General features: G+C 35.1%; 1 protein-coding gene across 5 annotated transcripts; it reads right to left on the reverse strand.

Annotated features, from left to right (window-relative positions):
* Window positions 1-9,685: 9,685 nt before the first annotated feature.
* LOC136202819 (protease Do-like 7) lies at window positions 9,686-56,312 on the reverse strand. 5 transcript variants are annotated; one of them, XM_065993737.1, is made up of 26 exons: window positions 56,179-56,312; window positions 55,684-56,095; window positions 52,615-52,685; window positions 51,082-51,216; window positions 47,077-47,135; window positions 44,130-44,166; window positions 42,765-42,890; window positions 42,009-42,098; window positions 40,727-40,792; window positions 40,496-40,552; window positions 40,321-40,386; window positions 39,319-39,426; window positions 37,990-38,070; window positions 37,803-37,852; window positions 27,719-27,884; window positions 25,782-26,291; window positions 19,520-19,698; window positions 19,346-19,451; window positions 18,785-18,848; window positions 18,325-18,492; window positions 18,167-18,246; window positions 17,856-18,083; window positions 13,483-13,698; window positions 13,200-13,357; window positions 11,375-11,486; window positions 9,686-10,060 (listed from the first exon to the last, which is right to left on the reverse strand). In XM_065993737.1, the coding sequence occupies exons 2-26, from the start codon at window positions 55,973-55,975 to the stop codon at window positions 9,893-9,895; spliced, it is 3,393 nt and encodes a 1,130-aa protein (XP_065849809.1). In that variant the 5' UTR covers window positions 55,976-56,095; window positions 56,179-56,312; the 3' UTR covers window positions 9,686-9,892. The 5 variants fall into 5 exon arrangements, with proteins under 5 accessions (XP_065849809.1, XP_065849817.1, XP_065849840.1 ...); XM_065993745.1 differs by having other exon boundaries at window positions 55,684-55,977; window positions 56,179-56,294; XM_065993768.1 differs by lacking the exon at window positions 25,782-26,291 and having other exon boundaries at window positions 55,684-56,305.
* Window positions 56,313-72,089: the final 15,777 nt, after the last annotated feature.

The following is a 72,089-nucleotide window of genomic DNA, read 5'->3' on the forward strand; positions in this document are numbered from 1 at the left end:
GGAATTCAGTCCCTAACTGTCTAACTTTAGGTTAAATCATGCCTTGTGAGTTAATGTTTTGGGTAATTTAACATTACTAATTAGTTTTGTATATATGTTTGGGTTCTAACTTTTCCAAATTGGTCACTCTTCTAGATTTCAGGAACCATGGGACGAAAGGGAAAGGATAAGGCCGTCGCACGAGAGGAGGAAGAACCCAAGGTCGAGTTCATCGACTCCCTCCAAGATAAGTATGGTACCCCTTTTCGTTTGACTTGTAAAGCGGAGGGGGATAAATATGATTATTTTTCGACACAAGACCACTCCCCCCGAGCCATTATTGACATGCGTCATTTAGCGACTATAGGATTAGACAAGGCTTTTCGAAAAATCCTTCAAGTTCAAGGATGGCTCGATTTAGCCACTAAGAAAATTGTCGCTTATGACAGTCTTACCTTAGAGTTTATGAGCACACTGACAAAAGAGGGATTGCCAAGAGGCAACCTCTATTCTTTCCGGCTCCAGGGACATCCCTTCATTTGCCAAAAACAGTCGGCCATAACATCCTTTATGGGTGTGGAGAACCAAAGTGGGGCTCTTTCGGGTTTTAAAAACTCATGGATGTCGAAACGGCGTGGACTGAATTGACTGGTGAATGTTATTTTTCTTCCAATACTGCTAGTCCCAGATCCCTACGAGACCCGCTTCTCAATCTGGTCCACAAGTTTGTAGCCTATAACTTGTTGGGCAAGAGAGAGAGCAATAAAGTGTCTAGCACCGAGGTCTTTATATTATGGTGCGTGTCCAAAGGTAAACAAACGAACAATGTGAATGCTATTTTTACTTGCTTTCGGGAAATGCTTAGCCGTAGGCGTAAGTCTATTGGGTTGGGTTATTTAGTGACCAACTTTGTCAAGGATTACTAGAAAGACGTGTCCTTTGATGAGGTTGGTCACCCACCATATATTATTGGATCAGATTTTCTTACGAGGTTCACTTTTCAGGAGGTGCTAAACTGGGGCCAAAACTCCGAAGCGGGTTCAAGTAGCAACCCAAGGAAACGAGAAAGGAGACTGATAGGGACATTTTGTCCCTAATCTTTTAGCGTGATTTACGATTTATTTTTGAGCTAATAATTAAGTTTAATTACAAAAATAAGTATGTTTTCAAATAAATAATAAAATAAAAATAAAACTTGTACTTTTAATGAATTTCCTTTACTTTAGATTAATTCAGAAAAATAAAACATCAAGTAACTTCGGTGTTTGTAGTCGTATTTTGCAGGTACGAGATTATCTCACGAACAAATGAAGAATTGGAATTTCAGGCCACGCGGGCGTAGAACACTCCATGCGGGGCGTGCCATGCAACTTTACAATTCCCACTAATTCACGGCAGTCAACCTGCTCGTTCCCATAAGGTCAACCAAGTCCATGCGGCCTATTGACCAACTTCTTTGTTAAACACCCATTTAACACGTAACCCTTTTTCCTCTTGTCCGAATATCAAATAAAATCAAATGCACCGAAAACCCAGAAATAAGCAAAGCTTATAGCAAGAAAGTACGGGTAATCTTTGAAATCGTTTTTGTGCCACTCTCGGATAAAAATGAAGGAAAAATAAAAATCAATCAAAAATAGGGAGTAAAATAGGCATTCTCATGCTCCACTCAAGCAATTTCAAAACCCATCTTTCGTGCTTGCTAGAACAAATCAATAAAAAGATGCAATCACCAAAGTCGGTATTCGGACTCGAGTTCCTAAAATTAACCTCTCACCACTAAACAAGCCCACCTACATTACAACCCCCCTCCGGGTTCGTTCTTAATATTGTCCGACCATAGTATAGACGGAAAAACTCGGATGAACATGCAAACTCGGGATGAATTTGAGTAAGTACAAAGAAGAGCGTATAAACACCACCCCACCAAAAATTGAGTGCTAAGAGTGAAATACCTTGGTGAGGTACAATTAAGTTCTCAAAGAATAATCAATCCCCGTTAATATTGCCTATTAAGATTGATCATGGAAATTTTGAATAAGTTATGGTCGCTCGTCCGCTTACGTAGGTGCTCATTGCAAACTTTTCATGAAACCTTGGTTTTGAAATCACACACTTGGTTAAACCAACCAGAGGTTTGTTTCTTAATTGTCTCAATCCCCTGTCTTTCGACTTTCTTTACTTGAGGAAAAGTAAAACTTTAAAGTTCGAGGAGGTTGATAGGGACATTTTGTCCCTATCTTTTAGCGTCATTTACGGTTTATTTTTAAGCTAATAATTAAGTTTAATTACAAAAATAAGTATGTTTTCAAATAAATAATAAAATAAAAATAAAAATTGTATTTTTAATGAATTTCCTTTACTTTCGATTAATTTCAGAAAAATAAAACATCAAGTAACTTCAGTGTTCGTAGTCGTATTTTGCAGGTACGGGATTATCTCACAAACAAAGGAAGAATTGGAATTTCAAGCCACGCGGGGCGTGCCATGCAACTGTACAATTCCCACTAATTCACGGCAGTCAACCAAGTCCACATGGGGCGTAAAGCAGAGAACGCGGGACGTGCAAGGTGTGAAACAGTGATAAAAGTTCCAGTGACTCAACTACGCGGGGCATCCCCTGATCTACGCAGAGCGTCCCCAGATTTACGCGGAGCATAAAGGAGCAATGTTCCAATCTTGAGTTCTAGAGAATCAACCACGCGGGGCGTACCCTGGCCTACATGTGGCGTGGTTGAGTCAACTCTCCTGAATCCAGTCCACGTGTAAGAGAAATCTTCAACAGAATGGGTAATTGCCAGACATGCGGGGCGTGCAATATGAAAACTGCAACAACAATGTGAAATCATCCAAGAAGCTTGTGTATTTATGATTTTACCCCCAAACTTGATGTGTATAAATAAGAGTGATTAGCACTCATTTCATTGATTCAGAATTTGTATACTAAAACTCTACCACCTTGAGAGCTTGTACATTTATTCCGTCACTCCATCGAAGTTCCGTCCATCCTCTTCCACCAAGCTCGAGAATTCCACCTCTAAGACCTACGAGATGGCCTTGAGTCCGGTTAGCTAGTTCCAAGGGCTGATTCTTCTTCCCTTCTTACTTGCTAATTAGCTTGCACTCTTCCTATGTACTAGGCTTGGTTGTATTCCGCATTTACGTGTTCCATATTTATAATATATGATTTGCAATTTCTGTTTCTCTATACGCGTTGATATTTATTGCTTGTTTTAATATTCGTAATTGATTATTGTGTAGGGGGATGCGATTTGTGATACCTTTTCGGAGCCATATAGGAGTTGCCTTACCAGAATTGACACACTGGAAAACCGTAGGAATTGACAAGCCACGGAACTTACGGGCCCTAGTTTCTGATCCCTCGCATTAGACACGCCTTTAGGAGGAACCACGTAGTCTAAGTACCTCACGGGCCGGTCAGTCTACACATAGTCGTCTTTGCAAGAGTAAATTATCATTCGTATATGTTCAGAATTATTGTTTATTATATTTTATAACTTATCGCCATCCGTATCACTTCTTTAGAGTTTAAATTATACGAGTCTGTTTCACCATAGTTTAGGAGTAGTTTGTAGTTATCACCCAAACCAAACTAAAGTATTCACCGCTTAGATAACGAATATAACCGAGTAGTTTAATACTTGTGGTTATAAATCCTGCGGATTCGATACCCGATCTTAACCGGATTATTACTTGATGCGACGGGGTACACTTGCCCCTACGTAGTAGCGTCTAGTAGAGTTAAAGCACGTAGAAAGACCTTAATCATAATGCACACACATAATAACTTATCCGCTCACCATACTACTAGGCGCCGCGCGCATCAGAGACCACCACCTCAGAGGGTTGTAGAGGAAGAGAATGAGAAGGAGAATGAAGGGGAAGAAGAGGTTGGAGCAGCAGCAGAAGAGTACCAAGAGGACGATTAAGGGCCAAGGGTTCAGGCTCAACTGCAATCAATGAGCAACATGGTGACTGAGATGCGAAATCTTAATCTCCAGACCTATGCTATGGTTCAACAGATGGACCAACACTTCACGACATTTGAGTGTAGCATGGACCCGAGATTAACTGGGCTAGAGTATGTGGCAGAGGATTATTGCCCCCGCTATAATATGTCGTGGCCATACCCCCCGACCGATCAGTAAGTTGTCTTCTCCACCCTAACTCTTTACACGTGCACTTTATTGTTTGAATTGCAACGTTGGAACTTATTGCAAGTTTTAAGTGTGAGGAGGAGGCGTAGACAAACTTACAAAAATTGTATAAATTTTTAATTTTTGTTACATCGTGTCTAGTTTAGTTTTTGGTGTTTTAAGTAATTTTTGTGTGTTCTGCATGTTTTGCGACCTAAAACCCAACTTCCTTCGAAGCTAAACTTCGTTATTTGTCTCTAGGGATTGAGAACCGAATCTAAAATTGCATGCCAACTAGTTTAGGTGTAGGACACAATCCTTGTATTTGTAAACGCATGAGCTAAGATTGCGTCTAGACCCTACTTTTGAAGAAATGCTAAAATCATTACTTAGGTAGATAACTTAAGAATTGAAGGCATGCGATATTGAACTTGAGCTTGGGGAGAACTAATGAACACAAAAATTAAAACCCAATGAATTGTGAGCTGAATTTGAGCCCAAGAGCGAACATCAAAAAGCTCTTTTTCTTGATATTTTTGTGTGTATGCTTTAACTTGTGGAGGATTACAGATTTTGCACTAAATAGTGAATTGAGTCTGCACGCACTGATTTGAGACAGTAGACGATGAAATAAGCCTCATTAGAATTAACCATTTTCTTTACCTCATTTTCATCCTTTTCATCAACTTTGGGAAGCCCATTTGAGCCTTAATTTTTTATAGTTTATAGATTTTCTTTCTTCCCTAACCCTTATTTTTGCAAACTATCACTTAGTTTGTTTCCTAACCCAATTTTGTTGCAAAACTCCAATAGAGTTTTTGTTTTATTTTAGCACATTTTCTTTGTTTATGGCATTTTAAGAGCAATGCAAAAGGCTGAGAGGTGAACAAGCACAATTGCTTGAAAAAGACCAATCAAACGGTCTGCACCAGGAAAAAAAAGATGAACAAAAGGGAGAAACATCATTTCCCGGTTCTTAAAATCAAAAGCCACAGAAAAAAAGAAATAAAAAACTTGTTCCCTTTATATTTGCTAGAAGCCATTTAGACCTCGTTTTTCTAGTGCTAAAATTCTTAACGTTTGTTGTACTATAACCTTTTCTAACCACATTATAACCCCATTTCGACGCTATTTTTGATATTATCGGAGTCATCTAGCAAAGTAGAGGTCGGATGAACGTGCAAATTCACCGTAATCCTAAGCAAGGACATAAGCCGAGAGTAAACACTTAAGTCATTAAATATTGTGTGAATTAAGTGAACTACCAATGGTGAGGTGTTTTACTTAGCTATCCCCTAAAGCTCGTTTAATTGAACATGTATCATTTTCTTAAGCATATGACCTATGATAATTGAACTGCGGGTTTTGGATATCGTGTCGCTATTTTGTACTTCTGAATACATGTAATTACAGATGCTTGAAATTGTGTCAGGCACCTAGTCAAACCATGAGGTTTTTCTAGCTTGGCCAGTGATTGCGGGTTTAGTTTTTAGTTTACTGACAAGTAAAGTTCTAAGTGTGAGGAGGTTTGATAGCGGTCGAAAACCCCTATCTTTAGGATAGTTTTGATTAGTTTTCATTCAATAAGCGAGCATTTCTCGCATTTTTATGCATGTGCGCGTGATTATTAGTTTTTGTATATGTTTTTATTTACTTTTTTAGTTTCTAGCTGTTTTCCGACTGTTTTCAGGCAAAATATTGCCAAAATAGCACACACGTGAACTATCACTTATTTATTTCGGCTAATTGATCCACCAAATGTCACACCAAATGGAGTTTTTACTCAAATCTAACGACTGATGGGTTAATTTAGCGTTTTTCGGGACCTCTTGCTAGCCAGCTCGCCGAGCTTTGCCAAAAAAAAAAATTCCAAAAAAAAAATTTCTCGGGACCTTCTGCATGCCAGCTCGCCGAGTTGGCAGAAAAAAAATTTATTTTTTTCCCGAAAAAAAAAATATTTTTTCCGACTACTGCCCTCCAGCTCGGCGAGCTGAAAAAAAAATTCTTGAAAAAAATATCAAGTTTCGTTGTGTTTTGTTTGTTTTAGTATGTTATAATTCCAAGACTTGTATAATCTATTCGAAGTTAAAGTTTCATTATTTGTTTTTAGAAAAATCAGAATCAAACTTGAATTTGCATGCTAACTAGTTTAGGTGGGAGACACAAATATTGTATCTGTAAACTCGTGAGTTATGATTGCATCTAGTTTACTTTGTTTCGATTTGCTTATTTTCATTTCAATCGTTTCATAAATTAAGTATTGAAGACATGTGCAATTAAACTTGAGTTTAGGGAGACTATTTAACACAAAATAACCCAACAAACTGTGAGCAAATTTTGAGCCTTGAAGAGCGAACATCTAAAAGCTCTAATTTCTTTGACATTTTTTGTGTGCTTTTGCTTGTTGAGAGTTATAGATTTTGCACCTAATACCGAGTTAAGTTTACAAGCTTTGATTTGAAACAATAAACGATGAAGGGTCTCTATAGAATTAACATTTTTCTTTACCTTATTTTTATCTTTTTCATCAACTCTATGAAACCCCTTTGAGCCTTAATTTTTGTAGTTTATAGTTTTTCTTCTTTCCTAACCCAAGACAAGTATAAAGATGAGAGTAAACACCTAGCCATTTAAATATTGTGTGATTGAGTGAACAACTTTCAGTGAGGTGTTTATTTGGTTTTATCCCTTGAACCCGTTTAATTAAGCATGTCTCCTTTTACTTAAAAATATGGTATTTGCTAAATCGAATTGCGGCTTTTTGGACATTGTGTTCTATTTACTTTTTGAATATATGTGTTTACAACTGCTTGTTTTTGTGTCGCTCATTTGGTTAAACCGGAAGGTTTTCTAGTTCGGCTAGTTTATTTTTGGGCTTGGTTTTAGTTTAATTGAGGACAAGTAAGACTTTAAAGTGTAAGGAGGTCTGATAGAGATCAAAACCCCCTATATTTTAGTACGGTTTTAGGGATTATTTTGTATCTTTGATTATCTTTTTATTTGCTTTAATAGTAATTTATCATTGTTCTGTCAATTTTAGATTTTTAATTACTCTTTAACATTTTATTAAATATTTCTAACTTTTGTCAAGTATTTTATCACTTTTTAATAAATTAATCTCTATATGTTATTTTGAGCTTTATCTGTACCAAAAATTAAGAAATTAACCTACCAAAAATAAATCAAATTTGACTTGGTAATTAAGAATGATTTTTTGTAGGATAATTAATTAATTTTGGGTGAATTATCTAAATAATATTTTATGAAATTATGTGGAGATTTTTAGAGATAAAAGTGGAGATTTTTAAGGATAAAAACGAGGATGCTTTTCTGACCAGATTCATTGGACTCAACCTTTCTGACCAAATTCATTGAACCTACTCAAGATTTTAAATTCATATAAAAATCATGCAGAATATTTTGGCAGATTTTTAGGGATTATCTTTCGACTTTTTATATTTAAATAATTAGATTTTTTATCCACAAAGATAAATTAATTTTTATTAGATAATGTTTGGAGAGTTAGTTTTTCATAGCTTTTCATTAATTAGTGTTTCATTAGAATAACTTTTTATTATTTAGTCTTTCATTAGAAATAGGTATTTAGTCTTTTATTAGAAATAGGTTTTTAATTAGTTTTTCATTAGGAAAGCTTTTAGTTTTTCATTATAAATAGTTTCATTATTTAGAAATAATCAGCTAGCCAATTTAGTTTAGACAGTTTGTAAAGTTAACCAGTTTTGTAGTTTTTGTATTCAAATTTTCATCAATCAATTTTTAGTTTTTAGATCCTTAGTTTTGTAAAATAAAACCATAACCTCCATCCTTGAAGAATCTTCATCCTTCCTCCGTCTTCGTGCTTCCACCCTTCAAGTCCTAGGAAGACGTCTGCATTGGTTGACAGGTTCGCTAAAAGGGATTTCTTTCTCTTTTACATTCTGTTTGCCTTTGATCCATTCTATAAATCTTAGACTAATTGTATCATCGTGACAATACTTTCTTCATCTTTAATATTAATCTAAGTTTTGTTTTATTCAATTAATTGTTACCATTATTCTGAGTCTTACGCTTTGCTTTGCTAGGTTAGCTCATTCATAAATCCAAATATTAACTTGGCACATATTGCGAGATGAATATGACTAAATCAGAGCTTATAAGATTGACAACCTTATGGAAGATTAAGCTAAAATTTCTGAACCTTAGAGCTAGTTTCGGTCTTATAAGGGAATCACGCGTTAGAAACCATAGAAGGATAAGTAGGGTTAATCGCCTTAGGCACAAGTGACTCAGATTAGGTTAACAATTGAATGATAAAATAGGATTGGAATTGGTATTATCATATCACCCCATATCATTCCAGGTTAATTTACCTTGCTAAGGATCACTTAGGAGTAGATTTAACTTAATTAGGAGTAATTTAACTTAACAACCATCAATCTCAAACCTCCCATAGCCTAGATAACATTAGAAGCTTAGTAGTTAAGTACTTCCGGTATAAATCCTATGAATTCGATGCCTGGACTTGTCCAGATTATTACTTGATAACGACGGGGTATACTTATCCCTTAGTGAGTCATTCGCTCCGGGGTGCATCAAGGAGCAGTGGACCGGAACAGGAGGTGCAACTACTTGCATCTCGAACTCAACAGGGACCAAACAATCTCCAGTAGACAAATCTGCAGCAGCGAGTTGCGAGGTCTGTTTTAGGAGAACCAGAAACACTGCAGCAGCAGACTAGTACAAACTAGAGCCGACCGAAGATTGTATGGCTGAAATTTAACATCGATGGGGCCACATCTCAATCTATTAACAGCAGCAGGTGAGGAGAAGTGGTCAGAGATGAGGGTTTATTTATGACGGGCGCAATGGGGCATATTAAGTGAGCCCATGATGCGAGAATGATTGAAGTATATACTTTAAGGGCTACCATTTTATGAGCTATTGATATGGAAAGAGTGGTATTCGAAATTGATGCCAAATTGATTGCCTCTGATGTTAACTCTAACATGTTGGACATCTCGGTGTTTGGGAATTTAATTGAAGACTGTAAGCACCTTAAGCTTAATAAAGCATTTAAAATGGACTTGGTCTCTCGTCTAGCAAATAGTGCGGCTCACCTAGTTGCTAGAAACGCTCTTTCCTATGCTAGTAAGTAGTAAGTTGTTTTTATGATTTGCCTGAGTGGCTTGAACCTTTAATTTCGAGAACAATTTTGCCTCTTTAATATAATTTCCTGTTCATTTCCAAAAAAAGAAAAAAAACTATAATATAGAATTCTTATAACCGTTTCTTTAAAAAAAAAATCTTATAACCGTAGTCCGGAGTTCTCCGATAAATGACAGTGAAGCTTAACAAAATATTATTTGCATATTTTTTGTTTTGCTTACTTTAATCCTTGTTAATAATTTTTTACTGCCTCACTTTATTGTCTAAATATTATTTTAGACTTTCCAAATACTCTAAAGGAAAAGAAAATCTTTACTATCAAGATCCAACAAGATATTTCAATAAAATGTTTTGATGTATTAGAAAGAATAAGAAATTCCGTGTGTAAAATGTCTATATTTTAAGTATTATGTTGGAGTATGAAAGACAACTGAGTACCTCAAGTATTCTTTATTGCTTTCTAAAGCTTCAAATATTGTCTTCGGCAATCATACTTTCCTTCATATTATTTTAAAATGCTCTTTCTGTTATTTTGTTTTTTTCTCAAAAGAAAAAGAAACATTTAATTGCAGTGAAAAATTACAGTATACCTATAATTCCAAGGCCTTGATTGTATCTCTGCGCCAGATAGCAGAGTCAGGATCAAATCGCAATTCCCATGTAGGCCAATAATGCAAGTCTTGCTTCAATGTTAGGACTTGTGGTTTTCCATTCAAGTTGACAGTTCTAATTCGAATAGGCTCTTCATTTCCTAGTTCCTGAATACAAATTTCATTCATACAATTCAGCATCACAATCAATGAAAAATACAGAACCAGCTGGGGACCATGTTTACACCAACGCACGCTAAAATCTCGAAAAATTAATAATCTCGATTAAATAATAATTTTCTACGATCCCAACTAGGACCAATAGGATAAAATAATAACCGTGCTAAATGAACAAAATAATAATTTTAAAAAAATTACTTTAAAATAGAAAATAATAATTCATTAAATACGTATGAAAATTACATATATAATTCATAAAATAAAGCATTTCCTAAACAATTTTTATCTCAGGTTTCCTAAAATATGTATCTATACTCAATTTCATCGCAATTCATATACATGCATTTTATTTAGAATCACATCAACCCAAGATTAATAAACTTCTTTTTTACAAGATTAATAAATTAATAAATATTCATTTATCTATAAATTAATAACCCCTATAAGGATAATAATTTTACATGTCCCAACGATACTCATTTATAGAGGTTTTAGTATATATAAAATTTTTCCCTTTTTTCCCTCGCTATATCTTACACCCCCAACCCGAATTTTCTGTTGACAGGGTGCCGGAACCACCCCTGGTAGGGGGTGATTCCGGCAGCGGGGGAAGGCCCCACAGTCTCCACCCCTGATCACAATTTAAACATTTATAGTGAACAAATAAATCAATACTGCATGAAAATTATTATATTTGTCTAAGTTATTTATTTATTTCTTGTTGGAGAACAATCTGCGACAGTAATTAACATTTATCGAGCTTTCAAAGAAAGAAGCCAATTCAATGATACACATTCTTTCCAGGAGCTTTTTCCTTTTATTTTTATTTTTTTTTTCAAAAAAGAAAAGAAGGAAAAGGAAGAAGAGCAATTTTGCACAGAGTTTTCGGTGATAAACATTAGAAGCTCCTGTGAGAATTGTATGTATATGTTACATATCTCTATCTCTCTCTATTATAGCATGCATGAGACATTCCAAATACATTTTCAGTTAAGTTACCACAAAAGGGAGCAGTTAATCATAAATTTATCAACCTAAATTTAAGATAAAAGTCAAAACTTATGTTCTTTTTCCTGGGTCTTTTTCCCCCCAATGTTTTCGTCTCCTTTTAAGAGTTTTGTTGCTTGGCTTAGAAGGCAGTAAGAAGGAGCATGCAGGCAGTATTAGGTATGTAGTGGGTAAACATGAAATATCCAGAATACAAAAGCAATGGCAAACAAAATAAGATTGCTGAAGTCCCAGGAATGCATTCACCTACATACAAACATTAATAGCTATATTTTATATGGTGAATTATCATACCTTTGTCACATTATAAATGGCATCCAAATCAGGTGTTGGTTTTCCATTGACTTCCACTATCCATCGAAGAGAACATAGACCATACCTATCTGCAGGACTTCCACGATGGCACCTGATAAAATTAATAAACTGTCAACACACGTGGTTGAGTGAGTTAAGCAATATCATGGAATCGATTATTACTAGAGAGTGTAATAAATGGTCGTACAGGGTATCACCTAGCAATGCTAAGGCTGAATGTCATAAATATTATCTTGTCCCACTTCGAAAACCGAGCAGAAAATAGTACATTGTCCCATAACCATGTAACTTACAAGTCATTTGTTTGTCAGCAATTAGATCCATAATTGTTGTGCTGTTTGAGATAACAAAAAATATCCTTTAACAGTTGCCTATCAACTTAAGTTTTTGGTTTGAATGGTTATTTGACATAGAATCGAAGACTCTTAAACCAAAAGGTCTAGAGTTCAAGCCCTAGCAGTAGAAGAGCCAAGATTTCAAATGAGCAGGTGCAGAAACATGAACTATATGTGGACTATATTATAACACCATCAATAAAACTGTTACAAACCATGTGAATACACTGGAAACACATGGGATACCATATAGAGTAAAACTATATGAATATAATTCAAGGAGAATACACACATATATACACATTAGGCATACTACCTAGACAACTACAGCCCATACCTACAAGACTCATAAACCAAAAGGTCTAGAGTTCAAGCCCTAGCAGTAGTCGAGCCAAGATTTTAAATGCCCACTGGGTGCAGAAACATGAACTGTATGTGGACTATATGATTACACCATCAATAAAAACAAAGTAATTTCACATAAAAGTTTCAAGTTTAGATTGTACTTGTAAGTTTTTACAATTGACCCTGATGAGTCCTTTGCATAATCATTCATTCTCAATATTATCAAATATATTTCTTTCAATGAATGTAATTAAGCAATCATTTGACAGACCGTATTGATGCTAATTTCACGAGCAAATCAAGATGCATACAATTTTTCTTTGTCCAAACTAGCTTTTCAGCAAGATCACCTATCATCCCCAGTGTTGAAAATTGATAACTAGACCTCATGTCAAGAATATAAGTATCCAATAGGTTGACCAATGCCATAAGTTCAATTTGAATTAAAAATCAGATTGCTATAATTGAGCAAAAAGTGTCAACTTTCTTTATCAAAAGATGAAATGAATCATTTATAGTTAAGCATGCCACACAAAAATCAACTTTGTGTTCATTTGAGAGCTGGAGAGAGAATCAAAACCAAAGTCCTAAACCCAATTTCTTTTTTGTGTTTTTGTTAATAGCAGTAAAACAACTAAAACCTAGCAGCAGAGCAAATCTTCTCTAATAAGGACGACACACACTAGAATCCAAATACAATTTCCGATATACATGGAAGAGATAAAATGAAAAACTAAGAAGTATCTACCACACAAGAAAAGGCTACTTTAGAAATTTATGGGTGACTGGGTGCAACATTGTAACTCGAGTGAATGCATATAAAAGATATAATTATATGTAATTTTTTAAATATTCAGTGGGATCAAGTCACCCTACTAAACATATAGAATCTCCACCACTGAGTCCTAGCAACTCCATTAATTAATTAATTTCAGCACAAGCTAATCTATGCTTATACACACTTCAAGCCAAATTGGCATTCATGTGGGGTATGTGTTAGAGATGCTGTTGAAACTTTACCTATTAGCTTAAGCTTTTGAGTTGAAATGGGTCAAATACAAATGCTATCCAAAGAAATCAATAACTTGACAATACTATGCTGTGATAGAAAACTAGGTACATACTTGGCAATATATACACCATGCCCTTCTTTTGGAAGAAAGCCAAGGGCACGCACTGCTTGATGAGGATACTGAAGGATACATCCACACCAATTTATCATATGTGTTGTGCCGTTCCCATCTCTAACTTCTGTTCTTACGAGAAGATCAATCACTGATCCCTAGAAAACCATGCAGATCAACGTGTCAAATTAGTTTACTCAAAACACATTAGAACGTATGTAGCATACTAAATGTATTTTCTAATTAAAAGAAAAGGCATAATATCCATTAGGGGTCTTCTCACCTGCCGAAAAATGGTCATCTTAATTTGCCCATCACTGTCACCACATTTCTCTAATTTTTGCAGAGCATTTTCTAGGTCACGGAAACAAGTAACTGACTCTTTATTAACTGCCAGCACCATGTCACCTTGTTTCAATTGATTCACAGCTTTAGATCCAGCCAGACAAGCTTTGACACGTAACACTTGTCTCCTTGTTGGATCTTTCTTGAGCATAGCCTACAACAAGGCCAGACTAGTAATACAGGAAACCAGAAAAGCAAAAGAAAACAGGATATCTTCAAGATATGTCAGATATATCAAATAGGCAACTGCAAGACCAACTTTTCTTTAGTATGGAAAAATGGAACAAATCTATAAATGGAACTTCATTAGTCAACCAGCAAAATATACAACGGATCATACAATTAGATACATTCTACAGTAATGCATACATAATTGCAGATAAAACATATATTCAAAACCATTTACTTCTCACGATTATTAGGGTAGTTAAAGGGAGTAATTTAGGTATTGTTTATATGGTTAAATTATCTTGTTGATTAGTGTTTGATTGAGTTGTTATTTTAAGATTGTTTTACAGCTGTAACAGCTGTACTATTCACAGTGTCAAACCCAGGTTTTGAATCAATAGAATTAGAACTTAGAAGAAGAGACAGACAGGAAAAGAAGAGAAAGAGAATAGAGAAGAGCATAGAAGAAAAGTTCAGGAGAAGTTTGTATTCACAATTTTCATAGATAACCCTGCCTCACACCATACATGACCTGATATGTTATTAGTACAGCTGAGGTCAGCAAGGTACAGAATAGCTAAAGTACAACAGCTAGCATAGCAACTTACACTAAAAACCAAAATAGCACCTAACAGGATTCTCTACTGTTGATAGCAATAAAACAACAGAAATAGCAATAACAGAATTAACTTCCGGAATAGTAAAAGACAAATAACAGAAATAATTAAAGACAAATTACAGCATTACTCCTTCAACTTTCTACGCCTCACATATGTGACACATAGCTTTAGGAAATTGTAAATGCCGCCACATCAGCGATAACTTTCCTATTTAGAGTCTCATATGCAATATCTCATTGTTGTGATGCAATGTAGGAACCCTAATCATGCACCTCTTAGGGATCCTATCAATGCAACTGATCCTAAAGACATAAAAAATGGAGATCAACTTGGATCCAATTTAGAAGAGTTTACCTATGGATTCCTCATCCATCTATGGACAAGCAATTTTACCGTCCAAGTCTGGACTATGTGGCAGCCGAGTTCAAGGTTACATTCTTGGGGACAAGAATGCTTTCGAAGGGGAAGTAATTCCATGGTCGAGGTTAATAGGAGGGAGTGAGAGTGCAGTTGAAACAGCAAGTATGTCCTCTACAATTTAAGAATGAATGGTGAAAATCGTTCATCAGTAGCTGATGGGGTATGAAGCGAACATTCTTTATCGGAAAGGCCAAAGTGGAAGGATGGCTTAACAATATCAGTTGTTTTAATGAGCTGGTCGCAGAGTATGTAGATGATGGTTATGATCGGTGTCGCAGTGTTGGTGCTTGTGTTGTCACATTTGCTGTTGGTAGACTCAACGTTCTTAATGCGATTGTGGAAGCTTATATTGAGAATTTGCCTGTTATTTATGTTGTTGGGGGGCCTAATTCCAATGATTATGAGATTCTTCATCATACCATTTTTGGTTTGCCTAGTTTCAGTCAAGAACTTATGGGCTGTAAATTGGCAGTGATTCTTCATCCTACTTTTAGCCGTGATCCTGTCCCAATTTCGCTCTCTCCTAGATTGAGTAATAAATACACTAAGTTGGTTAGTGCAATCCACAATTGCAAAGGGGAATTCTGGACAGCCAAGGTATTATGTGAGGAAGAGTTAATAGAAGCAGGTTCATGCTTTAAAACTCAAGGTATATGCTGCTGTTGGAACTGTGAACCAAAATTATGCAAACATTCTTCATATCCTTTTGCGACTTTATGGGGCTTGTGACCACCCTTTTCTTGTCAAAGGTTCTAATTCTGACTCTTTTGCAAAAGTTCCTGCAGAAATGGCAAGGAGATTCCTTGCAGGTTATCGGTTTGGATTGTAGCCATGAAATAGGATGCTCTGCTGACGGAGGAATAGGAAGAACTGACTTTCTGAATGTAATTGTCAGAAGAATTCCTTCAACCTGTGAATCTGCTGAAATACCATTGCGAGGATTAATAGTTGATAGTTACTATGATCCATATCATGGTGTTATTGTGTATTTCAGGGTCGTATATGGGAGCATAAAGAAGGGGAATAGAATTGATTTCATGGCCAGTAGAAAGGATTACTATGTGGATGAAATTGGAGTGCTATCTCCAAATCAGTTGCAAGTGGAAGAAAAGTAAGCAGGTGAAGTGAAATACCTTTCTGCTTCAATGAGATCAGTAGCAGATGCTAGGGTGTGCTACACTATTACTCATTATAGTAGAAAGGCAGAAAATAAGCTACCTGGTTATAAGGAAGCCACTACTAAGGTGTTCCATGGCCTGTTTCCAATTGATATAGTCCAGTTTCCTACGCTGCATGATGCACTGGAAACACTACAACTCCATGTTGCTAAGTTAAAGTGTGGACCTTAAACATCAAGTGCCATGGGTTTTGACTTTAGATGTGGGGGGTTTCTAGGTCTTCTCCATGTGGAAATTGTAGAGGAACGACTTGCAAGGGAAGATGGAACTAGAAGGGCGAATGATGAGCTTGATATTATTTGGTTTGGGATTGGCTCTCTGTTTCAGCAATCCACAAATCCCATACTTACTAATGTTTTTTCCTTGGTAACTTTCAAACGAGTTTTTGTTGAAATTCAGCAATGCACGGTGCGTGTGTCTTGTGCATCCTTAGGGACATTCTGTGGGTACATTGGCTGCAACTTTTATAACTTCTGTAGTGTTCCTGATTTCAGTGGTACTTTTTGGAGCTGTTGCAACCAGAGACAAGTTAACAAATGATGATTTACAAGGCAGAGAGAAGGGAAAAATTCTAGGCCTAGTTCTCTGTTTTGTACATTCTTGGGGTCAAGAATGTTCTTGAGGAGGTATTGTCACGATTATTAGGGTAATTAAAGGGAGTAATTTAGGTATTATTTAGAGTCTCTTTTTTGTAAGGTTACGCATCATATGAATATTTTTGAAGTTTATCTTCTTCTCTCTTCCTTCTCTCTGTTCTACCTTATTTTCTATTCTTCTCCTTCCCTAAACCCTATTTCGTCCCTAATCTCTACTGTCAGAATCCTAATCCTGACAACTTCTTTGATCAAGCCTTCTCTAATTGCTTGTGTTACAAGTAAAGATCTAATCTCAATTTGAGATATTCAAGGATAGCTCCAGCTCAACATACAGATTATAGACTGCTCCTTAGCCTCCTTTAAAATTCGCTTCTCTCTTCTTCTTCTTCTTCTCTAATTCTCTGCTCTACCTTATTTTCTATTCTTCTCCTTCCCTAAACCCTATTTCTTCTCTAATCTCCACAGTCAGAAATCCTAATCCTGACAACTTCTTTGATCAAGCCTTCTCTAATTTCTTGTGATACAAGTAAAGATCTCATCTCAATTAGAGTTTGCTTGTCGTAAAATATTCCTCTATTGTTATGCTCATGTTCATCAACTCAACCCGTTTTGAAAGTTCAAATTTTTCCCAGGACTTCATTTGTACATAATATTACATTTGTGCTTAGATTCAGTCTATTTCAGCAAGGGGCCACTATCTGATGAAATTGGACAAGGTCACAATTAGATAACTAGCAATAGGATTGAGTATTTGCTATTGAGACCCATCATTCAGCTTTAAAATGATAAATTTATGAACAAGTTGTGAAATAGGCCACTTTGGATCTCGGATAAACTGGTAGCACAATGATTGAGTTATGGTTGCATCTCACCAGCTCACGCGAGCTTCAATATAGGTCTTCAATTAAGCATTATAACTAGATCAACATACAAAAACTGATTAGATTTTCTATGCTAATTGGAGAATAGAATATAATCATATATATATATATATATATATATATATATATAAACACTTTAGTTAAACAGAAAGAAACGACACTTTCTGCAGCATGTCACGTATTATAAAGGAGCAAGACTATCCAATGTATATTGAAATCATTGCTACCTTTTATTTTGATCACCTAGATCCCTAAATCAGTGCTTAGGAGTCCCAATATAATGGCTCTAAATGCTGAAATTTTCCCAAATATGTGTTCACAAAAGCACAAATGAGAGAGGAGCTGCCATAAATATCATTATGCATGCTATACTATGTCAAAGGCTAAGAAAAGAATGCAAGCTTGCATACACAAAGAATATATACAGCACAAGAATGCGTAAAAGTACCTGGATCCAATCATCACTCAGACCAAAAGTCCGGGCCTTTGAAAGCAGTATAGGAATAAGTTCAACCTCTAAAGTCCTAACAAGTGGCATTGGCCTTCTAACACCATTTATGAGAAGAAATGATCCATTTGCCCCATCAATAATTTTGTCAAGTACTTGGCAGATGATATAAATTGGTATCCCTTTAACAAATTGAGAATCTTTTGATGTACTTCCACCAGATTTTAGCTGAGAATGAAGATCTATTGTTGTAGCACAATACCATGGCAAAGAAAATCAGGAAAACTAGATAAGAAGTGGGAAGTGGGAACCTTAGATGTAAATCTTGCCCATATCGCTTGCACCTTTCCTAGCTCATTAGTCAGAACTCCCGTAAATGTGTAACCAAAATCTGAAATATAACATAAAATCAGGGAATAACCTGCATATAACCAGTAATAGCTTGGGAAATTAAGAACTACTTCCTTACCAGAGTCTAGCTCAATTACTTCCATATTTCGTGGACTATAACATGGAGGATCAGCTGAGCTAACATTAAGGGAGAGACATGGGTTTGTGACAGTAGATTTCCTTGAGATTGCTTGAAGACTTCTCAACCCCACAAGAAATACTGTGTCTCCACGACATAGTGCAGGCTCTGTTCACAAAGCACAAATATGAACCTTCATGCAATCATCTTAAGCACAAATATAGGATTTTGGGGGGGAAGAAAACAGAAAACCAAAAAGTTTTTACGACAAGGACACATGCACACAAAGCAAACAAGCAACGCCATTGTCAAGGAACTGATTGACATAAAAGCTTTAGTTCATAGGTAAAGCTTTTATTATAATCTTTGACAGCCATCAAGCAAGCTTGATGAAGTAATGGCTCAAGAATAAAAATCAGTTCACACCCTAACAGACCATTTCACAAGGCCAGCAACAAACCTACTCCGCTCATAACAAAAAGATTGAGTTTGGACAGACGTTTCCACCTCCAGAACCAACTTGCCTGCAATTGAGGCCCGCTTAGGATTTGAATTTCTTTGAGTCAGGATCATAAAAATTGCATATAGTTCCTATTGTCACTGTCAGTATGTTTTTCTAAATTTGCTCAGGCTTGGAAAATATTCTTGCAACAAACAACTGAGGCTGGGCTCAGGTCAAGGTATAAAAAATCATGTTACCTGATTGGGCCCAACCCATGCAAAAAACAGCCTGATGTTTACAACTTAAAGTTTATTATGAGCTTGAACTTGGCTAATGGGCAACAAGGAAATTCAAACTGTCTTTTGTATTAGGAATTAAATTAGCTTCTTTTTTTTCAAATAAACCAAGCCAAAAACTGGAATTTCCGCTTTGCTTGGATAGATTTACCATAATTCCACATGGCTGAGAGGCGAACATTATGAAACATGAATGGTCCTCCTTGTGATATTCATCCTTTTTTAACTTAGTAGTCCAAAAAGAATGACCCTAAGGAATATGAAATACACAAGTCAAACCTACCAGGACAGAGTTGGGCAACGCGAACCATTGAACCACCAATAGGTCCCAAAGCAGAGGGGTCATATGCGACAAGGGCAAAATTATAAACAGGATGAAGAAAAACAACCTGCAACAAAGTAATTATTAAAATAGCACAGATGTGGCTTTTCATAATTTCTTCTCAATGGTACCTGCCCTGGAATTTCAATAGGAAATGCAGCAAAGGATAGCAACACATCAGATGCAGATATCGCAGCAACATTTCGGTCAACTGCTACTAATCCCATTCCTTCAGAATGGTGTACGATGATACCAGTTCCGGAAGAATGTCTTGAATGAACACCATCAAGCAAACACGATGGAGGTACATTGACCTGCAAATAAAACCAAAAAGAAAATATCTCTTTCACTGTATTTAACAGTAAAAGAATAATATCTCTGATATATTTACAGACGCAATATTAACCTTAACTAATCCCCTATATATATTCATCAAGTGTCTGACTATCTCAAGGAGACAAATCCTTGTCTAACTCTTGTAACCCAAACTTAGGTTAACTCGGAAACCAAGTTCAACTGGACAACTATCAGTCCTAATCTAATACAAACTCCACAATCCAAACCATAAACAACTGTATTCTTCCAATACTCCCCCTCAAGCTGAACAGGGAGTGGACAAACTTTCAGCTTGTACCGAACAAACAGAAAATGGTAAAGAAGGAGAAAACGGCCTCTAGCCAATTGGAGTCATTAGATTATCCCCACAATATTCAAGAGGAGCTTTCCAAAACTCAAACAAATGGATGAAAGGTCCTCAGACCAACCGTGATACAGTCAATCAAATATTCGGCTGGCATAGGACTCCTTAAGGTAGCTAACTGGTCAAATAAGCTTTTGACTTTCTGGATCATCACTATGATGATGAGACTGAGATGCAGACGTTTCTCGAACATCTTCTATGCGCACAAACTTGTGCAAATTGCCTTCAATTTCGTCTATCAAAACATCAAACTGTACCTCACCGAGACAAACATAACATAAACTAAACATTTGGACGGAAGAAAAAGAGTTGAAACTGGAAATTCCAGTTAGGGTTTGAATTGGGAAGAGAATGGAAAAATCAGTTTCCTTTAGAGAAGAGAAGAAAAGAGTCAAAATATCAACTAAACTGCAATCTTTGAAATCAACCAAAAATTGAAAAACTTATAAGGAGGCAGAAAGATAGAATGGGAAGAGAGTTTTGGAGAAAAGGGAGACGAGAAAAACGTGAACCAAAACAATAGAACCCTAAAACATATTTTGGATTTGGAAGAAGAATAAAATAGGATTAGGAAGAACCCAAACAACCAAATTAAAATAATATAAAAAAGACTACTATTTAAAAAAAGGAATTTAGTTAAAAAAAGATTCAAGAAAGGAAGGAATCAGGTGAATTAGATTAGAGAGAAACCGAAAAGAGAGTACAATTGGAAGGAAAAGGACTCAAGAGATGATAGAAATTTTGAGAATTTGATCAGAATAGAAGGATAATAATTTTGTCACAATCACAAAATCAGGAAAGGAAAATAATAAAGGGCGGCCCGGTCGCATTACGCGTCCCCGCTGAGCGAGGGTCCGGGGAGGGGTCCCACCACAAGGGTGTATTGGGGGCAAGCCTTCCCTTACCAATTTGATTGGCAAGAGGCCGCTCCTAAGACTCGAACCCGTGACCTCTGGTCACACGGCAACAACGTTTTACCGTTGCGCCAAGGCTCGCCCTCTCAGGAAAGGAAAATAATAATGATATAAAATAAATATAAAATTGATAAAGCCAAAATTAGGCCAATTGATCAAAGAGAAGAATGAAAAGAAAGAATTGGAGATCTAGAATTTCTTGGAGCTCTGAGGATTAGAGAATTAAGAAAAGAAAATTCTAAATTTAGGGTTAGGTTAATTAAAGATAAAGGAAACTTGAAAAAGAATAAAAAAAAAAAAAAAGAACAGAAGAAGACGTTTCCTGTTCCTGGATTCAGCGAAACATGAAGGAAGAGGGCTGAGGATACCAGATTGGATTTCTTAGCATATCTATAACTCCTTCAATGAAACAACAGATTTGCCAAACAATTAATCTTCTCCAAGAAATTGTCAAGCAATCCACCCTTATTTTCTGTGATTCTCTTTTTTTTTTCTTCTTCCTCGAGGAAGACATCAAATTAGCCAAAGCAAAAAAAAAAAAAAAATTAGGATATTTGGTGTTTAAACCTTTGTGGCTCTGATACTATGGGCGGCCCGGTACATTACGCGTCCCCGCTAAGCGAGGGTCCGGGGAGGTGTCCCACCACAAGGGTGTACTGGGGCCAGCCTTCCCTTGCCAATTTTTTTGGCAAAAGGCCGCTCCTAAATCTCGAACCCGTGACCTTCAGTCACACGACAACAACGTTTTACCGTGGCTCTGATACTATAAAAGAATAATATCTCTGATATATTTACAGACGCACTATTAACCTTAACAAATCCCCTATATATATACATCAAGTGTCTGACTATCTCAAAGAGACAAATTCTTGTCTAACTCTTGTAACCCAAACTTAGGTTAATTAGGAAACTAAGTTCAACTGGACTACTAGTCCAAGACTCAGTCCTAATCTAATACAAACTCCACAATCCAAACAATAAACAACTGTATTCTTCCAATAAACAGGAGACCCATCATATATGTTGAAATCACCATTCATAATAAGTAATAGGTCACATGGCTAACATGACCTCACAAGAAAAAAAAGAACTTGTGAAAAGAAAACAATGGACTGTTACAATTAAAAACAGTGCAAGCAAGACAAACAAAATCATAAATATTACAATAATTGATAGAGAACAAATTCATAATGGGGCTATTTTGGACAATAATCAGGGACCTAAACCTTTACAGGTGTATTTTAGGAGGAAAAAGCATGCAGGGACAGAAAAGGGCAACTGAGAGTTAGTTACTATAGGAGTATTTGGGGAATGAGTTAGTTAGGCCTAGTGTTGTGCTGGCAGGTCAGTACACTCTTTCTGTTATACTGTAGGAGAAAAAGGTATAAGTATGCATTTTTGAGATCATTTCTTTTGGTTAGCAGGGCTCTCCCATTTGCGGGAAGAGAGGGTTAGCATTACTTGTATTCCTCTTTCTCTCGGATTAATAATATTCATCCCCTATTTCAGTTTCATATTCTCACCTGAATATTCCTATCAATTGGTGCCGTTTGTGGCAAACGATGGGTAACGATCCGATTATCACTCGCAATCAATACTTGAGCTTGTTCATCAATCTCTGCGTGGAATGAGGAAAACCATGTATAGGTACAGAAACTGGTGGAGAACCTCTATGTTCAGATTCTACAGAATGAGAATAAACGACCCACAACGGGACCTTCTTCATCTAATCCAAAAACAGAAGCAGGTACTCAACATAACACATACCTTGATTCTCACTTTCGTCCCAACCATTTCGATGGTGCTGTAATGGCAATGCCAAAAGTAAGAATACCAGCACTTGATGGAACTGAAGACTATGGGAAACTAGCCAAGCCGCTTAGCGATCTCACTAAGAAAAACAATTTTTCATGGAAAGCAGAAGCACAGGCAGCCTTCGACATACTCAAGCAACGCCTCAGCTCAACAACGCTTCTTGTTTTCCTGATTTCACTAAGGAATTTTGTATTGAGTGTGATGCTTCGGGTAGAGGGCGAGCCTTGGCGCAACGGTAAACGTTGTTGTCGTGTGACCAAGAGGTCACGGGTTCGAGTCTTAGGTTAGGAGCGGCCTCTTGCCAAATAAAGTGGCAGGGGAAGGCTTGCCCCCAGTACACCCTTGTGGTGGGACCCCTCCCCGGACCCTCGCTCAGCGGGGACGCGTAGTGCGACCGGGCCGCCCTTTTTGTGATGCTTCGGGTGGAGGCCTTGGAGCAGTATTGATGCAAGGAGGACAACCAATTGTTTACTACCTTATCTCCCAATAACCTAGCAAAATCCGCCTATGAGAAGGAACTGATGGCTCCGGTCTTATCTATACAACATTGGGGATCATATCTATTGGGGAGAAAATTCCTGGTCTATTCGGATAAAAAAAATTCCTTCATCACCTTCTCCAACAATGGATTACTACTATGGATAAACAAAACTCGTTAGTTAAGCTAATAGGGTATTTGTTTGAAATCATTTATAAATCGGGAAATCAAAATCAGGCAACAGAAGCACTTTCTCGGCAACAGGATATGGGCTATTACTGTTCTCTACTCTCTACTCTTTTCCTAGTTAGTTAGTTGAGAAGGAGCTCTTGGCTGAAATTAAAGCAGACCCTATAGTCATCCCCACCCAATCTCCTTGGATTTCTGTTATTCTAGATGAATTTCACAACCCCAAAACGGGGTCATTCTGGATACTATCGCAAGTATCATCGAATTTTGGGCATTTTTTTATTGGAAAGGGATGGTACAACAAATCCGTGAGTTTGTGCAGCAGTGTGCCATCTACCAGCAATTGAAGGCAACAACCTTGGTTCTTAGGGTCTACTACAGCCCCTGCCTACACGAGGTATGGACTGGCATATCCATGGATTTCATTGTGGGCATGCCTAAGTCCAAAGGCTTTGAAGCTATTATGGTTGTGGTCAATCGCCTCACCAAATAAAGTCATTTCATCGCCCTAAATCATCCATACACTGCCAAATCTTTGGCAAAAATTTTTGTGAAAGAAATAGCCCGACAGAGACTCGGTATCTATGAGTCATTTTTTGCGCGAATTGTTCCGTTTACAAGGTACTCAAGTCCAATACAACTCTTCTTATCATCCCAAGACTGGCGCGCAAACCAAAGTCGTAAATCGTTGTTTGGAGTCTTACCTACGATGCTTTGCATCTGACCGACCCAAATTTTGGCTACAATGGCTTTTGTGGGCAGATTTTTGGAATAACACTTCCTTTCACATCTCTACGGTTACCACCCACTTTGAAGCATTATATGGCATACCTCCTTCAGTGTTTCGGTTTGGGTCCCAAGAAATACAAGTTGAGGCTGTAGAACACGCGTTGGTGGATCGAGATGAAGCATTGCACCAACTTAAGCAACATTTACTGCGTGCACAGCAACAAATGAAATCTCGGGCTAACAAGCATAGGCGGGATGTGCAATTTTCCATGAGAGATTGGGTCCATCTCAAGCTTAAACCTCATGGAACCATGTGCTTCAGTGGGACACCCTGGCTATAATGTTAAAGACTTGATGAGAAGGGAAACTGTCACCTTTTTTAAGAAACAATTAATGTATATCCAGTTTTGCTTCTCGTGTAAATATAACAATAACTAACAGATCTTTTCATGAATAGAGTCCATGTCCATAAGAAGCTAGTCATCCTTTGTGTCCATGTTCCAACTAAATAAAGTCAATATGCTTTGATGCATTAATGTAATATAATTGACAAACATATAATACGATATCCTACTATCTGATACTAAATTGTAATTTATATTTCTCCTCTTTTTTTTTCAATATATATTGGTATACAAAATGGAAAGAAGTGATTCTAACCAACAATTCTGCCAGGGAGGATTGCACTCATGCATCAGTAAATTTCACCAGTAGTCCTCAAACTTATCCTTAATTCCATTTTCAACCCTGAAGTTTATTTTGCCACATGAAAATACTCTTAAATTAAGAACCTTCTATAACAATCTTGTTAAAATAGTGATGCAGCATTGTTTGACTATTACTATGGGACCCACTAAGTCAAATTTGTTGATGATGTCATCATTTTAATGGGAAAATGACAAACATTTTAGTTACAATTCCGGTAAGTTCGGATGTTTTTTCATGTTAACAGAGTAAAGTTTATGGACTAAAATGTAAAACATGGTAAGTATGAGGGCTATAGGTGAAATTTACCCCATGAATGACGAATCACACACAACATGGACCCTAAGTAAGCGCATTGTTGAAGGAGCACACTCCGTGAGACTAACAAGAATCAGCACCCTCATAATTGTACATGTCTGAGACCTATACTTGGCCCCTCTAAGCTCTCAATCAAGAATTTGACCCGTTAATTACATGGATAACTCACATAATCCTCATGCTTGATTATCTAACTTGCTACGATACAAAAATAGATTTATCAGTTTCAAGATGCAGATCAAATCTTTAGCAGATCTCCATTATGAGTCATAGAAGTTTCCATCATATATAAAGCAAATGGGCTGATGTAGTATGGTTACAGATGATCTTATCAGATATGCAAGAACCCAGTTAGACCCAATAAACTCTATGCAGACAACTGCCTTAGTTTTGCATAGGTGTGTCCAATTCGGAAACCATACCATCACCTCAAAAAGTATGAAGTGTGTTCAGTTTAATTTTGAGGAAATAGAAAAGTTATTAGAGCTAGAATAGCAACGAATAGTAATCATGAAGACAATAACACAGTCTAGAGACTTTTCATATTACCTCAACCATTACAAGTGCAGGCTCTATCACACGTTCAGGAAATGAAGCATTGCTCGCTTCTTTAGTTGCACCTTGTTGGTAGCTCATACTTTCGTTTTCCACAATTGGATCCACTATCTTAATTTCTCCAATTTCAGGTGAGGAAGTGTCAGCTATAGCACTTCCATTTTTGGAAAACTCCCCTGATACTTGTTTGTTTACTTCAACACCATAGTTATCTCGTGCACAGATTTCGTCTGAAGTATGATCACAATTAGCTTCCGTACTAGTTGCAATATTAGTCAACCCCTTGTCATTAATTTGAGGCATCTTATCAAGAAGAGTTGATTCATCACTTGGTGAAGATGTTTGCTTGTTTACATCTTTGTTGACCTCATTAATACAAGAAGAGAGCCATGGGGACTCAGGCTGATAAGCAGGTCTGACAATCCATAAACCAGAACCATCATCACGAGTATATATCTTTGGAGCATCATACCACTCATGATGATCAACTGTGACCAGGACAGACTGCAGTTGTAAAATATATATAAAAAAATGTAAACATCCACTTATTTCGTGTATTAGATTGGCAAGGGCAAGCTTAAAAGGTCAGTATATGCATGTACACGTGCATTTTACTAGAGAAAAGTACAAAAATAAACTATGTGGTTTAAAAGTTGGCAAAGAGGTACCTTGTGGTTTATTCTGTTAGCAAAAACAGTCAAAAATACTAACCATATTAGAAATAGATGACGTGCCAAATTGGGTCAAACCACATAGTTCTTTATTTAGAATTAATTTTTTTCAAATCCAATCTTTTTTTACACCTCACATCTCACACCTCTCTCCTCATTCTCCGGCAGAGAGCAGCTCAACAATGTTTCTACTTTCCTTGTACTCTTTATGCTACTGCCTGGTTCAACAATGATTTCATCAACAAAGGAAGCATTGATTTCATTGACTGCTCAACCATCAGACTTCTCCCACTTAACACAATTCCGCTGCTACTGGTTGCGGATTCTATGGCAATCGGACCATTGATTCTTACTTCTTCGTATTTTCAGTTCAGACTGCAAGTGATTCCACGATTATCAGAGGAGTTCCACCTCAACTTCTTTGGATAGCTAATCTAGCTAATCCTGTTCGATAAAATGCCTCACTGGAGCTCAACAAAAATGGGGATTTGGTGCTCACTGATGTCAGTGGTAAGTTCATATGGTGCTCTTGTAATTACACTTGCAAAGCAGCTTTTTTTAACGATTCAACTACTGGGAATTGCTCCTTACCATCTCAAATTCCCTCTGTTGAAAATTTTAACAAAGTGCAAAGTCCATCATCACTCCCAGAAACGCCTCAATCTTCAAAGAAGAACATAAGAACGGTGCTGGTTTTGGTATTGTTCATTTCAGCATCAGTAGCAGTTGTTTTTATCTGGACATGTTTAAGATATATAAAAAATCAAATGCTCAAAGATGAAGGAAGGGGGATTCAGAGAAGACAAGAATCGTGGAGAGGTTTGGAGCAGAGAGAGACGAGTGCAGCAGGAAATGGGTTAATGAAAATTAAAAAATTAAATTCTAAATAAATAAATAAAAGACTAAAATAAGCCTCTGACTTTTTGACCTAATTTGCCACGTCATCTATTTCTAACACCGTTATTAATTTTGACTGTTTTTGCTAACCGAATGAACCACAAGGTATCTCTTTGCAAACGTTTAAACTACATAGTTTATGTTTGAAAAAGACTCAAACCACAGGGTTTATTTTTGTACTTTTCCCATTTTAATATTTTCATCCATGTTTTCATTCTTAATGCTAGCTATCTACTTTTCTGGATCATCTGGTTTATATGACAAGGTCAATATACAAAATCACAGTGAAATACTGGTGCATTGAAAAGCCATACGACTGCAATATTAAATGATGTTGTCTAGGTGACATGTCATAAAGTGCACCTTCCTTCTATGACGATCCGTGTGGGTTATATACTCCAATGGCACTCGAGCACCCCTAGACAACTTAGACAAAACGGAGATTACGTCTTCAAGTTGTGATATCTCCACATCAGCAAACTTCTCAATGATGGCATGCCGGGGAACTCCAGCTCGAAATAGCATATATCTGCAAGGTTGATTAAAAACATTTAGTAAAAGTTTATACAGATCTTATAAATCTGAGTAGGCCATTGAAATCCATCTCTCCTAAAAGGCCCATAAGATTAGTTTACATTTCAGCTTTTCCCTCTATATGTCCCTAAAAGGTTCTATTTAAGTTTCTTTTACAGCTTTTCCTTTCATCTATCAATAAATCTAGTAATAATTATAAAGAAGATACATAAAGGGGTGCCAGTATCCTCCATGTAAACAAGGAATAAACACTTCAAAAATTCTGCAGAAATAGTCCAATTTATTTGCAAAAGCAAAATGATTTCAGCTGAAGAATCATAAAAAAAAAAAAAAAAGGGCGGCCCGGTCGCACTACGCGTCCCCGCTGAGCGAGGGTCCGGGGAGGGGTCCCACCACAAGGGTGTACTGGGGGCAAGCCTTCCCCTACCAATTTATTTTGGCAAGAGGCCGCTCCTAAGACTTGAACCCGTGACCTCTTGGTCACACGACAACAACGTTTACCGTTGCGCCAAGGCTCGCCCTCTGCACTTGGCTAAAATATATGGCAACTTTTCTCTGCACTTGGCTAAAATAGATCTTAAAAGAACTCCTTTTTTCAGTTCATTCCATGCTATTCATAAACTAGCCTAAAGAATGGTGCCTCTGATTAGCCATTAAACTTTTTAAGATTGTCTTAACAGTAGTAGAGGGAACTCTATTCTCCAATAAAATGGCATTGCTCGATAAAGAACACAAGAGTTTATCCATTAAAAAGGGAACGATTGTACAGATTAAGAACTACATGATAAAAAGGTAATACAGTTCCTTGATTTCTTCCCCGTTTAGAAAGCGCAGCCAGAAGCTAAATGCAAATTGCAATGCATATGCATAAGTTTATTTCTATTGCAACCAAACTATTAATCATGGTTGTAATCTGTCATACCATTAAAATTACTACTGAATTTCTTACAGTTTATCATGGTCATGCATATGGCTGCATAAAGTTTCTTAACCTTTATTATTCTTTCCTCATTAGCTGATTCAATTCTGTTTCCATGTTATGTTCATGGCTACCTTTCCAAAGAATTACCCAATCAATTATGATCAACCAAATACAAGAGGATGTAAAATTTCATATTTGTCTGTGCATAAGAATTTACCTCGAAACATATGGTAGTGTCTTAAAATTAAATTTGGATTAATGTGTTGATGAGAAAGGTTTGAATTGAAAATTTTGGCCTGACCTGACACTTTTGAAGAGAAAAAACGAGAGATCATCTATGTATAACCTTTCTTAGCTAGCTCGGATGCCAATTTTGGTAAGTATGCCATATTCGAATACGATTAGGAATCACGTGTACTCTCCTAATCAGTTTTGGTTTTCCTAGTAAGAGTTGGTATAGTTCTAGTATTGGTAGTCTTGTAATCCTAGTTAAAGTTGGTTTAGGTTTGACCAACTCTGTCTGTGTATATATTGCTGTGTTCTATTAATAAGATGTAAGCGTGAATTATTTCAGCCAAATATTACATACATGGTATCAGAGCCCTAAGGTTTCATTTTTTTTTCTTCCCCTGAAAATTCCGATCTTCCCTGTTCGTTTTACCTGTTTGAATTGTATCTCTGTGTCGTCTTTTTCTTCTGTTCGGTTTTTCTTTCCTTGAAATTCTGATTATCTTCAAGTCTTCCTTTTCTATTCTATCTTTTTTCCCCTGCAATTCACCATTTTCCCTGCTTCATCATCTCTGTTCGAATTTCTTTCCCTGAAATTTTGTGATCTTTCTCTAGTTCGTTTACTCTGTTTCGATTTTCTTTCCGATCTCTCTATTTCATCAGAAGTTTACGATTTCCTTTTTTCTTTCTCACCACAAACCCTAAAAATGTCAATGGAATCCTCCTCATGCTCGTTTTCTTCTTCTTCGTCATCAGGTTCTCACCGATCCAGAGATTCTGGTAGAAATAATGCTGATTTTACTCAGTCACAAACTGCCAGATTAAGTCACAATTTGTCAGTCAAGCTCACTCCCTCTAACTTTCTACTATGAAAGAGCCAGCTGACCAATATTCTGAAAGGATCTCATTTATTTTCTCACATCTCGGCCTCTGCTCCTCCAACAGGCATGAATGTAGATGATTCAGAAGCAAGTTCTTGCAATAATCTACAATTAGGTCTTTGATAACATGCTCCCACAGTTAGTGGGTTTTGAAACCCCCAAAGAAGCATGGGACAAGCTTCATACAACCTTTGCTGCTGGAAGTCGTCCTCAAGTTCGACAGGTAAAGAATCAATTTCTCACCCTTCAGGAAAATTATGATTTTCTTTCTGCTTATATGCAAAAGGCTAAAATGTTGTTTGACCAGTTGGCAGCCTTACAAAATCCTATGAGTATGGATAATTTTGTTGATTGTATCATGGCACGACTCAGATCTACTTATAGACCGTTTTGTCGTTCGCTAGAAGCTCGACTCGAGCCTATTACTTATGATAAGAAAACCGATTGGATTTAAACATCTCCTCGTCTTCTCAATATGTTTATCCTGGGGACGAGGGCGCGGTCGTGGACGTCAGTCCAAGGGTCGACAGTCCAACGGCCAAGGCGCTTCACGTGGATATGGACAACAATTTCAGCCCGGGCGTGGCAATTCGAATTCAATGGTGTCTAACACTGATTATTCTGCAATAACATGTTATAATTGTAACGAGAAAGGAGACTATTCTCGTACTTGTTCTTCACCAAATTTCAATCAAGGCCAACTACAAAACAATCTAATCGAAAACAGCCTTTGGTCATATTTGGAAAATCTTTCTCTTCATTCTGAACATCGCGGTCCTGAGGAAGTCACTATAGGTAATGGCCCTATTCATTCCAGTAAACATATTAAGTTCAAAGATGTATTATTTGTTCCTATAGCTTCTCAAAACTTAACCTTTGTTAAATCTCTTACCTCATCTAACAATATTTCTATTGAATCTTTTCCTAACTCATTTGTTGTAAAGGTTTTGGCAACGAAAGAAATCAACCTCAAGGGGAGAGTAAAGATGGCCTATATTACCTTCCAGTTCAAGCTTCAGTTCCAGTTCAATAAACTTTGTTGCTTTCTCTACATGGAATGCTAGTTTAGGCCGCGTAGTAATTCCAGTTGTTAGAAAACTCATTTCTTCTAATGTTATTTAGCTTCGGATAATAAAAAGCATTCACTTTTGTGAACCATGTTCTTTCAACAAAATTCATAAACTTCCTTTCGTTAACTATGTTGTTAACAACCATTAGAGTTGATGTGTTCAAATGTGTGGGGTACTCGCGTAACTCCACCTGTGAGTGTCACTTGGTGGCATTTATAGCCGGTCCCAAGCCCAGACAAAGGAGGAGGGTTGCGGTAGGTTTGTGGCGGCCAACGTAAAATTTAGCCAAATCTTATGGACATGAACCAAAATACGGATATCGTGGGGGCATTCCCTAGTCAGCGACGCTCTGCACTTTATAGGCCTGAGTGTAGTGAAAAATGTGCAAGGGTTGCTAGGTCGTCGCTCTGAAGCGGCACGCCTCCCTAGTGCCCGGGGGTGGTGTCAAAGGTGCAAGGGTCCCCGTATGATGGACAAGTGTGGGTAAAGAAGCTAACGGTAGGAGTAGTAGGTTACGCTTTGGGAACATGGAACATAGGCTCTTTGACAGGAAGATTAGTTGAAAATTGTAGATGTTATGAAGAGGAGGAAGTGGATTGGAGCCAAGGCCAGAGTATAGCTCCTCAGAAAAGGATAAGGGTAGAAATGGAGTAGGTATTCTCATTGATCGGGAGTATATTGATGATGAAGTAGCGGTGTCCAGAAAGAGCAATTGAATTATGAGTATTAAGCTTGTGACATGGGATGAGGTTGTGAATATCATAAGTGCATATGCACCACAAATAGGATTGGATGCATCTATAAGACAAGCTTTTTGGGAGCACCTGGGGAAAGTGGTGCAACAAGTTCCTAAGGATGAGAAGATGGTACTGGGTGGTGACCTCAATGGACATGTGGGTTCTAGGCGAGAGGGGTTTGAGAGTATCTATGGAGGTTTTGTTTTGGAGATAGGAATGAAGCACGAAATGATACTCTAGAATTCACATTAGCCTATGACTTGAGTATCATGAACACTTGGTTTATGAAAAGAGCCTCCTACTTAGTGACTATCGGAGTGGCAGTAATGCGAGCTAAATTGACTTCTTCCTAGTAAGGAGTGCTTGGAGAAAGAGTTATATTGATTGTAAGGTGATCCCTGGTGAGAGTACAACTCAACATAGAGTAGTGGTGCTTGATTTTCGAAGTAGGAGACGTATAAGAAAACGAATACCACAAGTGGAGACTAAGATTAAGTGGTGCAAACTGCAAGTGGAGAACCAACAAAATTTTGTGGATAAGATGGCCACAAAAGATATTTGGTCTTGCAACATGGATTTAGATATAGATTCAGTGTCGACTAAGATGGAACATAGTATAAAGGAAGTAGTGAAGGAAGTACTATGGGAATCTAAAGGTAGCAAGCCCGGGTAAGGACACATCTTGGTGGACCGAAGAAGTGCGACAAGCAATAAAGAGTAACCGAGAATACCATAAAATATTGGGGAAATGTAGGAATGATGAGAACTACGAAAAGTATAAAGAGGCTAAAAAGGAAGCAAAGAAGGTCATACGAGATTCCAGAGCAAAGGTGAGTCGGGATTTGTAGGGATACGAAGGAAAGGGAAAGAGACATACATAGAATTGCCCGTATGAGAGATAGGAAGAAACGATATCTCAGAAAAGTTAAATGTGTGATGGATGTGGACCAAAGAGTCTTGATTGGAGATAAGGATGGATATCAAGGAACGATGCAGGTCCTATTTGATAACTTATTTAATGAAGATCGCGGACATGATGTTGAAGATATAAGTATCCCTCACGATATGGTAAATCGTGACTGCATGCGGAGAATTCAAAAGGATAAAGTCAAAATGGAATTAAAAAAGATGAGATTGAAGAAAGCAGTGATAGCATCACTATTGAGATTTGGAGATGTTTGGAAGAGAGAGGAATCGAATGGTTGACGACTTTCTTATACAAGATTTGGAGAAGCAATAAGATGCCATCGAAATGGAGGAAAAGTACCCTAATTCCTTTGTATAAGAACAAACGCGATGTCCAAGATTGTGCCAACTATCGAGGAATCAAACTAATAAGTCACACTATGATACTTTGGGAGCGAGTGATTGAACAAAGGCTAAGGAGTGTAAAGATCTCGGAAAACCAATTTGGCTTTATGCCGAGAAGATCAACTATGGAGGTCATTCATCTAATTAGACAATTAATGGACCACTATCGGAATAAGAATAAAGATTTGCATATGGTTTTCATTCACTTGGAGAAGGCATATGATAAGGTAGTAAAGGAAGTACTTTGGTGAGCCTTAATAAGGAAAGGCGTTTCGCGGAAATATATTGACATCATAAAAGACATATAAAAGGGAGTTTGCACGAGTGTATGTACCAGTGTTGCGAAGACTGAAGAATTCCCTATTACGATTAGAGTGCATCAAGGTTCCGCACTTAGCCCGTTTCTTTTTGCCGTTGTTATGGATGAATTAACGAGTTCACTTCAAGACGGTATACCATGGTGCATATTGTTTGCAGATGATATTGTATTGGTTGATGAGACGAAAGAAGGCGTGGAGTGTAAGTTGGAATTATGGAGACAAACTTTGGAATCTAGAGGCTTTGAGTTGTGCCAAAGTAAGACGGAATATTTGGAATGTAAGTTTAGCGGCGACAGGGAGGTAGGGACAATCACCCTGGATGGGAGGGTTATCTAGGGCTCGGATTACTTTCGTTAGTTAGGGTCTATTATTCAAACGGATGGAGATGTTGCACAAAGGATTAAATCTGGTTGGCCGAAGTGGAAGAGTGCTACAGGTTTCCTTTACGATCCCGACATGCCTAATAGATTGAAGGGAAAATTCTACCACACAACAATTAGACCTGCATTGTTATATGATGTTGGGCGGTGAAACATTGTCACATTCATAAGAAGTCGGGACGGAGATGTGTATGTTGCGATGGATGTGTGGCCAAACAAGAAAATATCGAGTGAGGAATGAAATCATTAGCACGAAAGTAGGGGTTACATCTATCGAGAATAAAATGAGGGAAAACCGACTAAGGTGGTTTGGCCATGTAAGACGAAGAGCGCTTGATGCGCCGGTTAGAAGGATTGAAAAGTGCAAAGGGATGCAATGGTGAGGGGTAGGGGAAGGCCTACGCAAACTTGGAAGAGGGTGATTGAGAGTGATATGAGTTTATTGGGGATTGAGGAAAATATGGCAATGGATAGGATGGAGTGCAGGGAGAGAAGTTATGTCACTGACACGACTTGATTTCACGGTTTCGTATGACGGTTCATGTTAGCCGACCCCGAATCATTTCGGTACTAAGGCTTTGTTGTTTTTGTGTAGGGTACTTACATATTAAATCTCATGTGTATGGCACTTTTGTTAAATTCCGTTTAGGCCCTCACCGAATAATTCAGAGATCCTCTTGTCCTTACACACCAGACCAAAATGGTTGTGATGAAAGAAAACATCGCCATATTGTTGAAATTGGTTTGGCTCAATTAAATCATACTCGTTTGTCGGTTTCCTTTTGTTCTTATGTGTTTTATTTTTTGGCAAACTTCCGAATTATACACAAATTTGTATCTTTGGTTGCTTCATCATGTGGATTTTCCATTTCGATTTGAGGATCTGAGAAAGAAAGTTACTGGTATCAATGACTCTCGACCCCCACTTCGGTACCTTTTGCGGCTGGTTCTGATGATGTAGCATTACAAATTCCTGCAACATCACCAGTTTCGCTTAAACATCATCACAACGGGTCGGTTGCGTCATTTGCAACACCAATTGTTAGCCCACAAACACAGACTGTCCATCGACATTGGCAATTAAGACTCTTATTGCTCATTCACGGCCTCTATCCGGCATTCCAATTGACCCTGAATTATCAACAGATACACAGAATAGTGCCTCCTCTTCACCACTGGTTCAAGCTCTTCAACGACCTCATTATCATCTTCATCGAATGGTTACTAGATCCTAGGTTGGGTCATTAAAACCCAAGATACTCAGTGCTATAGTACAGAGAGCTCGCAAGCTTCAAAATCATAGGCATGGAGAGATGCTATGGGATCAGAGTACAACGCATTGATGGTAAATGGCACGTGGAGCTTGGTTCAGCTACCTCTTAATGCTAATAAAATCGGTTGTAGATGGATTTTCAAAATCAAAACAAAGGCGGATGGCAAAGTAGAGAGGTATAACCCACGCTTAGTGGCCAAGGGTTATCATCGGAGACCAAGGATGGGCTACTCCAAAATTTTCTGTCTAATGGTCAAACCCACTACTATTCGCTTTATTCTAACATTAGCTGTTTATTTTGGATGGAGTATTACTCAATTGATGTCTTAAATGCCTTGTTGCACGATGATTTACAATAGGAGGTTTATATGACAACCACCTAGTTTTGTGGATCCTATACGCTCCACACATGTTTGCAACTTGCACAAATCTCCGTATGGTCTCAAACAGTCACCACATATGTGGCATGGGAAGTTAACCTCGAAACTCCTTCTGTTTGGTTTTCGGAGACCAAAGACAACAACTTTTTGTATTATTATCATCGTGGCCCTGTTAGATTGTTCTGCTTGATCTATATTGATGATTTAATGGTCCCCGGGAATATTCCGAGTATGTTTGCAAAACTTATTCAGTTCTAGGAGTCTCATTTTTCCATTCGGAATTTGGGACGGCTACAATACTTTTTGTGTCGAAGTTGATGGAGTTCCATGGGGTTGTTTCTTCATCAAACCAAGTATTGTAAGGTTATTCTTGAGAAATCAAATATGCAAAGCAACAAACCTGTTTCGGCCCTAGCAAATCCCACTGAAATTTTGAGCACCGAGGATGGAGCAGTGTTAACCGATCCCGAAATGTACATGAGTATAGTGGGTAGTCTTCAATATCTAACCTTTACCCATCCTGACATTTCTTTTGTAGTAAATAAAATCTCTGGCTATCAAATGCATTTTGCGCTATCTAAATGGGACTTGTTCATATGGTTGCAGACTTGGTCAACTGGGTATGCTGTTCTTCTAGGCAGTGCATCCTATCCTGGTCTTCGCGGAAGCAGCGTACAGTCTCTCGGTCATCCACAAAGGCGGAATATCAATTGATCGCATCTGCTACGTATGACTTGAGTTGGATACAAATGTTACTCCATGAAATCGGATTCCCAGTATTCTCCTATCTTATTGTGCGACAATTTGACTACAGTTTATTTAACTGCCAATCCTATGTTCCATAACAACATTAAGCACTTAGAAATTGATTTCTATTTCGTTCGGGATAAAGTTCGTCCTAAGGCACTTGCGATACATTTCTATTGTTGATCAAACGGCAGAATGTTTTTACCTAACCGTTGCATCATGAGAGGTTTCATTTTCTTCATGACAAGCTTTCAGAGCCGTCCTGTCCAGTACAACTTGAGGTGGGTGATAAGTATGTCATATTCGAATACGATTAGGAATCAGGTGTGCTGTCCTAATCGGTTTTGGTCATCTAGTTAGAGTTGGTATAGGTCTGGTATTGGTAGTCGGTATTCCTAGTTAGAATTGGTTTAGGTTTGACCAACTGTGTCTGTGCATATATTGCTGTGTTAAGTTAATAAGATGTAAGCGTGGATTATTTCAGCCAAATATTACTTACAAATTTGCCTTCTATCACAAATGGGCAGATTTCTATGTCCTTGACATTTGACTGGCCATGGTGCCACCACCTACTTGAATGAAGTCGATTTCCTCTCACAATAAATAATCTCACTTCTTTACCCACCCCATCGTTAATTCCCTTGTCACACATTTCATAAAGAGGACCTTTATGCCAATTTGTAACCTTGTATAGTGTCATGCTTTGCAAACTTTCTTTCATTCAGGAACTCTATTGCCTTTAACATAACTTATATCCCAACTCTAGTATGAATCCTCATTCCTTTGTTGATGTTTCTTGGTGTGAGAAACACAAAAAAAAAAATCCCTGATAATCACATTTTCCCATGCATTATTGTCATGTGCCATATCCATTATCTGTTTGTTATTTGATGCTATTGTCCATGTTGTGTGATCTATTATTTGTGTTAGTTTGGAACAAAATATGTTAAAGCAGGTAGTTATGTGCAGGTAGCCTGTCTCAAGACAGAAGGAAGTTATGTGTCACTTAAGCCGCCTAATATAAAGAAGTTACTGTATGAAGGCAGTTAAGTTCTCTAGGAAGGAAGACACACCTATCTGGATAAGGTTATCTGGGAAGGCAGTTAAATGTAATATGGCAGTAATATCTATATGCAACATAGAAAATATCCAGGCTGCATAGTGTGTATTTTCTGTCAAATGGTTATCTTGAGAAGAGCTCTCTAAAATGAACCCTTAATCACCATAGGTTCTATTCTAAAAGAAGATCATCAGAAAAATAAACTTATCTATCCGATGACTAGATCGCAAGGCTACAACAATTAAACAATATTTGAGGCCTCTGAGACCATAAACTCCGATTTATTTTATTACCATTTCCTCATTGCTTATCTTTCCTCCCTTAAATTGCTTCTTTATCTCTATTGATAGAATTCTTATCTACATTCATTCGCCTATGGTCTAATAGGTTGACTCTCTCTTCTTTGGACACTCATTATAATATATATATATATATGTTCGGAAATCTTCTTGTAATGAAAAGCCAGTAATAATTTGAAATTCTATTTCAGTAAAAACATCAAGAACAAAGGTTAGTAGGTTACTCAAAAAAAAAAATTTGTGAAATATATATTTGTCATATGGTACAAAACAAACTATAAAAAATGCAAATGATCTAAACTTACCCAGGGTCTGAAATGTAAACAATACCACAGTTGAAACGGAAGTTTCTGGCCTGTTTCAAAGAAAAGTTCCTCATGTTAAGATGTTTGCAGCGACAAAGTAAAAGGTTCAAAAAGAGAATAAAAACAATAACAACACTTTATGACCTTACTGAGATATGCTATATGATAATGAACAAATCCAAGTCACCTGTTGATAAGACAGAGGGTGTATCACTGCTCCACTAACTTCTAAGAAGTGGTAAGGAGTTATCGAGTGTAAGTCTTCAACCTGAAAAAAAGAATAACATCTGTCAATTTTCCATAACTAGCTGTAAGAAGATAGGTTTAGAAAGTTAGACATGAACCTAGGAAGCTTAGAACACGTGCAGAGATGGGAGACCCAACATGATAATATGCCAATAATGAAAAGAATCAACACACAGTAATGGTTATGATATGGCAATAGTTAGGAAATGTTTACAAAACTATCCTATTTAATATGGAAATATACTGGACAAATTTATTTCTATAAGTGACAAGGTCTTTGATATTTTAAGTTTGAAGTTTTATACCACTTTTAATGCGTAGACATATAGAACAATAAAACCTAACATAATCTGAGAGGGAGAGAGAGAGAGAATCTTCCATGGAATTATTTCTATCACTTCAGTATTGCAAGAATTCGTTACATTTCTTGTTGATCATTAGATAAGAATTTTCACAAATAAGATTTACCAATTCTGTGGACACAGAATATTTTTAAAATAGGAAAAAGAAATTCAGAAATAGTTTGACAAATTTCCAATGAGAGCTGGTCTAGAATGCAAGTGAATATTGTCCAGGCCTTTTCAGTAAAGAACATATGCTTCACATGAAAAAATATCTCAATTTATTTGCCTCAGATATTACATCAGGAGCTTGGGATTCATATTAAAGAATGAGCAACTTTGCATAGTACAATATATTCTAGCCTAAAAAATGATGGAAATTGCAAATAGTGAAAAATTAAGTGCAAAAAGGGAACTAAGATAGAATTATTATTAATTTCATGCCTTTGAAAAGCAAAAAGAATAATTTTTTTGAGGGGGAATTTAGAGATATTTTATTCCACCACAAAGAGTTATTAGATTCTTGCATTTCAAGAAATTTCTATGATACATCAGAATAATCATTTCTACGATTTATGAGGAGTTATTCCCCTTCATCATTAGTCACTAAATGCAAATTCATCAACTGCTACATAAATACATGAAATATGCATTGCAATATTTTTTGTCTCTTTAGACCTTAGAATTTAGACAAGAATAAGATAACTGGTTTAATTGGTGATCATTTATTTGGGTACAGTATATATTATGGGATATTTAGGCAGCGAACTAAAGCAATTCAAGACATATTTTCATATTTGGCACCAGGAATAATCTATTATCAAGTTCAGTCACATATAAAAATATCAACTGAAAAATGAGTAGAAGTGAATAAACAAATATGAGATTCTTATTATCAGAGGACCAATAAAACCTAGAATAAGGCTTACCACTAAATTCACAGTCAACGACATGCCACCCCTTTCAATGTCCAAAACAATCACTTGGTCAACACTGTCATCAAGTAATTTCTCCAGTTCCAAAAATCGAGTAGTTACCTGAAAAACAATTCATCTATATTATAAACATCACATACTCCCCATCGCAATGACAGAAACTGAGGAAAGCACATGTATAAATATCTTTTAATACTATCCTAAGAAGTTTTTCATTAAACTGATCATCTTGTATTCAGACGCTAAAAAAGGAAAAGCTTGCAAGAGTTCTGTTAGGGTGGCAACAAGAAATGAACATGATTTTACCTAGGGCCAACTTTGAATTCATTGATCTAAATTGAATATGCTTATGTTCTCATCACCCTTTATAGCATGATTTATCATATGATCTAAAGAAAATAGAAGGTAGACCTCAATGTATTTAAGGATATAAGAAAGACCTACACATTTAGGAGAACAAGATCCAGGCTAATGTACATGGATAATTCTTAATGTAGTAAAAATATATTAAATCGTAGAAATTGATAGACCTGATCTCTGATATGTTTCAGAAAGAGGAATCAACCCCTTTTCCTGGGGGTGACTACAGATTGAGACAGTTTCAAGGCATTTATATAAAATTACAGAATAAGTTTGCTTGTCCAAAAAGAAAGAAAAAAAGTTATAAGATCTTAAAAGTACAAAATAAATATTCCCAAGCTGGAGAGGAGAGGGGAGGAGTGGTCATTTACACGAACATGGTAGCAGTTGATCCAGTACAGGCAAGGACAAATTTATTGAAGGAAAGGTCTTTCACAGAAAAATAGCGTTGGATATGAATCCAATACAGTACTGAGCATAAAAAATTCATTGCAAATCCAAAAGATGTTTCATAGTTCATGAGTTCATTCATAATATAATTCAGCTACAAAATTTTGTATAACAAATTACTATTCAGATGTGAAGTCATCATCATTGCAATATATTAAGATTTTTGTGATTTAAGGCAAAACTTGCTTCTCCATTCATGCAGACTAGGACATCCCCTGGCTCCAATTGGTCAAAAGCTGAACCACCTGGCACCTGAACAAGCCAAATCACAAGAGTGGGACAAAAAAGAAAAAGATAGCTAATAAATCTGAATTTAAAATTTAGGTAAAAAAAAAAAAGAAAAGGACAGAGGTATGCTCACCACAGAATGAACAACAAGCATCCCAGTTTCACCTCTTGGAGAAGTATGGCGAACCATCTGCGAAACCCAACACAAGAACCATTAACCACTATTATAACCAATTATCAATTACAATTCACAATAAAGTAGAAAGAGCTGAATTAAGATGGTGGAGCATAGGCCAATGAAACTCAATCACAGGACTAGACCATTAACCACTACTCTTAACTATAGCAATGAAGAACTAAATACCTGCTCAGTTTCAGTCCGAAGACCAAGCCTGCGAACCTCATCAAATCCTTTGTAGTGAAAGGTTACCTGTGTTATAAATTCAGTAATGCCAAGTCATATAAATATAGCTTATTGATTGCATTTAATTGGCAGTGGGAAAAAAACATAAGCATACCATTTATACAACCAAAGTTCTAAATTAAGATTGGACAGACCATTGCATTCAATCTTCAAACTATTTTCTACTGTTAACAATTTCTAAGATAATACATGAACCAATCCCTTTATATTTTATAAAAGGACTCCAAAAATACTCTACTCAACGACACAATCCTCACCCCTACAAGCCACAGAAAGAAAGGCATGTGGTGTTCAGAGTCCAGTTGACCTAAAAGATTAAGCCCATAGGAGAGAATCTGACAATAATTTTTATTTATAATGCATATTGTCAGATATTAATATGAAGTGGACCTTTAACTATCAGCTTAACCTTTTAGTTCAAAGGGTTCCATGACATGGTATCAGAGCCAGTTTGACCAAGTGGTCCAGGATTCAATTCCTGACAGCCCCCATTTGTTGATTTAATTGCAGGACATGGTAATATGGGCCTGTGTTGTGCACGCTTCAAACCCAGTGGGCATTCGCGTGTGGGGGTGTGTCAGATATTAATATGAAGTGGACCTTTAACTATCAGTTTGAGCTTTTAGTTCAAACGGTTCCATGACACATACCAATAGACCAAAACCCACTAGGCTTGAAGCATGAGTATCTATATTCTAGAGGAATACTAGTCAAATAATAACTAGTGAAGAAAAGGCATTCTGATCATCAATTTCCGGCAATAAGATTACTGGATCAACGCTTAAAATCAATATATACCAGAAAAAGAATAAAAGAAACTTGATTTTAGGAAATAAAAAATGTCTTCAAATAAAGCAGATCCCAGTTAACTACATAATATACCATCCCCATAAGACCTGTTGAGACTTTTATCCTTCAATTAGCTCCTCTTGTATTATTCTTCTATATCAATTTTTCTACCAAAAAATTACGTCCATATCAATTTATTTTTAGAAGGAACACAAAGAATGCATGCTGATACTATAGTTTCAAGGATATATCTTAGTGTGCTATTCACCAAGGAAGCAGGGACGGTGTTATATCATGTTAGGACCAATGCTAGCAAGACTTGGAAATAAGATGAACATGCCAATACTATTAAATATTAACAATTATGTGTATCAGTTTTCAACATAAATCTTTAAAAAATGAAAGGACAATGCAAATGGATAGTCATAGAAACCTGAAGTGTACCACGAGGTATAGGAACTGCCTCAAATTTATTTTTAGTAGGAACCCAGCCACTTTGTATTAGTCTCAATGCCCTAACAACCTGCAGATGAAATGGCCAACAGTTCAGTGATTGCAAAGTGTTGTTCAATACCAAAAGCTCAGCTTTAATTGAAGGCTATATACATGAATACAGATAATTTTAAGCGAGCAAACAAAAGCATATATATCAGTATCACTTAATTCACTATGATCAAAGAAAATCAACTTTATGTGGCAGGCCATTATAATACGAACATGCAGCAGTGGTCATAATTCATATGCTATTTCATTTCATTTTGTTTAAATCAGGATCCGAAAATACACAGATTAAGCCAGAAGCTAAAAACGAAAAAAAAAAAAAAATGTTTAAATTTTATGATGGCTTGCCTAAAATTGTTTTTTTTTTTTTTCCTTTTTGGGCATATTTGGCACATGCAGGAGAGCATATAGGTCATGTTGCAATCTCCATCATAGCAGTTGAAATTGATCAATGAGAATATATCCTATATAAAACTTTTATTTGATTTCTGTCATTTCAACCTAAACTAACAATGAAAGCTCGCAACATTTAATTGTGCTTAGATTTTAAGTTGAAATTTTAAGAAATCCTTCTGTTTCTAAGTTTTAAGTTCTATGTCATTATCCTTTTAACGCAAACTATCATCTCATATAATAAGTTAAATCTTTTGACAATGAAGTTAAAGCAGCACAATAATAGAACTCTTACTCGTTCTAAAGGCAAATAGAAGGCTGAAGAACTTTTTAAGTTGGCTCCAGCATTCAAGGCCACTGCCCTACCTTGCTGATCAATCACTGGTGAACCACTAGAACCACCCCTAGTTCCAGATGCTGCCTGAAAGTAATTTGTAAGACATATAAAGAGCAACACGGCTAATTAACTGAGGAATATGGAAACATAATACTAAATGAAAATGGACTCTGCTTGTAAAGATTCATTGAAGCACAATAGTATGGCTTTTTTTTATCACTAGCATGGGCAAAGACAATTTTAACAGGTCCTTAAGTTATAGATAAGAGGTCCGCATCCCATGCTAGCATTCTATTTACTATTTAGGGTTGTCAGAACAATAATCGAAATGTATATACTGTAAATATTTATTAGTTTAGGTAGTAGTTAGCAGTTGTGTAGGTAGTAGTTAGCATTTATTTCCTAGTTAGTGTCCTATGTATATATACCCATTACTTTCTCATAATCAAATATTGAATTTTCTCTCAACCTAGTCTATAGAATTACAATAATAAAAGCTATTCTTGTGTTACCTATCAGCTATATGGTATCAGAGCCTCTTAGACCAAGTGCTCGAGGGTTCAAATCCTGACAACTCCATTTGTTAATGGAATTTCAACACATAGCAAAATGTGTTGTACACACTTCAAGCCCAAGGGTCATTCGCGTGCGAGGGTGTGTTAGAGATAATAATAATAAAACCTATTCTTGGGTCTTATCAGCTTAAGCTTTTGGGTCAAATGGTTTCTTGATTAGGGTCAATAACCAACCAATTGTCTGCAAAGGATACATAAATATTTTGCTGCAGATGAAACACCAAATGCAGCAGTGACCTGTTATTTGCTTGCTAGATGCTAGCACACTAGTGAATTTCATGCTCCTTATCTGTTTCTGGAATAGACTTTATAGCTATTTTATGGCCAGCGATAGATTGACGGGATAGCAAAAAGGGTGGAGAAAATATTCAAAGGCTGTGACTGATATGACTTTGTTGGTCAGATTAAAAATGTGACCTTTCAGGATATGAAATACTACAATTTTTTCTTTTAAAAAGTAATAATTAATGATAATTTGCACACTTAGAAGTTTCCCACATAAAATCTTAGAAAGGCTTCTCAGCGTATGACAATCTTGACAAAGAAGAGCACTAAACATTGACCTTTTAGTAAGATTTACTATTTATCAACTCACTGAATGACAATACCAAACTATAACCACTGTTCCATCCCTAAGCAAATTCACCAACACAACAAGGTACAAACTATTTTTCCATGGAAAGCTGATTGCAGATTCATTTATTCCTTGCACATTCTTGAATGGTAGCATTTAGACTCAGGTACTTACTTGAATGTAGAATGTATTGAAGTCGTTATAACCATCCCTGCACCAAATAACAGAGCTACTATTAACCACTAAGAAACAATGATTACCCGAAAGAAGTGCTCTAAAAATCAGTGATCAACCAAAACTAACTGTTTAATTATAACTCATTGCCATAGAAGGATTAAGAAGAAGAATGAATTCATCTTAAGGATTAAGAAGAAGAATGAATATGCAATTAACTTACAATTATGATTTATGATTTTATTAAAAACATGAAAAGTTCCAAAATTTGTAGACAGAGGCCACGAAGTGTATTTGCATTGACAATAAGTGATTAAAAAAAATCTGAAAATAATAACTGGGACAGACAAAATAACAATTCCACCTCATAAGTTTACTTGAGAGCAAAATGAATAGCAGATATTTAAAAAAGTAAAAGGAACTACCTAGACTTGCCTACTACATAACTTTTCTGCTAACTTTGAAAGAAAAAGGTATGAATTCATGATCCATCACATGCACTTTCATATAATTCATCTACTTCTCTAAATTCCGATAAAAAAAATACTTTACTTTTTATTTTGAAAGTTCCTTTATTATTTCTTGTCGAAAAGAAAGATGTTTTTGATGACCCAGTGTTTTTTTTCTTTTGATAATTTTCTTCTGAAATTGCTATAACTCGAAAACCCTTTTTTTCATCTTTATTTTTTTTTTTTTTTTGCAATTTTTTTAAAAGATGGGTTTAAAAAGTGAAAACCGTTTTTGGGGATTACCAAAAACGAAGTTCCGCTTCCATTCCCCAAACTCCTTTACTTAAATTCATTAATGCAGCACATTTTAGGAATCTAACTTATATTTCCCACTCATTCAGTTCTGAAGCATTGAAGAAAGAAGCCATAAAAATACACAGATTGGAGGAATTATGGAGATAGAGAGATAAATAAGGTGTTCAAACGTTATTTATAATATATGTTCAGGTGTGCTATAGTTTTCAAGCCAAGTTTAAATGTTGTGAAAAGCCAATGACCCAAAGCCTTGTCCTTAAAGTTGAAGGATAAATTTATGTACGAGGTCATTACAAAGTTGAAATACATTTGATAAACTACCTAACCTAAAATTGTAACAAAAAAGATTTCCGCCCCATTTTTATTAAAGGAGCTGCATCATGAAAGAAAGTTTACATTCTACCTATTTTAGCAATTTTGCATGACCTTGTGTTCTTTGAACAAACTACCTCTTAGTATCAGCCCCAAGAATAATGGCCCTCCATCAAGTATTCAACATAGTTATTAAGGGCGTGCCTTTGGCGCATGGCCCAGGCCTTACCGCCATCACACCCCCATGACGTGGCGCAACCGTTGTGGCGTGCGTCTGGTGTGCCAAGGGGCAGTTGCCAAAGGTGCGCCTTGGTGACATAGGGGCAGTTTTATGGTTTTGTTTATAGTTACATATCTGGAACAAGTGTTCTGAACGGTCCCAAATGAGAAAAAAAAAACAAATATTAAAGAGGAAGAGAGAGATTATATGTTTGAATTAGAAGAGGAAGTGACATAGTCTTATTGTAAGGGGAAGAAGTTTAGTAGAACAAAACACAGAAAACGAAACAACAGAAACAAAGCAACCAAGGGGAATTCGAATTCAACCGGAGTGATGAATTTGGAGAGTTTTGATCAGGAGTAGAATAGAACTTAGGATTTAGTATTCAACTTTAGCTTTCCAACATAGGGTTCATTTTGTATTTTAAAATTTTTTATGCTTAAGAATATTGTCATGATTTAGTATTCATTGCATTTTTATGTTAGTTTTATAGTTTTATCATAGTTATTAAAGGTGCATGGCGCACTAAGGCACTAGGGGTCCTAGAGCCTTGGCGCATGTCGCACAACGATGGCACGCACCATAGCAAGACAAGGGGCACTTACAAAAACAAAAATTATAAAGCTATAAAACTAACATAAAAATGCAATTAATACCAAATCATGACAATATTAAGCATAAATAAGTTTTAAACTGCAAAATAAACCCCATGTTAGAAAGCTAAAGTTGAATACTAAATCCTAAGTTCTACACCTCATCAAAACTCTCCAAATTAATCACTCATGTTGAATTTGAATTCCTTTGGCTGCTTTTTGTTTCTGTTTGAATTCGTTTTCAGTGTTTTGTTCTACTAAACTTCTTCCTTTTCTAATAAGATTTTGTCGTTGCCTCTTCTAATTAATTCAAATGTATAAACTCTCTTGGACCATTCAGAACACTTGTTCCATATATGTAACTGTCAAAAAAAAAAAACCATAAAATTGTCCCTAACTCACCAAGGCGCGCGGCGCGCCTTTGGCAACTGCCCCTTGGCGCAAAATGGCGCACCAGGCGCATGCCATGGCACTAAGGCCTGCGCCTGGTGCGCCATGCGCCAAGGCTCCAAGACCGCTAGCGCCTTAGTGCGCCATGCGCCTTTAATAACTATGGTATTCAGTGAAATATGTATTCTAAATGTGTGTTTGGTGAAATATGTATTCTAAATGTGTGTTTGTGAGTGTGTGTATTACATGTATAACTGTGCCAAAAGAATCTGATCCCAAAATCACCTAGAAATAAAATCACAAAGGAAACAGGAACTAGATATTATCATGTCAGCTATGTTGCACCGAAACTCTTCTTCATTAGCGTTTCGCGTTTCTGTTTCTTTTCCGTTTCCATTACCATTTCCTAGCTAATTTTTCTTAAAAATTAGCTTTCCTGGTATCCATATCCGTTTCCGTTTCGTTTTCCTTTTCCGTACAACATAGCATGTCAATAAATGAAAACCCTATGAAGAAATAATTGTTTGAAGAATATGCAGCATCATAAAACAGCCGAACTCAGTGACCAGAGTGCAAAACCATTTAGTTAGATGTAACAATTAAGATCATCACATTGTTTAGACACATAAACATAGTCGTCTAATACATTATTAAAATGCAAGTTTTACGTTCTATATGTAGGAGCATCACGGTCCAAACGAGCAAGAGTACCAGCCAAAATGGACACCTGTAAAGTAGAGTTATATTGAAAATATCACTTGAGAGGCTATGTATGAACAGAAGAAGCCGACAATAAGATGATTACAAGAATGTAAACGATAAATTAAATCAAGGAAAACTACCAGAAGAACGAGAAAAATAAATAAAATACAATAAAATAAAATAAAAATTGAAGCCAGACAATTTTGTTCCTATCTTTCAAAGTGAAGTGCTATAGAGGAAGGATATAACCAAACATCACTTAACTGACTGATTCACTCAGAAATAGCTTGTTAGACAATGCTATTCCAATCTTTCATGTGAAATCCAATACAAGAGGGAAAAAGATATGATGACAAAAGCAACTTAACTGACTGATTCACCCAGAAATAGTTTGTCAGTTGCAACAAAACTAACTCTGTAAATTGTATCTGATGCAGCCATGAATTTAGCACTTTTAATGGTTAAGCGACATGTTGTGTAACAACAGTGAGGAAACCTACGTAATTGCCAAGTAATGCAGTCTCAAGTCATATGCTAAAACAAATTGTCTATCGAGAAACTCATTGTTAAGAAATTATTCCTTTCAAGGAAGTCGGATCCCCTGCTCTGTGTTGTCTTCTATGACCATATGCATGAATTGGGAAAATCAAGTCAATGATTGCATATTTTCTCCACATATTTCTTAGCTTCTTTCTTACTGTTAACTTCCAATTATTTAAGATGGTTAAATTGATTATCAACTGTTAACTGACCCAAAGTACTACCTGATTTTGCAATTTGATTTATGTTCATATTTTGTCAGCCTCAACCTGGAGCTAGAAATTAAGCTGTGGGAATGAAATAGGCAATTTTAAATTCCATGCAATCAATAGGACTAAATCGAACTTCAGCTAGAATAGTCTCCTACAAAATGACATTTTTTTTTATCATGATGTCTGTTTTCACATATACATTTGCTAGCCTCTGGGCATAATAGTGAACATTTCTTGAGAAGTCAAAGGAGGTTCTGAATTCAAACCAGGTTGCAGTTCAATGCACAGGTAGTAACTAGCAGACAGTTACGTTAGAAAAAAAAAGGTAAGTTTGATTCATAAATGTCATGGCAAGCTGAAAATTTTATAACACAATAGACAGATAAACAATACATGTATAAATAACTGAAAGAAAAAAGTGGGACTGTCGACTACAGTTAAATAGATGAGAAAAAACCACAGCACTATATTAGTCCAACTAGCAGAATTATTCTGCAACTCAATGGATATTTTCTATTATGCAAGTAAATTCCTGGCCTTTCCTAGGGTAATCTAGAATCAAATGGCATCAACAGTAACATAAAGCATCATATTGCCAATGAAAGTTTAGTCCTCTCATAAAACAAATTCCTTGAAAATCTAAATCATCGTCAAGCTTCAGAATGAGTAATCAAGTATCAAGCACTGATTGTACTAGCATGACAAAAAAAAAAGAGATAAAATAGTTAAAAAATAATAATTTGCAAATAAAGAAAAATAAAGCATATACCAAATAATTACGTAATAAATTAAAATTAACCAAAACAATATTAAGTGGTGGAAATTGCAAGGGGAGAATCAACAAAAATTTGTGGATGAGATGACCAAAAAAGATATTTGGACTTGCAATATGGATTCAGATATAGATTCGATATGGAATAAGATGGAGCATAGTATAAGGGAAGTAGCGAAGGAAGTTCTAGGGGAATCTAAAGGTAGCATGCCACCGGGTAAGGACACATCTTGGTGGACAGAAGAAGTACGACAAGCAGTAAAGAGTAAGAGAGAATCCTATAAACTATTGGGGAAATGTAGGAGTGACGAGAACTACGAAAAATACAAAGAGGCTAAAAGGGAAGTAAAGAAGGTCATACGAGATGCTAGAGCAAAGGTGAATCGGGATCTGTATACAAGATTGGATACGAAAGAAGGGGAAAGAGACATATATAGAATTGCTCGGATGAGAGATAGGAAGACGCGAGATCTCGGAAAAGTTAAATGTGTGAAGGATGTGGACCAGAAAGTCCTAGTTGGAGATAAGGATATCAAGGAACGATGGAGGTCCTATTTTGATGACTTATTTAATGGAGATCGCCAACAAGATGTTGGAGATATAAGTATCCATCACGATATGATAAATCATGAATGCCTGCGGAGAATTCAAAAGGGTGAAGTCAAAATGGCATTAAGTAAGATGAAGTTGAAGAAAGCAGTAGGACCTGATGGCATCCCTATTGAGATTTGGAGATGTTTGGGAGAAAGAGGAATCGAATGGTTGACGACGTTCTTCAACAAAATTTGGAGAAACAATAAGATGCCATCAGAATGGAGGAAAAGTACCTTAATCCCTTTGTATAAGACCAAAGGCGATGTCCAAGATTGTGCCAACTATCGGGGAATCAAATTAATGAGTCACACTATGAAACTTTGGGAGCGAGTGATTGAACAAAGGCTAAGGAGGACGGTGAAGATCTCGGAAAACCAGTTTGGCTTTATGCCGGGAAGATCAACTATGGAAGCCATCCATCTAATGAGACAATTAATGGAGCACTATCGAAATAAGAAGAAAGACTTGCATATGGTTTTCATTGACTTGGAGAAAGCATATGATAAGGTACCAAGGGAAGTACTTTGGTGGGCCTTGATAAGGAAAGGCATTTCGCGGAAATATATTGACATCATAAAGGACATGTATGAGGGAGTATGCACGAGTGTACGTACTAGTGTTGGGAAGACTGAAGAGTTTCCTATTACGATTGGAGTGCATCAAGGTTCCGCACTAAGCCCATTTCTTTTTGCCATCGTTATGGATGAACTAACAAGTTCACTTCAAGATGGTATACCATGGTGCATGCTGTTTGCAGATGATATTGTGTTGGTTGAGGAGACGAAAGAAGGAGTGGAGATGAAGTTGGAACTATGGAGGCAAACTCTAGAATCTAGAGGCTTTAAGTTGAGTCGAAGTAAGACAGAATATTTGGAGTGTAAGTTTAGCGGCCGTAGGATTAGGGAGGCAGGGACAATCATCCTAAATGGGAGAGTTGTTCAGGCCTCGGATTGCTTCCGGTATTTAGGATCTATTATCCAAACGGATGGAGAAGTAGATGGAGATGTTGCTCATAGGATTAAAGCTGGTTGGTCGAAGTGGAAGAGTGCTACGGGTTTCCTTTGTGATCCCGGCATGCCTAATAGATTGAAGGGAAAATTCTACCGGACGGCAATTAGACCAGCATTGTTATATGGTACGGAGTGTTGGGCAGTGAAACACTGCCACATCCATAAGATGTCGGTGGCGGAGATGCGTATGTTGAGATAGATGTGTGGTCCCACGAGAAAGGACCGGGTGCGTAATGAAATAATTCGGACAAAAGTAGGGGTCACATCTATTGAGAATAAAATGAGAGAAAACCGACTAAGGTGGTTTGGCCATGTGAGACGTAGAGCGCTTGATGCGCCGGTTAGGAGAACCGAAGAGTGGCAAAGGGATGTAGTGGTGAGGGGTAGGGGAAGACCTAAGCAAACTTGGAGGAGGGTGATCGAGAGTGATATGAGTTTATTGGAAATTGAGGAAAATATGGTAGTGGATAGGACGGAGTGGAGGGAGCGAATCTGTGTCGCTGACACGACTTGATTTTCACGGTTTTATATGATGGTTCATGTTAGCCGACCCCGAATCATTTCGGGACTAAGGCTTTGTTGTTGTTGTTGTTGTAAACCGTGAAGGGCGTTCTTAGAGAAATAAAATCATCAGCAATTGTGTCTACATCAAACTCTTGCAATTTGTCTTTCTATATCACAAAGTTCAAGAGGCAAAAATTCAATATGAGCCATAAAAGATACAGAATTACACATACTACGCCAAAGAAAAAAAAAATCATAAGGGACAAGGCCCCTTTGGACCTTCGTGTAGTACCACCACTGTACAACAAAGGATTAAAAGAGAACATGTTAAGTATATACCTTTTCACGACTATCATTACCAACAACTCGGATCTCAAGCCCAACAGTAGCAGCTTCAGGGGCAAGAGGAATTTCTTCATAATCCAAAAATTGTATTGCAGCAGGATCATAACGAAAGAAGCCAAAATCATGGACCTAGGTAGAGGTAAGAATGTTGGCTGACAAGCATATTATTTGTACAAAAAAAAAAAAAAAAAAAAAAAATACTTGCAAGTATCTTATAATTTATAAACAAGTCAGTATGGGGCACTGAAAGCAACAGATATCAATGTCCTGCATAGGTAAATGATACAATCATGAAAGTGTGCATGATTATTTAGACTAGAGAAACTGATTCTTCCTAGCATGAATTCAAATAGCAAGTCATCTTAACATTACAAGTACTTTTCAGGGGAAAAAAATTATTAGTAATTATATGAATGTCATTTTGTGAAAATTCTTTGGGGTGTCTTTGGATGGAAGGATGTCTAACCTGAATTTGAAATTCATGCAATTAAAATCCATGCATTTAAATTTTGATTATTTGGTTGAAGTAATATGATAAGTAGAAAGATAAGGAAGAGAAGTAGAGAATTTGGACGAATCATTTCTATTCAAGAGTGATTTATCTGAAATTCACTCATGTCGAGTGTTAAAATCTGATCAGGGATTTGAACAAATCCAAATCCGTCTACCTTAAAGTCTATATATTGGCTGGATTTCAAGTCCAAATTTAAATCCCTACCCTAAATCTATCCATCCAAATGAACCCTTAAGAAACAGGATATGCTAGTGTAACTTGTTTTCTAAACAAATGCATTCATGCAGGCACATCCTTGAGAAACTCAAAGATATGCAAAATTCATTATGGCATTAAAAAAAAAGGGCGGCCCGGTGCACTACGCGTCCACGCTAAGCGAGGGTCCGGGGAGGGGTCCCACCACAAGGGTGTATTGGGGGCAAGCCTTCCCCTGCCAATTTTTTTGGCAAGAGGCCACTCCTAAGACTCGAACTCATGACCTCTTGGTCACACAACAACAACGTTTACCGTTGCGCCAAGGCTCGCCCTCTTTATTATCGCATTAAGTAAACAAAAAAAAAAAGGCATTGTGAGGAGGTAAACAAAAAATGCAAAAGTGCAAGGGAAGTACTTTACCAGAGAACAAAGGGAATGATAAGAGAGCTAAAAACAGTAAACTTAAGGTAGTTAAAAAAGAATAATTCTGAGGTCTACCCTTAAAAATGGAAAATAACTAAGGTTCTAACTTTTTCTTGACACTTTTACAACCTAGAAATAATTTACCACCCAACGTAAAATTCAGTTTTAATGAGCTTTACTCTTTAACTGGAGAAAACGTCCTGAGCATGTGTTCAGTAAATTCTACATTAATACTTCGAAGGCATAAGCAATTGCTGTCTACATTTATTTACCTAAAAAGTATCTCTCCACTTTTCATAACTCTAGTCTTTTTTTAAAATTAATTTTATCATTTTTCATATAAACTAATAATATTGAAACTTCTGTGCAGAGACCGACAAAAAATATCAACTTACTGGATCTCTGTATATAGGATAAACAGGAAGTTCTTCGTGGTTCAAAAATATAGCCTGTCCAACTACTGGGCCTGTAACACCAGAAAATGAAACTACATGTTAGATAAAGAACAACAGAGCAACAAACATACAAGGTTTCAGATTTTAGACCCAAAAGAAGATAAAGATGGCTGACTTCATGTTCAAGATTTTGAGAAACACACAAGGCAGAGAGACAGCCTATGTAAGCACAAAACACTTTGAAGATGCCTATGATCCTTTCATATTCAAGAGAGATTAAAAAAAAAAAATCGTTATATTGCAAACTATAGAATAAAATACTTCAGTGTACACTATTATTGATTGTTTCAAAATTTTAGCAATTCTAATCCAAAATATATAATGGTTAAAATATTATCCTTTAAGATAAGGGGGCCAAAATGTAAATTAAACCAGACTTGTTCCTAAAAACTACTATTCATTGTTTCAAATTTTAGCAAATTTGATAGAAAACATATCATGATTAAAATATTATCCTTTAAGATAAGAGGGCCATATATATCAAACCAGGCTTGAAAGAATTTTTATTTTTTTCCTGATGAATATTCTAGTACTATAAACCACACAAAACAATGTGTGGCTTTTCAAAATTAGTAGGAAAAATAAATAAGAATTAAATGTGATTGTCCCTGTCTTTATTTTATTTGCATCTTCGCAGTTTGGAAGCATTTTATTTACGCATTTTTTTCTTTTATTAAGATTAGGTACTAGACCAAATTGAAAAGTAGGTACCAACTTTATAAATGCAGGCAGGATCTGCTGTGAAATTAAATTAAAAACACATCCCTTCACCAGTATATTAGGTTAGCTCTCTCCAGTTAGACAAAAAGGTTATTACCTTTTAACTTCTTCACAGTATCCTGTTACCTTTATTTTTCCTTTTCTCCGCAAAAAGATAGTACTCGACAAGTCCTTCTCAATAATCTTTTCCTTTCTTTTTTCCTTGGGCAAATAGGGTTCTTTTGCAACAAACAAATCATTGATTTGAACTTTCTGCATATTTCTAAGAAAAATGTCTTGTTTGCTTTTTAATGGAAGTGCTGTCATATTTAGATTTCAACGAAGTAACTACTACTTCTACAAAATAAACAGTTTCCTGATTTCCACAAAGGAAACTCTATTGTTGACAAGTAACCATTGCTTTGTATATTCTCATCATCAAATAATTGATATGAAATTGATCCGATAGAAGAAAACAAACAAAATATGGTGGAAAAAAAAGGTAATGTATAAAATGCACACGTGAAAATATGTGTACAACTATAGAAGTTTGAAATTAGCTGATCGTCCATCATCTTTAAATAGATCTTTAATTCATTAGGATTATGACAGCTTAATATACATGTTTATTAGTCTCACTTTTAAAATAAACATAAAAACCCCGTTCCAAGTTTATCAAATGGCCCTGAAGATCATTGCTATTTTCTTTCTAAGGAACTCTAGTAGAAAAAGAATACAAATAGATTAATTATAAAAGAGAAAAATACTGGAATAGAAATCTGATAACATTATTTAGAAAGTAAAACGAGAAAAAAAGTAATCAATTGAAATCACTACTGACAGAAAATTGTGAATCAAATCTACACATAATTGGGTGTAAGAGCACCAAGTGAAGGCCATAGTTGTTGAAGGCGCACCTCAGGCGGTGCTCAAGGTCCTGCACCTAATAAGTCCTAGTTGAAGCTCTGTTTAAAAGGTGCTCGCCTTGTGCGCCTTGCCTGGGCTTTGCAGGCTCTCCTCAGGAGCGCGCCACTTCTGTGTTTTGATTAATGATTAGGTTTTTAATTTCTTTTACTGCTCTTGTTAAAATAAACAGTTGATTAATCTCAACCAATTGTCCAATTTAGTAAACTTAAATCCAAACCAAGTAAAAAAGAATAAGACAAGATGCAAGAAAACAGCGGCCTTGTTTGATAAACCACTTAATTACTTAAATTAGAATACTAAGCACTTATTTAATTTAAGTGCGTTTGATAACGGTTGTTCCTCCACCACTTAAATTAGTTAATTAAGTGAAAACCCACTTATTTTGATAAGTCAAAATATTTAACTTAACATTTTAAGTTAAACAATATCAACTAATATTTTTATTAAAGCTACATCATTCAATACACTTAAAATCCAGTACTTATTTTCAGTTTCATCAAACAACACCTTAGTCTCTATTGTCAACAGTTAACTTGGTGTTTATTATTATGTTTTTATGTCCTTGTGTCTTGTTTGTGGTTCTAAGTGTGTTTTTTAGTTCATCGGAACTGTGCCTTAACTACTAATACAGAATTAGTGACATTAGTATCAAATATTGATAATTAGATTTTGCATCTATTTCTTTTCATTTTCTGCGCCTTCTGTTCATTAGTCATGCGCCTGGGTTCCAGGCCCATAGTGCCTTGCCCCTTTAACAACTATGGTGAAGTCTAACTCCTTTTCCATACATCATATCAGAAGTATGTTGCTAAATTCCTCCAGAGTGGGAAATAAGAAATAATTGCAGATAAAAAAAGGTAAAATTAAAATACAACTTGACATTTGAAAAAAGGGTTTAAATGGTGCCAAGGGTGACAAGGGAGGCTGGGGGGCCGCCCCCGAAGATAGGGGTTGGGGGTTCAATTCAAGATAGCATGTAAAAAAAAAACTATATACAGATTCGCCACTAATTGGTGCTGAGGTAGATTCTGTGTTTTTTTTTTAAGAAGCACAAAGGATATTGGTATAAGAATTATAGAATCTGAATCTATACTGTTAAATCCTATGGATTATTTAAAACTAATTATCTGTGCATCATCACGAGAAAAGAAAATATATTCGTATATGCAAAACTATATTAAGCAACCTTCTAATTCATCTACTATCAACAGTATATTCGTATCTGTTAGAATTTAAAAATGCAAAGGAGCAGTACATTTAAATTAGAGAGAGAAAAAAAACATCAACTACTGATAATAATCGCAATAATAATAACAACAATAATAATGTTGATAACAATTAGTCATTATTTTTTACATATAAATAATAACAGTCTGAACGTACCGGGCTTAACAACATGGCGATTGGTGAGGATGATGCCTCGTTGCTTATCAACTATAAACCCCGTGGCGTAACCAGAGGAAGGTGATTCCGTGTCGAATGAGCGACAGGAAGTGATTCGAAGAACCACCACGGCGGGAACAACCTTGTTTATGGTATCTTTCCAATCTTCGGCGGCGTCGACCTTCTCTCGAAAGGACAAGTCGTTGTCCTGCTCTCCTTCACTACAGTACAATGCCATAGGATCCATCTCCGATTCCAATTTGCCAAGCGATTGAGAATGCGAATCTTCCATCACTGACTTGGAGAGAGAAAATTTTAGGGAGGATCAAAATTAATAGTTGAACTGAGATATTGCAGAAACGGTTAGTTGTATGAGACTGAGAATGGATGGCTTCATCGATATTTTTGTATTCTGTGGTTTTTGCATCGAAATGGAAAATTCAGGTGATTTTGTCGATTGGGTCGATATAAATGGAGGAGAAGAAAGAAATTTACCTTACTAGTTTAGGATAGATAAGGGATACGAATATGGTTGCGGTGGAGATGGTGAGGAGTGAGGACTGGATCGAGAAGGGGTGGCTATCGTCTGTGGGAGTGGAGGCTTGCAGCGGGGATGGACTATGATTTAGTATTAAAATAAGCACTATTAAAATAATGTATTTTTTAAGAATAACTTTAATTCTTCCACTTATTTATTTTAAAATTATTTAAATGATGTTTGGTAAAGAGAGAAAATTAATGTATAGAAAGAGAAAGTTTTAAAAAATATGATTTTCGAAAATAAAAATGTAGTTTCATAGCAAATATGACATTGAACAATTTTAATTCTTGAAATTTTTTATTTTCAAATAAAACTTATGTGATTTCACTCATTTTTAGAAAAACGACTGTGATTTACTGGTTTTCAAAGTAAGGACTGAGGTTTTCAACTTTAGCAAAATAATGACTTTTTCAATTGATACTATTAAAATCATCTTGACGACTTCAAAAATGACATTTTAAGAACTACTAATATTCTAATTAACTTTAATTCTTCAACTTATTTATTTTAAGATTATTTAGATGATGTTTGGTAAAGGGAGAAAATTAATGTTTAGAGAGAGAAAGTTCTAAAAAAAATATGATTTTCGAAAATAAAAAATGTAGTTTCATAGCAAATATGACATTGAACAACTTTAATTCTTGAAAATTTTCATTCTCAGGTCGTTAAAGATTGTTTTAATAGCATTAATCCAAAAGGTCTTTGTTTTTTTAAAAGTGCGAAACCTCAGTCCTTGTTTTAACAAAAAGTAAACCATGGTCCTTTATCTGAAAATTAGTGAAACCACATAGGTTTTATTTGAAATTTACCCTATTAATACATTAACCCCCCGAACTTGTCTGAACTTATACGATATCTCGTTAGCCCTCTCAACTTGTTTAAAATAAGCAATTTGTCTAAATCCGTAAGAAAAATTCAAAATTTAAAAAATAAAAGTCCAACTTGTGATTTTAAGTCTTTAAAACAAATTATCTTTCTGTTTTATACATTTTTATGGCGTTTCTATAGACTTAGAGACTTAATTATAACACTTTAAGCAAGTTTATAGGGCTAATGAGGCATCATGTAAGTTTAGATGGTCAATCAAGCTTTTTGGACAAATTCAATGGACAACTGATGTATTAAGCCTATATTAAAATATTAAAAAATATACAATTAGTTTGGTTAATCGAAACCACCGGTTTTTCATCGTATGAAACTGAAACCGTACACGGAAAAATAGCACTTGCAAAAACCTAAATCCTTATTTTGACAAAAAGTAAACCACAGTGCTTTATCTGAAAATTAGTGAAACCATAGGGGTTTTATTTGAAATTTACCTTATTAATACATTAACCCCCCGAACTTGTCTGAACTTATACGATATCTCGTTAGCCCTCTCAACTTGTTTAAAATAAGCAATTTGTCTAAATCCGTATGAAAAATTCAAAAATTTTACAATAAAAGTCCAATTCGTGATTTTTAAGTCTTTAAAACAAATTATCTTTCTGTTTTATACATTTTTATGACGTTTCTATAGACTTAGAGACTTAGGCCTTATTTGATAAGCCACTTAATGACTTAAATTAAAATATTAAGTACTTATTTAATTTAAGTGCGTTTGATAACAATTATTTATCCACCATTTAAATTAATAAATTAAGTTAAAAATCACTTATTTTGGTAAGTCAAAATATTTAACTTAACATTTTAAGTTAAATATTATCAACTAATATTTTTATAATAATTATATCACTCAATATTTTCAGCACTTATAATATTCAGCACTTATAATATTCAGCACTTAAAATTCAGTACTTATTTTTCAGCACTTAATTTTCAGTTTTATCAAACAGCACCTTAATTATAACACTTTAAGCAAGTTTATAGGGCTAATGAGGCATCATGTAAGTTTAGATGGTCAATCAAGTTTTTTGTACAAGTTCAATCGACAACTGATATATTAAGCCTATATTAAAATATTAAAAAATATACAATTAGTTTGGTTAATCGAAACCATCGGTTTTTCACAGTATGAAACTGAAACCGTACACGGAAAAATAGCACTTGTAAAAACCTAAACCGAAACCGCTGGATCGGTTAATCGATTTTTCGGTACGATTTTCTGGTTTTTTATTCGGTTGCCGGTTTAATCGGGTTTTTTGCCCACCCTTAACAGCTTGTCTTCCCATTTTTGTATAAATAATTACAATTTGGATAGACTCGCAAGAGTCAACAACAATTATGGTTGTCAATTAGTTGGGGATTTCTCATCCCCATTGGAGATCTGCCCGATGTGGACGGGGAATCTCTCTTTAAGATCCCCATGGGACGGGGATGGTTTGTATATTGTCCCCGACAGTCGGGGACGAGACGAGAATGGTTATAAGTGTCCCATCCCCTTCCCCGTCCCCGAATGTCCCCAATGGGAATCCCCAACTAAATATCCGAATATAGAAAAAAAAAACTATATATATATATATATATGGGGTTGGTTTTAATGGTGAGCACTAAATTATCTCCATGGGTGGTGAGCAATTAATATCCATTGGATCAAGATCTAATGGTCCATAATTTAAGTTGGCATTTAATATTAAAAAGGTTTTACCTGCTGACATGTAGGTTGTAATTTAAAACCTTGTGCATTTTAAAAACCGAATTCTCTCTCATCAATTAATATCATCTTCTCTTTCTCTTTCCAAATTAATGCATAACGTTGAATTGTGCAACCAAAGGAATACGATTTCTCTCTCATGGCAGCCATTGGCGATGCTAAATCAACCTTAGGCAGACTTTTTTCGACCGGAATCAATCTCAGGCAGTGTCAAAATGATCAGAATTAATCTCAGGCAGTCTCAAAGTGATCGGAATTAATCTCAGGCAGCCTCTATTCGACCAGAACTAATCTTAGTTTTAGATTAATCGTTTACCACTCTATTTCAATCCTCATTGATAAATAAATGGATTGAAAATGCAATGTAAAAAAATGTTGTTTCGATATCATATTAGAGAATATACATAAGAGGTTGTCTTATTATCAATCAAATATGAAGCATAGCCGAAATTCCAGTCATCTGTGTCATTTGGATATGAGTAAATATTTGTGATAAGTAAACAATGTAAAACAAAAAAAATGATGTATTATAATTTGGTGTTACCTTTTAGCGTATAGAATATATTGTCAAACGAAGATGTCTTCTTATGTGTTAAATACTAAAAAGAAGATGTCTTCTATGGAATAATTCATATATACAAACTGTTATAAATTTGTGTTTAACACAGCCTGTCGAAATTGATACAACCAAATGATAATTAAACAAACATAAATTTGTAACACAGATTGATCGCCGAAACAATTGTTTTCACATAGTATGCCAAAAATATCTAGTTACTGTTTGTCAAAATATATATTTACATTTGACAAAGTATTTTTTTGCCATCTTCCATATGCCATAGCATAATCTATAGCTTGTTGCAGTTTAGACATTCGCCCATCATCCTCTCGAATAGGATCTTGACCGATTCGTTCCCTCTGGATGAATTCTGCAACGTGTTGTGCGCGTGATAGTCTTTCCAAATAGGTTACAAAACCTCCATTTGGCTCTGCAAATTGCATTATTTTAGTTAGATGAACATTTTGGTAAATAAAGTACATAGATATTGACAGGAAGCTTTACCTAGATAGTTGTCCAATCCGTTCTTTGAATCAAATGTTGTGGGGTAGATGAAATTGTTTGGCTACAGAATCCAACAAATGAAATTATAATGCATCATAATACAGGGTAATTGTAATAAAGATGGTACACTTACAGAATTCAGTAGTGACTTGTATGGTGAATCATCTATCAACACAGTATTTGAAGCATTGAATTGTGGATAGTTATCCCAAACATGCTTCAAATCTTTAAACATTATACATTTTTTTATCACGGGGGCCAAATGTGACATTTGTTACAATACAATGCTCTTGGCCCTGAAAATCAAACAGTGTAGTAAACTATTATATAGGAAACATGAATATTTCAATAGTTGATGTTGGAACAGAAAAGAATCCTAAAAGTTGGAAACAATTGTCTAACCCAAACAAACAACATTTGAACTTCATCAGCCAATGACATTCTAATTTTTGGAAGAATCTTGTCAATGTTTTTCCTGGAAAACACATAAGAAGACACTATAATTATAAAGTATTCAATGAACTTAAGAAGAATGTAAAAAGAGGATCAAATGTTTAGAATTCAATGAACCTTATAAGAATGTGAAAAATACCTCATCTTTGATGACCAAATTGCAACCGTAAAATTATCAAAACAGAATTTCATGAATGGAGTGATATGTGGGCGATGGCGACCGGTTCGCGAGCATATAAGTACCCCATTCAAGTCTAAAATCATAAGCTTTTTCATTGTACAAGAGGGTGTCGGTAGTTCAGCTTCAGAATAAGTTAACAGCATCAGAACATTGCTGTCATCATCAACTTTTTCCTCCATTGTTTTCTCCTTTTCTGGCTGCTCCACCGTCCGGAATACAATCTCATACTCATCCTCCTCTTCTTCGTCAGACTCTTCGGGTCTTGGCTCATCAGCCTCTAACGTATCCTCTGAACCCTCCATCTCCACACCACCCATCCCAACATCTTCATCTTCAAAATCAAAACAATCCTACCCAACATCCAGACTTTCTATGTCATCATCCACAGGCCCATCACCTTCCAGCTCAACCTCAACATCCTCTCCGTCATTCCCCACGTTCCTTAAATATGTTTTTTTATCAAAAACAATTTCATCTTCAGCTCTGACAAATTTGGAAAGGATCCAGCCTCTATTACTCGTCATAGTTGCCATACTTAACAAGTATAGAGCATCCATGAGATTTGTATTGACTAACCGGTTATCCCTCACAGTCACAGGAACATTGTAATGTTCAAAGACTACCGTCAAAAGATTACCATAAGGTAGATGGATTTTCCTTTGACGGTCTTTCTTAACCGCTCTGAACCTGTTCAGTATGTGATAGATAATCTGTTGAGCAAAATTCATCTGTTTCCCCTTTAACAGATGCCACAAAATAATCCTTTCGGCTAATGAGCATTTTTCCCTGCTACCATACTTAGGTAGCAGTGTCTTTATCACCACTTGATGTAAAAATCGGGCATGAGCCGTCATGTTTGTCGTGGCAAGGGGTAAACCAGACTCGTGTAGGACTTCCTTTATGAAATGGGTATCATTATACCCCTCCCATTCTATTTTTTTATCAGCTGGGTTTTTAATGCAAAACCCATCCTCAACCGAAGGCATATCAAAAAGTTCATTTAACAAAGCAGTGTCTATTTTGATCTTAACATTTTTTACACTAGAAGATATCTCTGTTCCCCTGTTATTCCTATGAAGGTTTCTATAGAATTCCTTAACCAATTCATCGTATGTGTTGACTTTAAGAGTCAACAATTTCCTCAATTTTAAATGCTCAATGTAAGGAGAAACATCAAAATCGATTTTTTTCAGGGATTCAATATCAACGGGCATACCTTTGAGCACAGGCATACTATCCAGCTTCACCACTCTATCTCTGGTACTAGATGTTCCGGCATTGCAAGTTCTATGCCTTTTTACAGCCTTGTTCTTCCTCTTAGGTTGCAATGTCTGCTTCCCCTTGCTTCATGAACCAGCTGTACTCTGTCTTGTCTTAGCCATTGGAGCTTGAAATTGGAGCTTGAAATTTGAAGATTTAGAAATGAAGGATGATAAGAAAATCTGTGTAGTGGTAAGGAAAAATCGATGCCGCCGGTGATGAAGTTAGGTTTCGGTATTGGGAATTTGTCGAGGATTTTGATCGGAAATAATGGCGTTCCTATTTCTCCAGGATTAAACAAACCCCATATAACACGTGTTACAATTTAATTCGAGAGAAGTATCACTAAGACGGTCTACTGTAGCGGTAAGTTTGGTGATTTAAACAAGCCGACCCGTTTTCGACCCCAACGTCGCGCTCCTTTTTGTATTTTTTCGCAGATTATTATATAAACACGTTAAAACATATTAATTATCAATCGCATCAGTAAATGTTCGTAGATCAATTGGTTAGCAACTACCGTAAAAATCATTTGGTCTTGTGTTCAAAATCGGCCAGTGGTATTTTTTTAATTGGTTTTAAAAATTATTTTAAATGCATTTTTAAAAAGAAATAACAATCAGAAGACGTCTTCTTATTTGTACTTATTTATAATGCATCCAAATTAGCTACTTTTTGAAAATTATCACTTTTAATCGTTCGAATTGGGTATTTATATTCAAATTATTTTATTAATTAATTAAACGTCTTGTTTATATACAGTTTATTTTAATGCATTAATTTATAATTCATTCAACTCAGGTATTACTTGCAAATTATAGTTTGATAATTAAGGTAAAGTCTATTGTTACTTTGTTTTTAACAAGGTAACTCTTGCTTTGTGTGTTTTCACCATTGGATTAATTTTCTAATCCATCATCCAATGGTGAAAACACACCAAGTAATGGTACTTTGTCAAAAACAAAGTAACCATAGAAGGCACCTTGATATTAAATGTATTTTTTTTTTTATGAATTAATATTTGGTATTATATGAATGGTTAATTTTTTGTAAAAATTAGCAATTGTTATCATTATAATACAAATTGAAATATATGTAACCTAGGTATTACTTGAAAACTAAGTTATCATCCAATAATGAAACTAAGAAATAAAATATTGAAAATCAATGTTTCATATATATTATTGAAATTTAATGTCTTACAGTAAGTCAAGACACACATAATTAAGAATATGAAACTTATTAAAGCATTTTTCACAATCAAATGCTTTTGTGGATCTACATCTTCTTGTCTTTCCCTTTATCCAGCTTCTCATCATTAGTTTCCATCTCCTGATAATCCGACTCCAAACAAAGACGCATTGAATCATGCAAAATATCTAAGGATACGGCGATGGACTTGATGCATGTTAAGAATTCAGCTGTATGTTGACGCATATGTTTCTTGACACACTTTTGAACAGCATCTTCAATTTGATTTATCGGAAATGGAGTAGCACCCAACGGATTAACACCGTCATCAGTCTTCCCAATAATAAGCTTCCTGGATGTATTTCCTTCCTTCACACCCAACTTTTGCTGACCCTTTTTCTTCTTTTGCGACGAAGGCCCCACTGATTCTTTTTTAGACTTTTCTACTTTTATTTTTTTGAGTGGAGAAATTCCTTCATTAGGATCATCTTCAAATAGGCATGGATGGAAATTGTCTTCATTTTTGGAAGGCTCTTTGGAAGGCTCTGCTGAATCGTCCAGTATTACCAAGTCCATATTTTAAGAGCGAGTATAACATTTCGAGAGCCTTACATACTCCTATTTATATAGAAAATTTCGGAATTAATGTACTTAATTTGTAAAGTCTATTCATAATCACACTTAAATACAGAGACGTCTTTTCATTAGATGTATCCGTTTTGTATTCAATGTATTAATACTTTTTTAAATGCCATTATGTTGGTATGGTAAATGTAACTGAATACAGATCGTATTGGATTCAATGTATTCGTGAAATAAAAGCAGTTTTCAGTTACATGTAGTGTGCATTTGAAAAGGTGTGTTAATCTATATAAATAGTCTCTTACCATGCATACCATTTCACATAGCACTATCAAAGTGTTGTAATCACTGATAAATATGTCAGGAGAGAATCTTGGTAACGTGGCAGGTGAGTCCTCAGGTAAAAAGAGAAAGACGTGCGAAGATAGTGAGGGTAGTGATGATACTCAATTTGGGAGTTTATTATGAAAGTGTTCTAAATGGAGTACAAGTTGCACTCAAGCGTGGAGACAAGGATGAAATCCTAAAATTCATGAAAGTTGTTTCATCTGCATTAGTGTTTCTCTCTGATTCAATGGCTGATTATTTTGAGTCAAAAATGGAGGAGAAGGAGAAATTGGTGAAGAAGCTGGAAGACCTGAAGGCAAAAATTAATGCTGCACATAATGTGAATGTGGATTTAAGAATAGATAAACTGTGATGTTTTTGTCTTTTACTTTATTTTGTTGTTTTTTTTATGGATCTTTTATTTGTTGTTTTACTTATGTTTACACAGTTCTTTTTCATTTTCAATAATAGTACTATGGTTTTCTCTATCATCACAATCTCACTAATATTGAAATATTATGTTTTTTTTATATTTATTAACTGTAAATTATTGATGTCAAAATTAAGGTTTATATTCTACTAAAATGCCCTTTTGAAATATTTTTATTTTGTTTATTTTTATATTCTATTAATGATTCAATACTACTAGTACATTAAATACTATTTTAGTTTGTGAGTTCCCATGACTACAAATATATAAACGAAAATCTAATTTTATTTTATGAAGGGTAATTATGATATTTTAACTCATTCTATCCATTCTATCCCCATTTTTTCTATCCATTTAGTAGTGTCCCATAAAATATACTCAAATCAAATATACTCTTAAATGCAATTATTAATATAAACTTCAGTAGATAAGAAATTATTTTGCATTAAAATAAAAACTGTGTTTACACAGTTCTTTTTCATTTTCAATAATAGTACTATGGTTTTCTCTATCATCACAATCTCACTAATATTGAAATATTATGTTTTTTTATATTTATTAACTGTAAATTATTGATGTCAAAATTAAGGTTTATATTATGTTAAATCAATTAAATATAATTAAACTTTTCATGTTAAACCGATTATATAACGAATTGTAATATGAAGAAACAGATGTTTTAGGTATTTCCAAATTATATTTGAGTAGAATAATATTTTGACAACCCAAAAAAAAAATTGAGCTACGGAAAAAAATTAGTTCATAAAATTACACCTACGATATCCTTTATTAAATATTAATTATTACAAATCTTAATTAAATATAATTAAACTTTTCATGTTAAACCGACTATATCACGAAATTATAATGTACTTCAAAATTACAAGTTTTTAGATATAATATGAAGTAACAGATGTTTTAGGTATTTCCAAATTATACTTGTTTCACTACACAATTAAATTAACAATTTAAGCACCAACACATTTTCATTATCCCTATGCAAATCGTACTTTAAAATTACAAGTTTTTAGATGTAATATGAAAAAACGGATATTTTAAGTATTTACAAATTTTATTCCCTCACTACACATAAAATAGAGAAAAGCTATCCGGATAGAATTTATCCGGATAGAAGGGATAGAAAAAAAATCCTACTAAAATGCCCTTTTGAAATATTTTTATTTTGTTTATTTTTATATTCTATTAATGATTCAATACTACTAGTACATTAAATACTATTTTAGTTTGTGAGTTCCCATGACTACAAATATATAAACGAAAATCTAATTTTATTTTATGAAGGGTAATTATGATATTTTAACTCATTCTATCCATTCTATCCCCATTTTTTCTATCCATTTAGTAGTGTCCCATAAAATATACTCAAATCAAATATACTCTTAAATGCAATTATTAATATAAACTTCAGTAGATAAGAAATTATTTTGCATTAAAATAAAAACTGTGTTTACGGTATCTCACAAAACAACAATATTAAACCAAGCAAACATAACATGTGTAGTTGACTATTCCAACTTATCCAATACTTTGTTCATCTTGTTAAAAGCCTTCAACGTCTCCTTCGCCTCCTCAACTTCATCCTTCAACTCCTCAATCTCTTCCAATTCGGATTTCATATATTTAGCCGCTGACTCATACATCAATTTTGTGGCAGATGCAATCACCTGCATGAAGTCTATTATTGAATCTGCATCTCCTTCCACGAATGAATCATTAAAACTTGTAATCATGTTTGAAAAATCAGCCAATGCTTTTGTGGCATCGGTATCAGTAACATCATCCTTCTCTCCCATAATGTTTCCAATCTGCTTTTCAGACTTATCCATATAATATGAATTATATTTGAAGATGAAATGATAAATGATTGATAAACTTTGATAGCCAATGTTATACTTTAAATGATTTCCATCGATTCAAGCTTATTTATACTACTACTAAAAATTCTTTTCAAATTTCTTGCATACAATAATAAATGCAAGGTCGATTTTATGCCATTAATGTGACAGTATAATAAATGCATGATAAGTTAAAAATTTGAAACGAAAGAATACTGGAAGACGTCTTTTAATTATTTTCTGTCTTTATATGATGCATCTGTCTGAATTATTGAATATAGATTCATTATGGATATCGTGTAATCATATCTTCTAGTTAAATTATTATTACTATATTACTTGTTTAAGTTATTACTAGTATATTCAATAATGGAGAATGGGAGATGACTGATGTAACTGGTCATCCTCAATTATTTTACCACTTTTATACGTAAAGAGTTGCAGCCTTTTTTTGATATTCCTTTCATTGATGATGGGAAACTGAAGAGTCTCCAACTGCATTGACATTTACATATAAATAACTGAAATGGAACTCTTTTCTGTGTTATGCATTCTAAAAAAAACTATTAAACTACTTGTGGAGAATCCACAAATTAGGCGAGACATATATACCTTCAAGAGAAGAAAAAATGTTTGAAGAACTAATGTCTAAACTTCCTGGGCTGCAATAGTTACTCATTTGTATAATTGTACCCCAGGGAGCTTTGACATCAGTTGAGCAAACATTTATGTATCGGTTGATTTCATCAGGGAGCTTTGACATCAGTTGATTTCATCTTTTCTTTTCTTTTAATTTGCTTATTTTCTTATTTGGGTGATTGATTATTTATTCATTTGGGTTTTGTTTCGGGTTATTGATTATTTATTCATTTGGGTTTTGTTTATCTGGTCGAAAGGGGTACCGACGTATTCTAGATGTCTTCTACCACTTTGATTCCATGTTAGTAGTTGAACATGCTACTTCAATTCCCCTCATAACCAAGGTTCCCATTTTAGGTATTTTTATGTACAACACAATAATCTCAAATAATTTGTTGTTAATCTTAGCAGTAATAGCCCCTTGTCCAGTTGGTAAAACAAATTCCCCTTGAAATAAATGATTATGTGTTCGAGTCACCTTATTTTGGCAAGTATTATTTTAATTCGAACAAGTATGTATTTTTTATTATTATTATTATTGAAACCTTAATTATAGTTGAATCAATATATGAGAAGACGTCTTCCTATGTCCGTAAATATGCACGTTTGATATGAATGAGTTCCGAATTGCATTTAATGTATTTGTAAAGTCAATGCATTCGAAAATAGAGCTATTAATTACTACTAAACTAATTGATTAACAAACCAATAATATAACAAAATCTAACTAATTTACTACTATTATTATTAGTTTAGGCTAAGGTTATGTGAGGTAAAAAAAATAATAATTATTAAATAAATTATTGATTAAATATGCCAACCATATTGTCATGTTCCCCTTGAATCTTATGGTCATGTGTTCGATTCCCATTTTCAGCAAATTTCTTTGTTTATTGATTTTGATTAAATTTGGACAACCATATTGTCAAAGTTGTATGCAACTTTTTTAATATAAGATACTCTGAAATAATAATATTAGTAATAATAATAAAAAAATGAACCTTAATTGTAATTGAATTAATGTAATATATTTAGAAGGCAATAAAACCTGTTTTTTTATATAGAAGGCAATAAGACCTTAATTGCACATGAAATAAAGAAAATATTATTAAAACAAAACGAATTAAAAAGTCGCCTTAGATAAATCGGTGTAAGCATAAACAGAAATAGTTCATTGTCCTGATGGTATAGTGACTCCCCTTGAATCTTAAGGTCATGTGTTCAATTCCCCTTTTTAGCAAATTTTATAAATTTTTATTTTAATTAAATTTGAACAACCATAATGTCAAAATGTATGCAACTTTTTCCATATGCCGAAATAATAAATATTAATAGAAAAAAAAGATTTGAACATTAATTGCAATTGAAACAATCTAATATATTTGTGAGTGTACGTATGAAGGTTTTCCTTGTTATATACCGCGCTATTTTTTACGACAGTCATTAATCGTAGATCTGTTGGTATAACACGTCCTCATGAATCCTTGGGTCACTATTTCTAGTCCCCTTGTTGGCAATTTTTTTCTCATAAGTTCACTTATATTATTTTACTCTTTAGTATAAGACGTCTTCCTTTATCAATTAATGAACACGTTTCATATGGATGCGTTCTGATTTGCATTTAATGTATTTGTGAAATTAATGCATTCGAATTTTGAGGTAAGGGAGCAATTAATTAATAGTAACACCAATTGATTAACAAACCAAGCTAAGAAAACCTAAATAAAATACTACTACTATAATATTTTTAGATTTATTTTTTTTAACTTTGAATATGAGGAGGGCACAATATACATTTGATTATTTTTTACATTCACAGTGATTAAATTCTAATTAATTTATTTTATAAATAATGATACAAAAAAATGTTTGATAAATGTAAAATATAGAACACAATCGTTCAATTAACGAGCTGAGAAACCCTAGGGACTTTTGTATGGAGATCATGAGTATTACTTAATTATTCACACAAAGATACGTTAAGTACGACGGTGTTAGGTTACGATAAGGTTTCATGACCTCAAAATTAAAAAAAATATATATATTATTAGATAAATGATTGATAAAATAAATATAGAACACAATCGTCCGAATAACGAGCTGAGAAACCCTAGGGACTTTTGTATGGATATCGTGATTATTACTTAATTAGTCAGACCAAGATATGTCAAGCCCGATGGTTTTATGTTACGATAAGGTTTCGTGACCTCAAAATTAAAATAAAAATATTATTAGATGAATATAGAACATAATCGTTTAATTAACGAGCTGAGAAACCCTAGGGAGTTTTTTTATGGAGCTAGTGATTATTACTTAATTATTACTTGATTATTACGATAAGGTTTCATGACTTCAAATAAAAGTTAAAAAAGCTATATTATTATATGGATATAGAACACAATCGTTCGAATAATGAGCTGAGAAACCCTATGGACTTTTGTATGTATATCGTGATTATTACTTAATTATTCAAACAAAGATACGTTAAGTACGACGGTGTTAGGTTACGATAAGGTTTCATGACCTCAAAATTTAAAAAAATATATATATTATTAGATAAATGATTGATAAAATAAATATAGAACACAATCGTCCGAATAACGAGCTGAGAAACCCTAGGGACTTTTGTATGGATATCGTGATTATTACTTAATTAGTCAGACCAAGATATGTCAAGCCCGATGGTGTTAGGTTACGATAAGGTTTCGTGACCTCAAAATTAAAATAAAAATATTATTGGATGAATATAGAACATAATCGTTTAATTAACGAGCTGAGAAACCCTAGGGAGTTTTTTATGGAGCTAGTGATTATTATTTAATTATTACTTGATTATTACGATAAGGTTTTATGACTTCAAATAAAAGTTAAAAAAGCTATATTATTATATGGATATAGAACACAATCGTTCGAATAATGAGCTGAGAAACCCTAGGGACTTTTGTATGTATATCGTGATTATTACTTAATTATTCAAACAAAGATACGTTAAGTACGACGGTGTTAGGTTACGATAAGGTTTCATGACCTCAAAATTTAAAAAAATATATATATTATTAGATAAATGATTGATAAAATAAATATAGAACACAATCGTCCGAATAACGAGCTGAGAAACCCTAGGGACTTTTGTATGGATATCGTGATTATTACTTAATTAGTCAGACCAAGATATGTCAAGCCCGATGGTGTTAGGTTACGATAAGGTTTCGTGACCTCAAAATTAAAATAAAAATATTATTGGATGAATATAGAACATAATCGTTTAATTAACGAGCTGAGAAACCCTAGGGAGTTTTTTATGGAGCTAGTGATTATTATTTAATTATTACGATAAGGTTTCATGACTTCAAATAAAAGTTAAAAAAGCTATATTATTATATGGATATAGAACACAATCGTTCGAATAATGAGCTGAGAAACCCTAGGGACTTTTGTATGTATATCGTGATTATTACTTAATTATTCAAACAAAGATACGTTAAGTACGACGGTGTTAGGTTACGATAAGGTTTCATGACCTCAAAATTTTAAAAAATATATATATTATTAGATAAATGATTGATAAAATAAATATAGAACACAATCGTCCGAATAACGAGCTGAGAAACCCTAGGGACTTTTGTATGGATATCGTCATTATTACTTAATTAGTCAGACCAAGATATGTCAAGCCCGATGGTGTTAGGTTACGATAAGGTTTCGTGACCTCAAAATTAAAATAAAAATATTATTAGATGAATATAGAACATAATCGTTTAATTAACGAGCTGAGAAACCCTAGGGAGTTTTTTATGGAGCTAGTGATTATTACTTAGATATTACTTGATTATTACGATAAGGTTTCATGACTTCAAATAAAAGTTAAAAAAGCTATATTATTATATGGATATCGTGATTATTACTTAATTATTCACGTTATGGTACGTTATTTAAGCCTACGCAAGGCAATAAAACCTTTTTTTATATAGAAGGCAATAAGACCTTAATTGCACATGAAATAAAGAAAATATTATTAAAACAAAAGGAATTAAAAAGTCGCCTTAGATAAATCGGTGTAAGCATAAACAGAAATAGCTCATTGTCCTGATGGTATAGTGACTCCCCTTGAATCTTAAGGTCATGTGTTCGATTTCCCTTTTCAGCAAATTTTATAAATTTTTATTTTAATTAAATTTGAACAACCATAATGTCAAAATGTATGCAACTTTTTCCATATGCCGAAATAATAAATATTAATAGAAAAAAAAAGATTTGAACATTAATTGCAATTGAAACAATCTAATATATTTGTGAGTGTACGTATGAAGGTTTTCCTTGTTATATACCGCGCTATTTTTTACGACAGTCATTAATCGTAGATCTGTTGGTATAACACGTCCTCATGAATCCTTGGGTCACTGTTTCGAGTCCCCTTGTTGGCAATTTTTTTCTCATAAGTTCACTTATATTATTTTACTCTTTAGTATAAGATGTCTTCCTTTATGAACACGTTTCATATGGATGCGTTCTGATTTGCATTTAATGTATTTGTGAAATTAATGCATTCGAATTTTGAGGTAATGGAGCAATTAATTAATAGTAACACCAATTGATTAACAAACCAAGCTAAGAAAACCTAAATAAAATACTACTACTATAATATTTTTAGATTTATTTTTTTAACTTTGAATATGAGGAGGGGACAATATACATTTGATTATTTTTTACATTCACAGTGATTAAATTCCAATTAAATTTTTTTTATAAATAATGATACAAAAAAATGTTTGATAAATGTAGAATATAGAACACAATCGTTCAATTAACGAGCTGAGAAACCCTAGGGACTTTTGTATGGAGATCATGAGTATTACTTAATTATTCACACAAAGATACGTTAAGTACGACGGTGTTAGGTTACGATAAGGTTTCATGACCTCAAAATTAAAAAAATATATATATATTATTAGATAAATGATTGATAAAATAAATATAGAACACAATCGTCCGAATAACGAGCTGAGAAACCCTAGTGACTTTTGTATGGATATCTTGATTATTACTTAATTAGTCAGACCAAGATATGTCAAGCCCGATGGTTTTAGGTTACGATGAGGTTTCGTGACCTCAAAATTAAAAAAATATATATATATTATTAGATAAATGATTGATAAAATAAATATAGAAGACAATCGTCCGAAAAATGAGCTGAGAAACCCTAGGGACTTTTGTATGGATATCGTGATTATTACTTAATTAGTCAGACCAAGATATGTCAAGCCCGATGGTTTTAGGTTACGATAAGGTT

Source organism: Euphorbia lathyris, chromosome 1 (genome assembly GCF_963576675.1).
Source record: "Euphorbia lathyris chromosome 1, ddEupLath1.1, whole genome shotgun sequence".
NCBI classification, from domain to species: domain Eukaryota; kingdom Viridiplantae; phylum Streptophyta; class Magnoliopsida; order Malpighiales; family Euphorbiaceae; genus Euphorbia; species Euphorbia lathyris.

What these genes read in the sequence shown, in the direction of transcription:
- LOC136202819 (XM_065993737.1), bottom strand. Translation starts at nt 55,975, where the DNA reads ATGGAAGATTCGCATTCTCAATCGCTTGGCAAATTGGAATCGGAGATG. An exon ending in AGTAATTGAGCTAGACTCTG is followed by an intron (nt 18,247 to 18,324) that starts GTAAGGAAGTAG and finishes GTTATATTTCAG; the next exon opens with ATTTTGGTTACACATTTACG. An exon ending in CCATTTATAATGTGACAAAG is followed by an intron (nt 10,061 to 11,374) that starts GTATGATAATTC and finishes ATTTGTATTCAG; the next exon opens with GAACTAGGAAATGAAGAGCC.